Here is a 72,089-nt window from a genome sequence, read left to right as displayed (position 1 = left end):
GACAAAATAGAAATACACTAAGAGTAGTATAGTGATTTGATCATACTATATATATGTGTTTATAAATTGAAAATTGCATGATATAGTAGCTAATATAGATATGCATGTTTCATGCCTACTAAAAAATGGATATATCCTACAATTTTTTTTTTTATTTTTTTTTTATTTTTTTTTTTACATTCTTGATTATGTGTTACTAAAAAACTTTTCCCCTTTTTGTTGGACGTGATTTCAATTGTTACAAAAACAACTAAATTTGTGTAAAAATGCAATATTTCAAATAAATTGTTTCTCACATAAATAAAACCAATTGTTTCTCATATAAATATTAGAAAAATGATATTAAAATTTCATTATGCTTAAAATAATTAATATTACAAAACAAACATATTTATTATATTAGTAATTTTTCTAATTACATAGAATACATGCTACAGTATTATTTCCACACACACACATACACGCATGGGCTCACACACACACACACACACAGAGTTAGGAAATTTAAAGCATTAAGATTTAATTTAGTGAATTCACAAATTTTTTTTTTTTTTTTGGCTTTTGTGACAATTGTTGTCAAAGCAACTGAATATAAGTAAGATCATTGCGCACCCTTGGTGCAGTGGTCACTCCACAAGTATAAGTGCTTGTGGAGTGCGGGAGGCAAGGGCTAAGGTTCAAGTTTCTAGAAGGGAGTTTCATATACATATACATTTAGATTAGGCTAGACTAGATTTTCTATCTTGTATATATAAATATATATATATATATATATATAAATAAGTAAGAATGTCATATTCTAAATTTATTATTATTACTATTCCAACTAAAAATTATTTTCTATATAGAGTTTATAAAAATTATTAAATTCATTTAATAAATATAATTAATGCACAACAATAGATAATTAATATATGCATTTACTCTATTGGCTAATTCAATAAACTAATACTTTAATATAAATGCAAACTTTGTTGAAGTAGAAAACAAAATAAAGAGAACTTTAAAGAATGTGCCACATGGCACAACCTCAACTTCAAGGATTATGCCTCCATAATCCTCTTCTTTTTATAGTTAAGAAACCCTAATTGTTTGTCTGCCATTGACAGAGAGGGAAAGAGCTCTCAAGGTTTAGGGTTTTGAAGTTTTGAGAGAGAGGTAGAGAGGGAGAACAACTTATGGGTTAGGATTTGGGGATGCAACCATGGAATAGTTTAATGATTCGTAGTAGAGCCCTCAGATTTCTCTCTCCTTTTTTCTCTACCTACACGTTGTGGCTGCTTTTCTTCTCAATGGCATGGTACAGAGTGAGTGAAGTTGGAAACTAATCAAAGATAACAATTGATTGAGTTCGATGTTCTGTTTTGACCCTGGGGGCATACAACAAATGGTTTTATGTTTTAACTGTTATTTTTTCCTATAAAGAATCCTCAATTGGTGTAATGTGTGGGATTTTGTGATTTGCTAATAAATTACATCATCAATACAATTTTCCATTAACATAATATTTATCTTTAGCTTTGCAAATTGCAAATGACTTCAATATAAAGTTAAATAGGGGAAGCACTATTTGTCATTGAGCAAAAACAAAAGAAAGAATGTGTTGGACTTCAGAAGCACTAATTGCAAATGTTGCTTGTGATTCTCTTTCAATGTTTTAGAGCATTAAGTTCCACCACTATCTATTTATCTGTACAAAAACAAGAGATCTAAACCCTAGACATGTGTATCTAGGACTATGATCTAAATCAAGAGAGTTAACTTTTAACCATTTAAATAAGGTTAGTATAGTTCAGGTAATGCACTTTTGTTGTGATTCTTATAAACATTACATTCTAAATTTCTACTCATAGATGAAAATAAAATATAAATATCCCAAAATTTACATATGCAAACCTTGCAGAAAATGTCAATTGTTCAAGATGAAAATAAAACATAAAAAATCCTAAATATACAAATGGAAGCCCTTGCATAAATCTTGTATTCTAAAAGAAAGTTGTTGAACCCAAACCATTTTAGAGTATATAGCTATCCAGATATGGTCTCTATGAATCAAAACTCCTAACACTTGCATATCCAAAAACAAAAAGGCATATGTTAACATATAAAAGGAATATAAGCGGAGCATGTACCAGATAAGCTTTGTCTAAAAGTCTTCAATTATTATCTAACAAATTCTTAGTGTAGCACTACTTTATTATTTGAAACATTTTCCCTAGACCAAAGATTACAGAAAATCGGCTGGCACAATGACAAAACAATATCTTTAGTTGTAACATTTCCATTAAGAAGTTTGATCAATATTAACTGCATTGCAAGAAGTTAGGGGATTACTTTTGTAAATATCTAAGTTCCTTCAAGATTAATACTTCAACCGAAAAATCAGTTAAAATTTCCATGACCTAAAAATTCACATTTTATAGTACAACTTAAGAGAAGGAAACTTAAATAAGTAGATCTGTGTCCAAAAAAGGGATTAATTGATTTGAATAAAGGAACAGAAACCAATTTAATGAAGCAACCCTACTCAAGTTCCACCTTCCAACCCAACCAAATCTTAATCAACATTGAAATCAAATCAAATCTTAAGAAAAGTAACACACACAGAGCTGAAACTTAATGACTTACATCAAGCTAAGCACTCAACTCTGAAGAGAAGCAAATAGTTTGTTTGGGGCTTTGATTTGTGGAAAGAGATCAAACTCCAGATAATTATCACAGCTATAACAAATATGAGAAAACAGCCTAAAGTTAATGACTTTCATGAAGCGAAGCAAACATGTACATATGTGGCTGTATATGGAAAGCAACAACATTATGACAAAAGCAATTTGCAAATGAAACTAATAAAGTAATTTAAATATTGCTGCATAATATGTCCCTAGGAGTGCAAGATTTCTGCCACTTTCTACTAAAGAAGGCCACATTGTTCCTCTCCCTAAGAATATGGGCCAACATTAGAAGTAACCCCTAATACTCATAAATTGCAACACACGATAAAAATAAATTGTCTAGTATATATTTTATTCTTTAAACTACCATGGAAAAGTAAAAATGGTCCACTTAAATTCTATTATATTTTTTTGGTTGCAATTAAATTCTATCTCCTAGTTCAATTCAAGAGCAAGGTACTAATGGAAAAATCAAGTTCGCTTACTACAGATGATCTTCCTATCACAATAAAGTGGCTAAAAAGAAAAACAAACAACATAATGGTAATAATACAAATAATCAAAAGTAAAATATTTTTGTTATATACAAAAACCACGGGGACAATTGCAAAGCATACTTATTAGAAGGAACAAAGGCAATACAAACCCACCAAGGAAGCTCCAACTAGGAACCGGTTTCTACAAATAATCAAACATTCAGTGATGTTGGAGACTTTGGGCTTGGGTTGGAAGATGTTGTTTTTGTTTGAGACTGAAAAACAATAATAAACAAACAAGATTTTAGAATTTGTCAATCTAAAATTTTAGTAAATCATAGCAAAAAATATATATATTTTTGATTGTTAGTGCCAAAATGTAATATACTAAATAATAAATCATACAATAATTAAAGTTGTACAGAGAATTCCTAGTTTCAAAACCCTCGTGATTTATGCATGTGCTTAAGAGTAAGAGTTGCAACTACTTTACACATAATATATATACCTTAAATAGAAAAGAAGATTTAATTTTTATTGAAAAAAAAGAAGCAATTTGAAGAATATTAACAAAAGTACACACTAACCAACACTAACAAAAGAAAAGGAAAAGTAATTTTTGAGGGAAGAAACAGAAACTTACCTAGGACTTTGTTTGGTTTGGAGGCAGACCTTGGAAGAAAAGTAATTTGTTGAGAGAGAGAGAGAGAGAGAATTATTAAGAGTATTAGGGTTTCTTTCAAAACACTATTGACTGAGTCTGGAACTATAGCCCATATTATATACTGTCATTATTATATACCTTGTTCTAGTAGAATAAGAATTCTTGGATTCTAAAAAAAAAAAAAAAAAGAATAAGGATTCTTGTTTTTCTTGGTTAGGTCACATTTCGTTCTTTTTCACTTTTTAATTTTAATTTTTAATTTTTTTTTTATTTTATTCATTCAAAGATTGAGACTATTTTTTTTACCTCTTTTAATTTCAGCCAGAGCTATTGCATAAGATTATCTCAACTCAAAGAGTAGGGAACATGAACACCATGTCACAACTCAAGGACAAACTAATTTTCATAGGATATATCAAACTAATAAAGCACTAAGGCCAGAATTGACATTGGGTTTGGGTCTCTCAATAGAGCTGCAACGCTTGGGCCTACTACAACTTTACGAAGGGGGACGGCCCAGCCTCCATACTTAATGCAATTTTTTTCTTTCTTTCTAATTAGATACTATCTTCATCCAAATTTTTTTGTTAATCTTTTCTTTGAATTATTTATCCATTTCAATTCCAAAAATAGTATTTGGAGACGAACCAAAAATTTTCAGTTATTTTAAAATTATACCTTGTGCAATTAAAAATTATCATGGCTATTAAATTTCTTTTTTGAGAAATATCATGGCTATTAATTTAACAATAATAAATATATACTATTTTTAAGAGGAGTAATTCTTAGGTACTCTCGGAAGGAAAATTATTAGGTACTTCCGGAGTACCATAAATGCATATTTCCTCTTCTCACATGAATAGTAGATCCCACCATGAATTTAATTAGTGGGACCTACCATTCATGTGAGAGGAAGGAGTACGCATTTATGATACTCTGGGAGTATACAATAATTTTCTCGAAAGGAGTATGGTAAATATTGTTTACTCCTCTCAAATTTATGATAAGGTTCACTTATTAAATTTATGGTAAAGTTCACTTATTAAATTTCACTATGCTTCAAGAGTACTTAAAATTTTTTCCCATTAACAAGACACTCTATCTTTATGTACAATTTTGAGAAGTTTAAATACCCTTAGAACACGTCTGGTACACTGTAATAGAAATAAGTAATACAAGCAATACAAGAAGTTGGAATGGCAATATGGCATAAGTATTCCTATTCATTTATTTGGTGATAATACTGTAATTGAAGCCTGAATCAATGTTAGGATGGTGGAATGTCATTATATTTTTTGTTAAATTTCCTAAAATACCATTTTTAGAAAATATATAATTTAATTGATTAGTATTATTTTTATAAATTAATCTTAATAAATATATATAAAAATTTAGAATATCATCTCACAGTAATATATTTATTTTTATTAGAACATATACATACCAATTTATAAATACAAACAATATAAAAACTAAATACAATTTATAATTTTCAAAATTTTAATACCAAATCATAACAAAGAACATGATAGCATAGTGGGTTCTTTTGACTCTTTTCACATCATTGAGCTTTGAATGTAGAACCAACGGTGAGAATAATAGTAGGAAAAAGAATTAACTGAGAGAATAACGAAGAAAAAAAAGTATAAAAAAATTGTGATTGATTCATGAGAGAGAGAGAGAGAGAGAGAGAGAGAGAGAGAGAGAGAGAGAGAATTATTAGGGTTGGGGGTCATTTAGGAAATTTTGTTTTTGTATTATTATGCAAGTTAAGGAATGGTTATTATAACAATTTTGGTAAGGAATATGTATTCTTCATTTTAAAAAATAGCTATTTTTAAGGAATGATTATTACTTGTAATAAAAACACAATCAAACAATTGAATGATTACTTCTAAGGAATAGTTATTACATTATAGAGTCTATTACAATGTACCAAACGTACCCTTATACTTGCTTTATAAAGTCCTAAGAAGAGTTTAAATAGTAGGATTAAATTAGTAATATTTGTAGTTAATTGAAAATATAACAATATATAAAAGTCATATTTCGGAAAACTGACTGATCTACAAAACTGATTTAAATAATAAATTATTTAAAAAAGAATATTGATTATAAAGAATATTATTATTAGTGTATGCTAAATAATAAATCATATAGGAATTCAAGTTATAAAGAGAATTTTTAGTTTCAAAGGCTTCATGACCTATGCATGAGCACGGAGAAGTGGACAAGAAGACATGAATTTATTTATTTATTTTTTTTAAAGACATGAATATTTGTAAGATAAATAAAAGAGTTAACATTGATATGATCAGCAAAGAAAATAAAAACAGAAGTAATTTGAAGAATATTGCATAAGCAAAATACCCACTAACTAAAATCAACAAAAGAAAAAAGAGAAGTAATTTGCTGAAGGGAGAGAGAGAGAGAGAGAGAGAGTCTCCCTGCCACCTACTGCCTCTGGGTCTCCTGGTGTAAAGAAAGAGTCTAGGCCAATATACTAATGGACTTGGGTGAAAAGTTTTGGGCCTACTCCAACCTCATTCACCAAGGAGGACAACCCAGCCTCCATGGAATTTTTAAATACTAACTTCATCCAAATTCTTTTGTTAACCACTAAACTTTCTCTCTTTAAATAGGATTTTAGTTCAACCCAAAATTTTTTGGTTATTTTTTTTATTTTTACCATAAAGAGTTTTGCTCTTATGAAAGTTGTGCAGAATGAACTTCCTCATATCTAGTTGAATAATTACTAATATACGCATATTAAGAGTCTTATAGTTCAACACATTGTTTCTAACTCGGAAACATTCTCAAGGTTTAAATCTCCCATTTTCAACTATCAAATTATATGTGTGTGTGTATATATATATATATATAATTATTAATATACACATAATAAAATTGAAATAAAATAAATATATTTAAGTTTAAGTTTTTACGTCTAAAATTTTTTATATTTTTATATTCCTCCACCCAAACCCCCTAGGCACTAATGTATTTCCCTTTTAAGTTTAGATTTTTATGTCTAAAATAACAATATTTTCTAATATATTCCCAACCCTAACCCCCTAGGCACTAACATATTTCCCTTTAGGATTTGTTTGGTTGAGATGATGAAAAGGTATTAAAAAAAAAAAGTAAGAGGAAATAAAAAAAATTTGAGTTTTAGTTGTTGTTATCTTTTGTTTAAGTTATATATGATTCTTAATTAAATCATGCATTGCACGGGTATAATAGTAAGAGACACCAAGAGCGAGTGGGAGACCCCTAGCGAGATATACTGAGAGAAACATGGAAACAATGAGAGAGAATGGGCAAACCCAAACGAAGGTGTCGCGATCCATTCCCACATCGGAGAGACTTCAACCACTGCCACCGTTGCCTACTATTTTCCATAGCGTCACATCAATGGGTGGTCAAAATCAACACATCCACAAGTTGTACATCTTATTATGGATAGATGTTTATGCGGTAATAGAGGGAAAAAATAATAATAATAATGAACAAACAAAATCACTTATACATCTTAATAAGTATATGGTGTTTATACTGTAAGAGACTAAAAACAATAATGGAAAACAAAATTTTAGAATTGTCAAATTAAAATTTTATGATGCTGTCAGAAAAAAATAAAAAAGAAATATTGATTATAAAAAATATTATTATTAGCGACAACATGTAACATACTACTAATTAATAAATCATACAAGAACTCAAGTTGTAAAGAGAATTTCTACTTTTAAAACCTTCATGACCTATGCAAGGTCATTCACATCAAAGGAGATAAAATTTTTAATTTTTAGCACCTTAAAGACTTACTTTATCTATTTTACCACCTCACTTTACAAAACATTTAATTTCAATGGTTTTATTAAAATAATATAAATAACACAATAAAATAATATAAGAGTTGCTACAATGAGAGTGAAAGTGAAAGTCTAGGGAGAAAGAGGCTGAGAGAATTAAAAATCATTAAAAATACATATATAAGCTCTGACTTATTAGAGTTAACTGTAGCTGAAAGCGAAAAAATTTTAGATATAGGACTTTTGATATGGCATGGTTTTTATGGCTTTTTAAGTTGCTAAAATAGTTTTTGAATGGTTTTGACAACTGCTTAATAGCATTAGTTTTGCTTACATATATTCACCTCTTACCCTATCTCCCAATGTTCTGTTAAGGGTCATGTTTCATGTTTGTAAGATCAATAAAACACTTGACATTGAAATTATCCAAGACCAAAAAAAAAAAAAAGGGTAAAGCAATTTGAAGAATATTTGCCAAAGTAAAGTACCCTCTAACCAATATCAACAAAAAGAAACAGAAAAGTAGCTTGTTGATGAAAGAATATTTGCAAAAGTAAAAGTACCCACTTTGTTGGGTTTTGGAGGCAAAGCTTGGGACTGCGAGAGCGACACTGAGAAAGACAGTCTCTTTGCTAAGTGCCTATTGACTCTCTCTGCCCATGAAAGAGAGCGTAGACCAATATACATATTTAGAATCTGTTTGGATATCACTTGTTGTTAAAATCTAAAAACATTGTAGCAAAATAATTTTTAAATGTGTGAATAATATCATGAGACCTAGTTTTAAAGAAAAATTTGCATAAATTAATGACTTGCGGGTCTCGTGAATGGTGCATGAGACCCCAAAAAAACACTAGACGCACCATCAAAAGAATTTCAGCAACATCAAAACGCTTACTTAGTGTGCGTTCCAGCGTTTTGCTGAAAAATGGTGGATTTTGTGCATTGTTCATAGTACCCGCAAGTACTTTTTTTAGCAAAAACAACTTTAAAACTAGGTCTCACGGCACTATTTACACATTTAAAAATTATTTTGGTACAGTGTTTTTAGTTTTTGATTTTTAGTAATAAGCGGTATCTAAACAGACCCTTATTATGAAGTTGGACATGGGTCAAATGCTTTAGGCCTACTTCAACTTCATTCACCAAAGGGACGGCCCAGCCTCCATTCAATTTGTTTTCTAATTTTTATTCTGATTAAAAAAAAAAATCAAGGACTATAAATCTATAATTGAAATGTAAAACGTTCAAAAGGGTATATTAATACGTCAAACAGTAGTAATTCTAAACCATAAAAATAGAAAATAACAAAATTTAAAGAAGTATTTGAAAAAAAAAAAAAAAAAAACTAACAAACAAATTTCCCCTTCAACTTTGAGGATATCTAAAGGTCACCAACTGTAACATGTGTTTACATCTCTCAATATATTTGCCATCATTTCTATCTAGCTTTAAGATATCTAACTTGAATATCGGATTCCAATAGTTTTTTTTTTTTTTTCAAGCTGTTCTAAATTAATTTGGAGAAATACAAGTGAGTTTTAGTTGGCTTAACTGGTAAAGTCTCTGATGGTTGAATAAGATATTTGGTGTTCAATCCCTACCTACACCAAAAACCAATTAATATCTTGGTCTTTATCATCAGAAACAGACGCCATAGGTTGAAACTCTCTAAAAAAAAAATTTAAAAATACAAATATTAGATATTTGTAATTCTTCCCTTACCTATCTAGTGGTCAAAATAGCTAAATACCACTGTTAGCTAAAATATATAATGTTTTACCATTATTTAAAAAATATTCAACAATCTACTACTTTTTTTTAACTTGAATTCGTGAAACTCGGCAAAACTCGAGCACTTCAAATATTTGAACAGGGCTTTAATGTCAACAAAGCCTAGATATCAGGCATAGGGAAAAGTGAGGACCTAGTGTTGTAGGGGAGTGAGCATAAAAGTCTTAACTTTGCCGTGTGAGTGTAAAAGTCTACCTACTTGTTTCAGTAATGTAGGAGCACTTAGATTTCCATAAGCAAAAGTATTGTACCTTTGGTGAATTAATTTTTTGTCAATAAAAGTGTCTTTGTTCATGTGTTCTAATCAACAGTTAAAGCATAGTAAAAGACAACTTACTTATCTAGGAGCATGTTGTATTTTCGAATAAAAACGTTTTATGGAACTCGAGTTTTATGTCAAATTCAAATTTTACAAACTTGAATTTCAAAAAATTAGTAAATTACTGAATATTTCTTAAATAATGGTAAAACACTACATATTTTAGTCAATAGTTGTATTTGGCCATTTTGGCCCCTCTCTAGCTCGGCCTACTGTTTAGTTGGGATGAACCCAAAAAAAAGAAAAAGAAAGGCATTTGTTGAAAAATTAATCAAGTTAGTGGAGTTGTCTTAGTTTGAAAGCTAAGTTCCCTACATGGTAGAAACTGCGTCCTTAAAAATGCGCCTAAAAGTTAAAACTAAAGATACTTGATTAACACATGAAAGTACAAATCTGATAAATTTTACACATTTGAAAGCATGGTTATTTGATCATTAACCATTATAATCAAATAACAGAGAAAGCATAAAAGCATAGTGCTTTGAATCCAAATGAAATAAAAAGAAAAATATTGAACCAAAAGAGAGAGCACGTTGAGTAAAAAGCCCCCAAAGCCTTATTAATAAGATCTTATTGGGTTCAATGAATTGGACACAATATAGATTTGTTCAAAGTTTATATGAATTTCCTTATTCTATTTTCCATAAATCAAAGTAAAATTCATTGGTGTCGAACATATTATTTCAGTTATTATCTGATCATATTCAATGGTGGTAACATACAAACTCAAAAACATAAATAGTTCGAGTAGATAAATGAAACACACACAACAATAATGTAAATTTCATGTCATTTTCCATCTTCTTACTCAGACAAATCAAACAGGAGAAAATTCATTTCTCCTTTCCATCTTCTTATTTTACGTGTAATGTCATAATTGTGGGCTACTCAAGACTTTTCATAAATCTAAGTGTTATACTTTTCTTTTCATAAAGCTGCCGATGCTATATTGTAGTTTCTGGTTTCTGTTTCTTTCATAAAGTCTTTTTATGTCATAAAAAAAAATAAAAAGAAAAAAAAAAGAAAAAAGAAAGAGTCTATCCGCAAAAAGAAGACTTTTTGCAATAATAAAAGTATTTTTTGCTCGTTAAAGTGTGTGTTTGGCTTCAAATTAATAAGTCAGTTTATTTTACTATTCAGTTTATTTTTGTTACTATTTATGGGTCTTACTGTACTATTTCAGGTAATTTTTACCAACAAAAAATTTTCAATTTTAGCAAAATAAACGGATTTCAAACATACTCAAATCTTAAACTAGTCTACATAGGCTGAATGTTTGAAGCTTCTAACTCCTTCCTCTACCTTGTCTTTCAGCGGCTTCAATTATTGGACCAATGATATTACATATGGTTTGGAAAAACAATTTACGACTTAATTTTTTTTTTTTTTAGCTTTAAATTAAATATTTTGTAACCTTGCAACATTTAAAATAACCCTCCTATTTTTAAGACTACGTTGTTTCACCACATATGCATATCCAAATTGATAGGCAAAAGTTACAGAGGAAATGTTGTAAGTTCAACGGTAAATTATAACTATCTCAAAGAAAGAAAGAAAAAAACAAAACAAAACAAAAGCAAATTTATTTAGCACTTAATTTAGCTGCAATAATTAAATGATTGTGACTTCAAATTTTGAATTCATTTAAGCAATATTTTTCTATGTTTAAAATACTAAATATATAAATATATTATTCTTAACAATTTACGTGTCCTAATTTCTTTCTCTTCTTAGTGACACATATTATAACTAAAATTAATTCCAAAAATGTTAATGATACTGTATACAACAAAGTCAAAAACTTAAAATTATACATAGTTTATAGAGAAAACTTCATTCAAATTATTTTATTATGAAACTATAGCGTGATCACTCACCAAAAGGTAATTAAAATATTTATTTATTATTTTTCGAAATAATACTAATTACATTTCTTGTCATATCAATTTATAAGTTATTTGTAATAAAATTTTTTGTAACTTTAATATTTTCCATTATTTATTATGTTATTATAGTGACACCAATCACAATCATTTTACATTAATTCATATACTTCTTATTGTAATTTTTAATTATTTGTAGTTACTATAGATTTGAAAATATAATGTCCTCTAAACCTTCTATAATAATTTTTTTTTTATTAATTCAATAGAAAGAATTTATGATATCAATTTCAAAATATTTATTTTTTAATCTTCGTATCAAAATACTAATTAATTTTTGATATAAAAGATATTTGAACCTATATCTTTTATTCCACAACAAATTACCCATAAAAATGTTAATAACTTAACTTTAACATTTTTCTTTTATCATATTCACATGCTAGATAATAGTATATGAAGGTTATGTTTGGCATTAGCTTAAAAAGTCAATTTCTTTTACTATTTAATCTATTTTTGTTACTATTCATGATCTCATTGCACTTATTGATATTATATATTTATGAATTTCACTATATCATTTCAACTACTTTTTAACTTTATTTACAATATTTTTAATAAAAAAATTTTCAATTTTAATTAAATAAACTGGCCCTAAATGAACTCAATGTATCCTTTACATGTCACATCACCCGCCCAATTACAATGGATCTTTTACTTTACGAGACCATTCTTTTTGGTACAAAAGCTTTGAATGGAGATTTCCACCATTCTGCTCGTTGACGAGTCAAGCTATGCAGGTTCTTGGCATTGCTCTCGTTTACTTAGACTTTCCGTTATAGCATTGATTTGTTAATTAGTAATATATTCTTATTGAATTAAGTTCACACCTACTTGATTCTTAAAAATAAAAAATAAAAGGTTCCCACCTAACCAATGTGAAGTCTCTAATATCCATCTTAAGCCTATTTCCCATATGACAATTGGTTCATGCTAATTCATTGAATTTTTCCCATTTAGATACCATGCTATAGCAATTAACTGGAAAAGGCTGAACTCTTAAAACTAGTATTGACCCAACTTGGCATCCATTACTACCAACCATTCTCTATCTTTTTGAGTTTACGGTGCAAGTTCTAAACCACAACCAATTTGTAAACTGCACAACAAGCTATCAAAGAAGCAAGCCATTTTTTATCCTTTCCTTTCTTTTCCATCATAAGTCAGAACCCAGATTCCTTCCTTTTCTTATAACTGAGACCATGGCAGAGTTGTTTCTTGGAGCATTTCTTCAAGTGCTGTTTGATAGGTTGGCACCCCGTGAGTTGATGAGCTTGGTGTTCAGGGAAAGTGTCAAGAAGAAGCTGGAGAAATGGAGGCAAACCCTGTTGGTAATTCAGATGGTTCTTAAAGATGCTGAGGAGAAGCAACTGACAGATGCGGATGTGAAGCGATGGCTGGAAGCTATCAGAGATTTGGCTTATGATCTTGAAGACTTATTTGATGATTTTGCCATTGAAGCTATGCAGCGCAAGTTGAAGGCACAACCTGAGTCTAGTAGCCCAGCAAGTATGGTTAGAAGCTTAGTCCCTACTCGTTTTACTCCTAGTGCTGTTAAATTCAACCTAAAGATGAAGTTTGAGATTGAAAAAATCAGTAACCGGTTAAAAGAAATAACTGAACAAAAAGACAGACTTGGGTTGAAAGATGGTGGTATGTCTGTAAAGATATGGAAAAGGCCATCCAGCACAAGTGTGCCATATGGACCTGTGATAGGCAGAGATGAAGATAGAAAGAAGATTATAGAACTCATTTTAAAAGATGAGCAAACTGATGATGCTAATTTTCATGTCACTTCTATTGTTGGTATGGCTGGGGTTGGTAAGACAACACTTGCTAGGCTTGTGTACAATGATGAAGAAGTTAATCATTTCAATCCAAGAGCCTGGATATGTGTATCTGATGACTTTGATGTTATGATGGTAACAAAAGCTCTTCTTGAATCAGTCACTACCCAACCCTGCCATCTCAAAGAGTTGAATGAAGTTCAGGTGAAGCTGGCAAGTGAATTAGAGGGTAAAAAGTTCTTGCTTGTTTTAGATGATCTTTGGAATGAGAATTATGGCCTGTGGGAAGCACTGCTACCTCCTTTCAGGGCTGGAGCAGCAGGGAGTCGAATAATCGTGACAACACGAAATGCAAGTGTTGGAAGGGTGATGGGAGCAGTTCAGTCTTATAATCTGGAGTTCATATCCGACAATGATTGCTGGGCAATATTTGTCCAGCATTCCTTGATGAATGAAAATGTTGGTAGACCTGGGAATTCAGGCCTAATTCGTGAGAGAATTCTTGAAAGGTGCAGGGGATTGCCTTTGGCAGCAAGGACTCTTGGTGGCCTTTTCCGTGGTAAAGAGTTAGATGAGTGGGAGGATATAATGAATAGCAAATTGTGGAGTTCATCAAACATGGGAAGTGACATATTTCCCATATTAAGATTGAGCTACCACCATCTCCCTCATCATCTAAAGAGGTGCTTTGCTTATTGTTCATTATTCCCAAGGGACTATGAATTTGAAGAGAAGCAACTGATCCTGCTTTGGATGGCAGAAGGTTTGATTTATCAAGCAGAAGGTGATAAGCCAATGGAAGATTTAGGTGGCGAGTACTTTCGTGATCTACTGTCAAGGTCATTTTTTCAGCAGTCAAGCAGTAATAAATCACGATTCGTGATGCACGACCTCATCAGTGATTTAGCTCAATGGGTTGCAGGAATAAGCTACTTCAGGTTGGGGACTAAGCTGGAGGGCAACGAGCGAAGCAAAGTTTCCAGTAAAGCTCGCCATTTTTCTTTTCTTGGTAGCAGATATGATGGAGCTAAGAAGTTTGAGGTAATTTCTGAATTCAAGCATTTGCGGACCTTCCTACCACTAATGGCACCATATGTTGGGTACTCCTATTTGTCTTATCACATTATTAATCAATTGCTGCCTAAATTACAAAGCCTACGGGTGCTTTCTTTGAGTGGATATCGCATAGTTTATCTACCAGACACAATTGGTGAACTCGAGCATTTGCGGTACCTTGACCTTTCTCGCACACAACTCAGAAGCTTGCCTGCATCAATAAGCACTCTTTACAATTTACAAACATTGCTATTAGAAAATTGCACTTCTCTAAAGTTCTTGCCTCCAGATTTTGGTAAACTGTTCAACCTGCGTCATTTGAATATTTTTGGATCAAATTTATTGGAAGGAATGCCTCTAAGCATAGGTAATTTGACTAGTCTCCAAACATTGTCCAACTTTGTTGTGGGCAAAGCAGATAGTTTCTGTGTAATAAGAGAGCTAGGGCCCTTGGTGCATCTTCGAGGGACACTGTGCATCTCAAAATTGGAGAATGTAACTAAAGCTCAGGAGGCAAGAGACAGTTATTTATATGGTAAGCAAGACATTAATGAGGTTGTGATGGAATGGAGTAGCAACCTTAATGAATCACAAGATGAAGAAACCCAGTTGGAAGTACTTAACATGCTACAGCCTAATGTGAAGTTGAAGGAGCTTACTGTGAAGTGCTATGGTGGAACCAAATTCCCAACTTGGATAGGAGATCCTTCATTTTCTAATTTAGTGCTCCTAAGGTTTGAAAATTGTGATAACTGCAATTCCTTGCCACCAGTTGGGCAACTACCCTTTCTCAAAGATCTTCTAATTAAAGGAATGGCTGGAGTGAAGAGTGTTGGCCGGGAGTTTTATGGGGAAAGTTGCTCGAGACCTTTTCAATCCTTGGAGACTTTACATTTTGAGAATATGCCAAGATGGGAAAAATGGATTCCTCTTGAAGTTAATGAAGCATTTGCTTGCTTGCGTAAACTTTCAATCATAAGATGCCATAATCTGGTGAGAAAATTGCCCAACCATCTTCCTTCATTAAAAAAGCTTGTGATTCATGGATGTTGGAATTTGGTAGTTTCAGTTTCAAACTTACCAATGCTGTGCGTATTAGCAATTGAGGGATGCAAAAGAGTGGAGTGTGAAAGTTCAGTTGGCTTTGGCTCACCATACTCCATGGCTTTTTCAAAAATTTCAGAGTTTGGAAATGCAACAGCAGGGTTAATGCATGGAGTAAGTAAAGTAGAATATTTGAAGATTGTTGATTCTGAAAAGCTCACAACTTTGTGGGAGAAAATACCTGAAGGGTTGCACAGACTCAAATTCCTACGAGAGCTGTCTATTGAAGACTGCCCAACACTAGTTTCCTTTCCAGCATCTGGTTTTCCATCCATGCTGAAAGTAATTCAAATAAAAAGCTGCAGTGGTCTGAAATCATTACTACCAGAGGGAACGTTGCACAGCAGAGAAAATGCATGTCTTGAGAAGTTGTGTGTTGTACGTTGTGATTCTATGAAGTCCATTACCAGAGGACAGCTACCAACAACTCTAAAAAGGCTGGAGATTTCTCATTGTATGAATTTGCAGTGTGCGCTAGACGAGGGAGAGGGTTTTTCTTCTTCTTCAGTGATGCATGATGAGGATATCAACAACAGAAGCAAAACTCATCTTCAGTACTTAGACATCAAATCATGTCCATCTCTCACAACCTTAACTTCAAGTGGCAAGTTACCTGCCACGCTTACACACCTCCTTCTGAGGGAATGCCCAAAGCTCATGTGTTTGTCATCAACAGGTAAATTGCCAGCAGCACTTCAACACCTTGAGATTCAATCACTCTCAAAGCTGCAGAAAATAGCAGAGAGGTTGCACCAGAACACATCCCTTGAATGCATTAGGATTTGGAATTGCCATGGCCTTAAATCCTTTCCGGAGGACCTACACAACCTCAGCAAACTTCGCCAGTTTCAAATTTTTTGGTGTCAAAGTTTTTCTTCCTTCCCAGCAGCAGGGTTGCCTTCAAACCTGAGAGTTCTCGGGATCAAAAACTGTAAGAATCTCAAGGCCTTACCTAACGGTATGCGCAACCTCACTTCTCTTCAAAAATTGGATATATCTAACCGTCTAGACAGTCTGCCCTCTCCACAAGAGGGTTTACCTACCAACCTAATAGAACTTAATATGAATGACCTGAAGTTATACAAACCAATGTTTGAGTGGGGGTTGCAACAACTCACTTCTCTTATAAAACTCTCCATCCATGGTGAATGTCTAGATGTTGATTCCTTTCCAGGTGAGAGGGAGAATGGGGTCATGATGCTGCTGCCAAACTCTCTCTCAATTCTATGCATTTCATATTTTCAAAACCTGGAATGTCTGTCCCCCAAGGGGTTTCAAAACCTCACATCTTTAAACCAACTAAAGATCTATAATTGCCTAAAGCTCACATCCTTACCAAAGGAGGGCCTGCCTCCCTCACTTACACAACTTGAAATCCGTAATTGTCCTCTGCTAAGTCAACATTGCAATAACGAGAAAGGACAAGAGTGGTCCAAGATAGCTCACATCCCTTGTGTTTTGATTGACAACAAATTCATCCATGAAACAGTGACAACAGATTCATCCACAACACAGCTCAACAGGTGAATTCCTGATTTTGCAAACAAGAGGATGTTCAACTTTCGAATTGCATTGACATCTAGGTAAGTCATTTATTAAATCTCCAAATTTATATGTTTACACAGCATACATGTCAAAACTTTTTATATGACAGTGTTCAATATTTTGTATATTTAGCTAGGTAAACCCAGCACAGTGACATAATGAGAACCAAAGCTGAGTTCTGTGATAATCTCTTACATGCTTTTTGCAGTATATACCTTACTATATTTAAGAACCTGCCATAACCACCTCTGGTTTTATAGTTTGCATCACTAACTTATTTTCATTTTACACTTACACATAGGTTTTGCATATGCCTGGACATAAAGGAAATAAATTACCCACCATTACAGATTCATTGCATTTTTGAGAATATTGTCAATGAGAAAACTAACTCAATATTTATGTCATGTAGTTTCACTATGTCCTAAGCAATGAAATTGGGGTCTAGAATTTTACCATTTAGAGGCTGATCAAACTCCAGACTGTTGTTGAAGATGATTTTACTTCCTAAAATCTCATCCAGTTACTGGGTTTTCACATCAGCTTCTCATCTAGGGTTAATGGTCCATCAATTCTTATCTACCATGCAGAACCTAAGCAGATTTCTTTTCTGCCATAAGTACTACTACCCTACATCAAGTTACTGTTCAAAGTTCAATGGATAATTGGATATTATCGTTTTACTTTCTCCTTCTAATTTGATGGCAGTGTATATACTCTTTAGTCTAACTAATTCTTTATATATGGTGCCATAACCTATGTGAAGCGTCACATAATAACCACGGCAACTGTCTAATATAGGATTGCTGCATATCTGCATTACTAGAAAGTAGATACGGATACAAATATTTCTTGTTGAAATTTTTTTTTTCAAGTTTTCATTACAACAGAGGAATTCTGGTAGGACTTCTTGCCCTTTTGGTCCATCACTGATGAATCTTACTGTCTTTGATGCTTGCAGATAGTTCGAAAGGCTGATGCAATTCGTTTCAACTTTCCAAGTGGTGTGTGTGGAAGGAATGTTTGTTTTTGTCTTGTTGATGTTTGTTTACTGTCTTTACTATGTCTGTTAGAGATAGTGGCTCATATTCTGAATAGGAAAGTAACATCGGTCTCTAGTCTAGAGGTCTCATGAGTGGTGTAGCAGAGCGTAACTAAGTGGAGGCCACAAGGCCCGATGTGGCTTTGTTTACCCCTTCACTGGGGAATTCAGTGTCCTGGTTTTGGGCTTTTTTAGAGGCACTATAAATTTATTGTAAACCCTTTATTTTTCTTTAATAGTGAATTTTCCCCCGCATACTTTGGTGGATGTAGGCATATTTTCGAACCACATAAATCTCCATGTCAATTTTTTCTCTCTCTTTTTTCTAACACTGCTAACATCTGAAATCTTCAAAAGTGGTCATGGCCTTTTACAATTTGTTTCCTAAATATTTTAGGACTGTTAACTCTATTCGGCAATATTGATGCCAATTATTTTTTGGCGTTATTTTCATTCTCTTCCTCTTTGTATTGTTTTCACATCAAGTCAGGATGCATTACTGTAACTCTATTCTGCAATATTGGCGGCCAATTTCTTTTTCCTTTATTTTTATTCGTACATAGGACTTAACAAATGCCTCTCTTAATATTAAGAGAAAAAAAAAAAAAAAAAAAAGGGGTCTCTTATTTGATCACACATTCACCAGCTTCAATTATTTAAACCAACATATGCGTGTGTAGATGCGAGCTAAATGTACCAAAGTGGGGTAGAGAAGTAAGAGTAGGATTCGCCTTTATAATGTTGATTAATATTTCCATCTTCTATGCTAAATACACCAATGTCAAACCATCCACCATTTAAGGTCGAAGAAAAACCTTCCTTACAGTCATCTGTAAAATAGGCGCAATTAGCTTTGCATCCATTGAAGCTTGATGGAGATGAAGACACTGATGAACTGTCAGTCTGTCACCCACAAACAATACTTGATCGCCCAAGTTGTCAACCTTCACCCTCTTGTATTTATATTTGCTTCTCACTTTAGTAGAGCATTCTAATTTTAGAATTGTGAACCCAATTGTCAAATAGGTATTACCATTGATTTGTTCATCTTCATGAATGTTCTCATCCTGATTATCATCTTCATTAATGAATTCCTCATCCATGAAATCAAAACCTCCTCGAAGGCATGAAACAACCAAAAGATTTTCCAATGATTCAACAATATACTTTTGGATATAATCCTTAGTTTCTAATTGTCATGGCACAACACATTCAGTGAATGCAATACCATCATCAATGTGACAAACAAAAACTCCACCCTTTCCGTTTACAGCATAAAATTTTTCCTTGTAGAATGCAATGTCATAAAAATATGGCTCACTTGTTATATCAATCCAAGCATCATATCCAGGTGACCAGGTCTAGTGAATGCCAATGTGTTATTACTACTATAGATAACCATGATTATGCAAATCATTATCATATTCATTATTAGTTGCTAAGTTCTACGGATTCCTTGACAAAACACAGTTCTCAACTAAGATATCTTCGTAATCTATAGGGTCAAGTTCATAATTGAGACCAGCTTCATCCCAAAAATGAGGTTGAGGCGGAAGACTTGATAGGAGACAATGGATGAAAGAGATTGATTTGGAGATCGATGCCTATACTGAACAGCCATCTGAAAGATGTTCCAAAGCATTTTTTTTTCTAACAAGCTCAAGCAACTTGAAGTTGTAAACTTTATTATCAAAACAATATATATATATATATATATATATATATATATATGAAGATATAATAAAAGTTGGGTTTAGAAGCCGTGGTTGTGCCACATGGCTTCTCCAAATTGTAAAAATTTTGTTAAATTTTTAAAAATATGTCATTTTTTTTTTTGTTCTTATCTTATTCTCCTATAATTTCTAAGTTGATAAAAATTTCAATTTGAATACCATCCAAATTCTTCATCTAATCCTTTTATTATTCATTTATCTATATTTTCTAAGTGATTTATTTAATTAGCAATAAGAGATCTACTTCATTTATGATTTATTAGTTCTAGCATTCTAGGGGATTAGAATTTTGGTTTCACACTAATTGTTCATATCAACATTAATTAAATAAAAACAATCATAGTACACGTATACAACTACTAATATCAACCTTTAATTCTATTTTTTATTTTTTTTAAACACCTCATGGATAGACACAAAATTATAATTGTTCCTATTGATTTTTCCTATACATCTCCATCAATTTTTAGATCAATACAAAAATTTAGTTGTTGTTATCTTTTGTTTAAGTTATATATGATCCTTAATTAAATGCACGGGTATAATAGAAAGAGACACCAAGAGCGAGCGGGAGACACCTAGCAAGATATACTGAGAGAAATACCGAAACAATGAGAGAGAATGGGCAAACCCATACGAAGGTGTCGCGATCCATTTCCACATCGGAGAGAGCTCAACCACTGCCACCGTTGCCTACTATTTTCCATAGCGTCACATCAATGGGTGGTCAAAATCAACGCATCCACAAGTTGGACTCAGTGGACTACGATGTCTGCGGTTCAACCTTCCTACTTGAGCAGCACAAGGATAACGTTCACACAGTCAAAGACGGCACTGGGAGACAGTGCATTGATTGCGGCACATAAGCCCAGGGCACCTTCGAGGTAATGGAGGAATTTCCAATGAATAAACACATTGTCATGACTTGCAAGTGGCACCAAACGTGGAAGATCAGCCCACTTAGACATCTTATTATGGATAGATGTTTATGCGGTAATAGAGGGAAAAAATAATAATAATAATGAACAAACAAAATCACTTATACATCTTAATAAGTATATGGTGTTTATACTGTAAGAGACTAAAAACAATAATGGAAATCAAAATTTTAGAATTGTCAAATTAAAATTTTATGATGCTGTCAGAAAAAAACAAAAAGGAATATTGATTATAAAGAATATATATTATTATTATTATTATTAGCGACAACATGTAACATACTACTAATTAATAAATCATACAAGAACTCAAGTTGTAAAGAGAATTTCTACTTTTAAAACCTTCATGACCTATGCAAGGTCATTCACATCAAAGGAGCTAAAAATTTTAATTTTTAGTATCTTAAAAACCTACTTTATCTATTTTACCACCTCACTTTACAAAACATCTAATTTCAATAGTTTTATTTTAGCATTCAACACATTAAAATAATATAAATAACACAATAAAATAATATAAGAGTTGCTACAATGAGAGTGAAAGTGAGAGTCTAGGGAGAAAGAGGCTGAGAGAATTAAAAATCATTAAAAATACATATATAAGCTCTGATTTATTAGAGTTAACTGTAGCTGAAAGTGAAAAAATTTTAGATATAGGACTTTTGATATGGCATGGTTTTTATGGTTTTTTAAGTTGCTAAAATAGTTTTTGAATGGTTTTGACAACTGCTTAATAGCATTAGTTTTGCTTACATATATTCACCTCTTACCCTATCTCCCAATGTTCTGTTAAGGGTCTGATTGGGTGGAAGAATTCAAGCAGCTATGCATGTTTCATGTTTGTAAGATCAATAAAACACTTGACATTGAAATGATCCAAGACAAAATAATAATAATAAAAAGGTAAAGCAATTTGAAGAATATTTGCAAAAGTAAAGTGCCCGCTAACCAAAATCAACAAAAAGAAACAGAAAAGTAGCTTGTTGATGAAAGAATATTTGCAAAAGTAAAGTACCCACTTTGTTGGGTTTTGGCACTACAAAAAACGCGGGCTATAGCCGCGTTTTTTTTAGCCGCGTTTACAAAAAACGCGGCTATAGCTTACCTATAGCCGCATTTCCAAGAAACGCCGCTAAAGCCTCAAGCTATAGCCGCGTTTTCCAAAAACGCGGCCATAGCTAACCTATAGCTGCGTTTTAAAAACGCGGCTATAGATCCAGTCAAATAAATTTTTTACAGGGTGACCTATAGCGGCGTTTTTTCAAAAACGTGGCTATAGCTAACTTTAAAACGCAGCAAAAGGTTTTCTATAGCTGCGTTTTTTAGAAAAACGCGGCTATAGGTTCAAGCAAATAATTTTTTAGAGGAACCTATAGCTTCGTTTTAAAAAACGCGGCTATAGGTCTAGGCGTAATTTTTTAAATGGTGACCTATAGCCGCGTTTTCTAAAAACGCGGCTATATGTAACAGCCAAAAAAAAAAAAAAGGTTTTTCTGCAACTCCCCACGTGCCAACCCTTTCACACCTACATCCCCACCTACCCCACTTTCATCTTTTATTTCTTTACTCTTTCTTCATTTTTCACTCACTCCACCGTCTTCACTCTTCAGGTTCTTCTTCTCTCTTTTTTTTTTTTTCTTTTTTCCTTCCTTCTTCACATTTGGGTAGCACTTTTTTTTTTTCTTTCTTCCTTCTTCACATCTAGGTAACTCTTTTTTTTTGTTTTTTTGTTTTTCTTTCTTTCTTTCTTTCTTTACATCTGTGTAACTCTTTTTTTTTTCTTTGATTCTTTGGAGCTACTGCTTCTTTTTTTCCTCTTTCTTTTTTTTTTTCTCCGTTATTCACTCTAGCACAACTCTTTTTTTTTCTTTGATTCTTTCCAGCTACGTACTTTTTTTTTTCTTCATCTCAAGCACACTGATTTGTCTACAGATCTAGTTTTTTTTTTTTTCTTATTTTACGTTTAGTTATAAGAAAACGGAGGAGATGTTGAAAATTTTGATGAAGTGGATAGCCCGCATATTTTGAATTTTCTGGGTATGTTTGTATTGTGAGAATGTTGTGTTTAATTTTGAATTTTTTGAGTGTGTTTGTATTTTGAGTATGTTGTGTTTGATTTTGAATTTTCTGGGTGTGTGTTTGATTTTGAATTTTTTTTATTTGTTCAATTTTGAATTTTTTTATTGGAATTTTGAATTTTCTGGGGAAAAAAAACCCAGAATTTTTTTCTTTTTTTTTTGTTTTTTAAAAAACCTATAGCCGAGTTTCAGACGCGGCTTAAAGCTGGTCTATAGCCGCGTTTCCAAAAACGCGGCTATAGGCCTAATCCTATAGCCGCGGTTACAAAACGCGGCTATAGGTCAGACCTTTAGCCGCGTTTTTGAAAAACGCGGCTATAGTCTTTGAGCTGCGGTCTTTAAGCCGCGTTATAAACGCGGCCATAGGAAACGCGGCTCAAAGCCTATAGCCGCGTTTTTGGGGTCTTAAGCTGCGTTTTTCAAACGCAGCTTTAGACCCATTTTTTTGTAGTGTGGAGGCAAAACTTGGGACTGCGAGAGAGACACTGAGATAGACAGTCTCTTTGCTAAGTACCTATTGACTCTCTCTCCCCATGAAAGAGAGCGTAGACCAATATACATATTTAGAGTCTGTTTGGATATCATTTATTGTTGAAAACTGAAAAAATTGTAACAAAATAATTTTTAAATGTATGAATAGTACCATAAGACCCACTTTTAATAAAGAAAAATTTGCATAAATTAATGACTTGCGGGTTCCGTCCCGTGAATAGTATGTGGGACCCAAAAAAACACCAGATGCACCATCAAAAGAATTTCAACAACATCCAAACGCACACTTAGGGTGCGTTTGGATACAGCTGAAAACTGAAAACTGAAAAACACTGTAGCGAAATAATTTTTAAATGTGTGAATAGTATCGTGGGACCCATTTTTAATGAAAAAGTTGCTGAAAAGTGAAATTTGTGGGTCCGTGAACAGTACACGATGTGCTGTGATTGGTCCAAAAAAAATTTGAAAAGTCAAAGTTTGCGGCTACTGTTCATTGAACAGTGCATGAACAGTAGCCGCAACACCCAAAACGCGTGAAAAAAAAAAAAAAAAAAAAAAAAAAAAAAAAAAAAAGGCAAAACGAAAAAACGCAAACGCAGGATTAGGCAGAAAACGCCCAATCCAAACGTACTCCAGCATTTTGCCAAAAAATGGTGGGTTCTGTGCACTGTTCATGGGACCCACAAATGCTTTTTTTAGAAAAAACAACTTTAAAAATAGGTTTCATAATATTATTCACATATTTAAAAATTATTTTAATACAGTATTTTTAGTTTTTAGTTTTCAACCACAAAAGTGTGCAAACATATCCTTATTTGGGAGTTGGACATCAGTCAAATGCTTTAGGCCTACTCCAACTTCATTCGCCAAAGGGACGGCCCAGCCTCCATTCAATTAGTTTTTTAATTTTTATTCTAATTAAATACTAGCTTCATCCAAATTCTTTTGTTAACATACTCTTTAAATAGGATTTTTCTTTTTTCTTTTTTTTTGGGAGAATCCTCTTTAAATAGGATTAGTCTATAACTCAGACCTGGTGCATATGCACAATTACACACATACCTTATGTTAAGTCTTTGTGGCAAAATCGTATTTTACCCCTAGCTATTTTGGTGGTTGGCAAATATATAAATCTCATTAAACTAGCACATAAACCTTGAATTGAAATTATTAGAAAATTGTAGCATAAATAAAAATAAAAATAAAAATCTTTGAACTACACACATTGAATGAGGCTACAGTGTTAATATATCTATATAACACTACGAATTATAGCATGAATGCGTTACCCAAAAACATTAACATGGTGTTTGATTGGTTAAAAAAAAAAAAAAATCTAATGTTTAAGAGTTAATTATTTACTTTAAAAAAAATTCAAGGACTATAAATCTATAATTGAAATGTAAAACGTTCAAAAGGGTATATTAATACGTCAAACAATAGTAATTCTAAACCATAAAAATAGAAAATAACAAAATTTAAAGAAGCATTTGAAAAAAAAAAAAAAAAACTAACAAACAAATTTGCCCTTCAACCTTGGGGATATCTAAAGGTCACCAACTATAGCATGTGTTTACATCTCTCAATATAGTTGCCATCATTTCTATCTAGCTTTAAGATATTTAACTTGAATATGGGATTTCAATAGTTTTTTTTTTCAAGGTTTCCTAAATCAATTTGGAGAAGTATAAGTGGGTTCCAGTTAATTCAACTGGTAAAATCTCTGATGGTTGAATAAGAGATTCAGGATTCAATCCCTACCTACACCAAAAACCAATTGGTGTATTGGTCTGATGATAAAAAGCATCATCAAGAGCAAATGCCATAGGTTGAAACTCTCTAAAAAAAAAAAGGAGAGAAGTACAAATATTAGATATTGGTAATATATTTGTAATTCTTCCCTTACCTATCTAGTGGCCAAAATGGCCAAGTTTGGCTAAAATATATAGTGTTTTACCATTGTTTGAGAAATATTTAGCGATCTACTACCTTTTTGGAACTCAACAAAACTCGAGCTCTTCAAACTCGAGCACTTCAAATATTTGAACAGGGCTTTAATGTCAACAAAGCCTGGATATCAAGCATAGGGAAAAGTGAGGACCTAGTGTTGTAGGGGAGTGAGCATAAAAGTCTAACTTTGTTGTGTGAGTGTAAAAGTCTTTTTTTTTTTTTTTTTGAAGGAGAAACTTGTATTTCAATAAAACGAGAAAAGGAGTACAACAAAGGCCAAGAAACTTTTTTTTTTTTTTTTTTTTTGAAAAGAAGATTTCATTGCAATAGAAAAGAAGAATACAAAGAAGACCGAGAAGGCCAAAAAGAACCTGCAGAGCCGGTCTTAGAGCAGAAGGTCTGCTTGTACAATGAATTCTAAAAAAGAAGGGGTAACCCCATACCACACCTGGTGTGAGCCGGTCCTATGAGCAAACTGAGCTAGTTCATGGGCTGCATAGTTGAAGGCCCGGCTTAGGAATCTGAAAGTGCAAAAAGAAAAGGAGGCTTGAGCTTGGATAATATCCTGTATAATGTGTCCATACGGAGTCCCAGTAGCAGAGTCATTGATTGCATTAACCACATTAGAGGCATCACTTTCACACAACACACAAGGAAGATGCATCTCTTGAGCAAGAAAGATACCTTGCTCCAAGGCAATGATTTCCACTAATCCCGCTGGGTAAGGGGACTGGAGGGGTTTGCAGAGGGCAGCAACTATATCACCCTTGCAATCTCTAATGATGACTCCAATGCTAGAAGTTCCTTCAAGCTCTAATGAAGCCCCATCCACATTTATTTTGAATACACCAGGAGGAGGAGGTGACCAACAGCTAGAAAGAGTCGGTCTTGAGGAGGGAAGGTCTGTATAAGCTGCATTAGTGAAGTCTTCTATGGAATTCCTAGCCGTCTGCCAAACCTGTGAGGGGTGAGAGCATTTGCCTTCGTGGATGGTTCTATTTCTATTGTACCAAATTGCCTAAGCAATAGTGAAGAAAGATTCTAAAACATGAGAGGAATTATGTGCAAGAAAGTACATAGCTAAATCCGGAAAGGTCCAATTGTTTCTTTGGAGCCATTGCACACCATCAACCTAAAAGCTCCAAACCCAGATAGCAAAATCACAGTAAAGCAAAGCATGGTGAACGGATTTCGTCTCCTTGTTACAGATTGGGCAGTCTTTATCTATGTTAATACCTCTGGCACACAATTTTTCCCTTGATGGCAGCCCATTAATGCAGGCCCTCCAAGCAAAGATCTTAATCTTTGCAGGAAGGTTAAGGTGCCACAAACTCTTCCAAAGGGGTTTAAGCAAATCTCCCTTGGAGCTACCAACATCATATTTTCCTACGAACATACTGAAGGCAATATGGTAAGCACTCTTCATAGTAAACTCACCTCGAGTGTTTCCCAACCAAATTAGCTTGTCCTCGAGCAAACGTCGGCTAACAGGAATCCTTAGGATTGTGTTCGCTTCAAATGGGAGGAAGATAGCACGAATGACATCAGCTCTCCACCACTTAATGGCCAAATCAATGAGGGAAGAGACCATGGGGAAGGTTAGAAGGTTATTAGGGGGGGTGATGACTTTATGAGTGGTGGGGGTGGGGAGCCATTTGTCATCCCATATGTGAATTTGTTTGCCATTGCCCACTCTCCATCTGGTTCCCCTACGAATGACTTCCACACTATTAAATATGTTTCGCCAGGAGTAGGAAGGATTAGAGCTAAGTGTTGCACTAAGGATATCACCAGAAGGAAAATAACTCACTTTGAGGACCCGGGCAATGACTGAAGTAGGATTTGTAAGGATTCTCCAGGCTTGTTTTGCTAGCATAGCTAGATTAAAAGCTTTCAAGTTTCTAAAGCCCAGGCCACCTTTGGACTTAGGATAGCACATTTGTTTCCAACCAACCCAAGCCATCTTTGATTCGTGTTGCTTTTGGCCCCACCAAAAGTTCCTTGTCATGCTTTCCAGATCCTCACATAGGCCCTGAGGGAGCTGATAACAGCTCATGGTGTAGGTGGGGATAGCTTGGGCTACCGCCTTAATAAGAATTTCCTTACCCCCCATGGAGAGCAACTTTCGCTTCCACCCCGCAAGCTTTTGCCCAACTCGTTCCTTAAGAATGAAAAAAACTTGTTTCTTTCATCTTCCGATGAAAGACGGAAGGCCAAGATACTTGGAATGCTTTGAGTCTTGCATCGGCCCTAGAATGGCAAAGATTGATTCTTTCAAATCTTGATGAATGTTTGGGCTGAAAAACACAGAGGATTTATTGGTGTTGATTTTCTGGTCGGAAGCATCTTCATACCTTTAGAAGATTTGCTTAAGTTCTTGGCACTCCTCGTTTTTTGCTTTACAGAATAGGATGCTATCATCTGCAAAGAAGAGATGAGTAATGTTAAGGCAATTCCGTGAGATGGAGATGTCGGTAAGAAGGTGGTTTCTAGTTGCCTCATGGATAATGGCCGAGAGTCCCTCAACACAGAGGAGGAAAAGGCTAAGGGAGAGGGGGTCGCCTTGTCTTAGACCCCTAGAAGGAATAATGTTCCCATAGGCCGCCCCATTGATTAGGACTGAATAGGAGACCGATGTGATGCACTGCATAATAAGGCTCACCCATTTTGTGCAAAAGCTGAGTTTTTCCATAATCCGTTTAATAAAGCCCCACTCCACCCTATCGAAAGCTTTGCTTATATCAAGTTTGACTGCCATAAACCCCTCTTTCCCCACTGATTTGTGATTTAAATAATGCATTAATTCAAAAGCCACCAACACATTGTCCGTGATGAGTCGGTCCGAGGTAAAGGCGCTTTGATTCTCAGAGATGATAAGGGGGAGAAGGTTTTTTAATCTGTTGGCCAATATTTTGGAAATAAGCTTGTAAATTACATTGCATAAGCTTATAGGTCTAAAGTCAGTCATTTTCTTTGGGCATTTGGTTTTTGGAAGGAGGGAAATGTTGGTTTTATTGATTTTGGACATGGACAAGTTATTATTAAGGAAATTCAGGACTAGATTTGTGACACTATTCCCAACAATACCCCAATATTTCTGATAAAAAATGGCGGACATACTGTCTGGCCCGGGGGCTTTAGTGGGATGAATTTGCTTGAGAGCCGTATCCACTTCTTCTCTGGTAAAAACACGAGTAAGACTTTCATTCATATCCCCAGTCACTTTAGAAGGGATGGCCTCAACAATATCTTCCACCCGAGTGGGGAAAGAAGTGGAGTAGATGGTTTCAAAGTAGCCTACAGCAACCCGGGCAATAGAGTCCTTTTCCTCACATCACCGGCCATAATCGTCCAAAAGGCCCAAAATTGTATTTTGCTTATGCCTTTCCGATGCATGGGCGTGGAAGAATTTTGTGTTCCTATCTCCCTTCTTTAACCAATGTGCCTCTTTGGCCCCAATATAATTCTTCATCCTTCAACAACTCATTCAACTCCCTTCTTAGACTTCTAATTTTGCCATTCATCTCTCCATTTTTATCTTGCTGCGTTAGGGCGCTCAGAGCATTCCGTTTTGACCGAACTTTCTTAGGAATATGACCATAGACTGAGGAGCTCCAGCTAGATAATTCCGAAGCATAACGCTTTAAATTCGCCATAAAACCTTCCGGTGTACTCAAGTCCACCCCCATCCCCCAGGATGATTCGATGATGTTTCTGCACTCCTTATTTTTAGACCATAGGGCTTCAAAATGGAAGCGTTTGATGTTGGAAGCATATTGGGATGGAGAGTTAGTCAAAAACAAAGCACAATGGTCGAAGGTTGAGTCCACTAGGTGGTAAACTCTCACTCCTTCAAATTTCCCAATCCACTCAATGTTAGCAAGAGCTCTATCTATTCTCAACTGAATTCTATTCTCCACTTCTTGCACATTACACCAAGTAAAGTCAGTCCCCACATACCCCAAGTCCAAAAAGCTACAGAAGTTCACAACATTTCTAAAGCTCTCCATTTGATGCTAGGGAGGAGTGATGCCCCCATCTTTTTCATTAACAGATAATATTTCATTGAAATCCCCCAAGCATAGCCATGGGAGTTGGAGCTGACTGTGTAAAAAAGCAAGAAGGCGCCAAGATTCATACCTCCGGTGAGTTTCCAGGTGATCGTAAAACCCTGTAATCCTCCACCGAAAATTGCCTTTAGACTCCTTAACAATAGCATCAATATGGCTTCCCGAAAAACTATTAATATCCAAGTTAACTTCTCGAGTCCATAACAGGGCCACACCTCCACTACGACCTCTACTAGGAACAATAAGGCGATTTGCAAAACCTATCTTGTTTTTAATTTTCTCCATCCGTTTTACTTTTGATTTAGTCTCCATAAGGAAGACAACCTTGGGCTTCCAGCGTCACACCATATCATGCAACGCCCGAGCTGACCGGAGGTTCCCAATTCCCCGACAGTTCCAACTAATAGCCCTCATTAATTCCGTCAGCTTCTATCAATTTTCTCTACCATATTCCATACAAAGCATATCTAGATAAAGAGTAAAGAGAACCCAAAGGCATGAATGGAACAACAAACAGGGCTTAAAGCAAGGAAAAAAACCCAATTTCAGCCAATAAGAAATGCTCAAGCAAAAAAGGCTACTTACTGCTTCCTTAAGATAGCTGCACCTAGCCAAATCACACCCGAACTAAAAAAATCCTCCCAAGTCGGAGAAAACCTCCCCCAGAAAGAAGGGTTGCTTGAGCACACATGAATTGGATGGCTCGAGAAGACAAGCTCTGAGCTGGAGACCCACGGACCAGAAAGAGAGGAGCATTTGTTGATGATCTCAGCTAATAGAAAATAGCTTTCTTTCTCTCACAATCCGCCCAAAGATAGAGAGCCGACTGACCTCTGTACTAAGACAAAACCGCTTGGACTCACAGGTGAGCCAATTGGATGCCTCCCTGAGCAAACGCACAGGAATGGGTAGGCAAAGGGGTAGGTCTAAAGGGTTTTAGGGGAAGATTAAAAGGAAAAAGCAGTTTTAGATTAACGGAGAGACCCACGGCCACCCTGAGAAGGCATGCGTGGGAATGGGTTTGTAGAATGTGGGTAAGGCTCTATTAAGTTTAGAGGATTGATTGATAGGGAAACAGGTTTAGATGAGAAAGTTAAGAGGAGTGCCACACGGAGGTGGAGATGAAACCACACAGAGATGGTAAAAGAAGATCACATAGAGGTGATGGGTAAAGGCCACACAAAGGTGGAGAGAGAAGCTCCTACTAGGGAGAGAGTCTAATAGAGGCCAAGAAACTAACAAATTATCCTAGGCCAAATTGAAATAAATGAGATAAACAGGGCAAGATAACCCCCTTCCAAACATTGGAAACTCGGTTACATTTAGCAAATTGGGCTAGCTCATGAGTAGCCCTGTTGTAAATCCTTTTCACGTGATGGAAAGAGCAGCTAGAGAACACAGATTTCGCAGACACAATGCTATGTACTAAATGGCCCATAACACCACCATTGCAATCATGAGTAACAGAGGAAATGATAGAGGCAGCATTGGACTCAAAAATCACATTAGAAATATTCAACTCTTGAGCCAAGAGTACCCCGTGCTCCAAGGCAAAAAATTTTATAAGCTCGGCTGGGTAGTGCATAGGTAGAGCCTTACAAAGAGCTGCGACGACCCTACCCGTATCATCTCTTATAATAACCCTGACGCTAGAAATTCCACTGCCATCAATCGAAGAAGCTCCATCAACATTTACCTTGAGAAAGCTAAAGGGAGGAGCGACCCAGCAACTTTGAGTAGACGGCAGAGAGGGAGAGACCAACGAGAAAGCCTCCCTGTAATCTTCAACCCTACTCTTAGCCATTTCCAGAATTTGCAGAGGAGGCAAACCAATCTCACCATGGAGGAGCTTGTTTCTATTGTACCACACCAACCAGGAGATGGCAAAGAACAACTCGAGGTTCAAAGTAGATGTGGAAGAGCAAAAATAGAGCACCAAAGTCTACCTACTTGTTTAGTAATGTAGGAGCACTTAGATTTCCATAAGCAAAAGTATTGTACCTTTGGTGAATTAATTTTTTGTCAATAAAAGTGTCTTTGTTCATGTGTTCTAGTCAACAGTTAAAGCATAGTAAAAGACGACATATTTATCTAGGAGCGTGTTGTATTTTCCTAAAAAAACGTTTATGTCAAATTTTTAAAGAACTCGAGCTCGAGTTTCATATTTTTTATGGAACTCGAGTTTGATGTCAAACTCAAATTTCATAAACTCAAATTTCAAAAAGATAGTAGGTTGCTAAATATTTCTTAAATAATGGTAAAACACTACATATTTTAGCCAATAATGTTATTTGGCCATTTTGGCCCCTCTCTAGCTCAGCCTTCTGTTTAGTTGGGATGAACCCAAAAAAAGAAAAGAAAAAGAAATCATTTGTTGAAAAATTCATCAAATTAGTGGAGTTGTCTTAGTTTGAAAGCTAAGTTCCTACATGGTAGAAACCGCGTCCTTAAAAATGTGCCTAAAGCTAAAACTAAAGATACTTGATTAACATATGAAAGTACAAATCTGATCAATTTTACACATTTGAAAGCATGGTTTTTTGATCATTAACCATTATAATCAAATAACAGAGAAAGCATAAAAGCATAGTTCTTTGAATCCAAATGAAATAAAAAGAAAAATATTGAACCAAAAGAGAGAGCACGTTGAGTAAAAAGCCCCCAAAGCCTTATTAATAAGATCTTATTGGGTTCAATGAATTAGACACAATATAGATCAGTTCAAAGTTTATATGAATTTGCTTATTCTATTTTCAATAAATCAAAGAAAAATTCATTGGCGTCGAACAAATTATTTCAGTTATTATCTGATCATATATATTCAATGGTGGTAAAGTACAAACTCAAAAACATAAATAGTTCGAGTGGATAAATGAAACACACACAACAATAATGTAAATTTCATGTCATTTTCCATCTTCTTACTCAGACTAATCAAACAGGAGAAAATTCATTTCTCCTTTCCATCTTCTTACTTTACGTGTAATGTCATAATCGTGGGCTACTCAAGACTTTTCATAAGTCGTAGTGTTATACTTTTCTTTTCATAAAGCTGCCAAAGCTATATTGTGGTTTCTGGTTTTTGCTTCTTTCGTAAAGTCTTTTTATATATAAATTAAAAAAAAAAAAAAAAGTCTATCTGAAAAAAGAAGACTTTTTGCAAAAAAAATAGTATTCTCTGCTCGTTAGAGTGTGTGTTTGACTATATATTAAAAAGTCAGTCGATTTTACTATTCAGTTTAATGAGACTATAACATAATCACTCATAGTGACACCAATCACAATCATTTTACATTAATTCGTATACTTTTTATTGTAATTTTTTAATTATTTGTAGTTACTATAGATTTGAACATATAATGTCCTCTAAACCTTCTATAATATTTTTTTCTCTTTTTTATTAATCCAATAGAAAGAATTTATGATATCAATTTAAAAATAATTATTTTTTTTTATCATCGTATCAAAATACTAATTAATTTTTGATATAAAAGATATTTGAACCTAAATCTTTCATTCCATAACAAATATCCCATAAAAATATTAAATAACTTAACTTTAACATTTTTCTTTTATCATATTTCACATGCCTCAGTATTAATTAGATAATAGTATATGAAGGCTGTGTTTGGCATTAGTTTAAAACATCAATTTCTTTTACTATTTAACCTATTTTTATTAATATTCAATTTATTTTTACTACTACTACTTATGGTCTCATTGCATTCATTGGTATTAATTATGAATCTCATTATATAATTTCAACTATTTTTTAATTTTATCTATAATACTTTCAATAAAAAAAAATTAATTACAACTAAATAAATTATTCCTAAACTCAAGATGTACTTTACATGTCACATCACACTCCCAATTACAATGGATCTTTTACTTTACGAAACAATTCTTTTTGGTACAAAAGCTTTGAATGGAGATTTCCACCACCGTGCTGAAACCACATTTCACTCGTTGACAAGTCAAACTATGCAGGTTCTTGGCATTGCTCTCCTTTGCTTGGACTTTCCGTTATAGCATTGAATTGTTAATTAGTAATATATTCTTATTGAATTAAGTTCACACATACTTGGTTTCTCAAAAAAAAAAAAATGTTCGCACCTACTTGATTCTTAAAAATAAAAAATAAAAGGTTCCCACCTAAACACAAAACAATTTGAAGTCTCTAATATCCATCGTAAGTCTATTTCCCATATGACAATTGGTTCATGCTAATTCATTGAATTTTTCACATTCAGATACCATGCTATAGCAATTAACTGGAAAAGGCTAAACTCTTAAAACTAGTAATGAACCAACTTGGCATCCTTTACTACCAACCATTCTCTATCTTTTTGAGTTTACGGTGCAAGTTCTAAACCATAACCAAATTGCAAATTGCATATACCTCTGCCAATTTTTTTACTATTTTAATTACTTTTTACCAAATAAGTCAAACCGAAACGGAATTGATAAATCCTTTACCTGCCACATCACACTCCCAATTACAATGGATCTTTTACTTTACGAGACTATTCTTTTTGGAACAAAAGCTTTGAACGGAGATTTCCACCATCCTGCTGAAACCACGTTCACTCGTTGACAAGTCAAGCTATGCAGGTTCTTGGCATTGCTCTCATTTACTGGGACTTTCCACTATAGCATTGACTTGTTAATTTGTTAATTAATATATATTCTTATTGAATTAAGTTCACACCTACTTGATTCTTAAAAATAAAAAGTAAAAGTTCCCACCTACCCAATGTGAAGTCTTTTAAGTCCAATAGCCATCTTAAGTCTATTTTTCAAATGACAATTGGGTCATACTAATTCATTGAATTTTTCATATTCAGATACCATGCTACAGCAATTAACTGGGGAAGGCTGAACTCTTAAACCTAGTGATGACCCAACTTGGCATCCTTTACTACCAACCATTCTCTATCTACCCTTTTGGAGTACACATTGCAAGTTTCAAACCATAACCAAATTGCAAACTGCACAACAAGCTATCAAAGCAGCAAGCCATTTTTAATCCTTTCCTTTCCTTTCCTTTCTTTTCCATCATAATTCAGAACCCAGATTCCTTCTTTGTCTTATAACTTAGACCATGTTGTCAGAGGTGTTTCTTGGAGCAGTTCTTCAAGTGCTGTTTGATAGGTTGGCACCCCGTGAGTTGATGAGCTTGGTGTTCAGGGAAAGTGTCAAGAAGAAGCTGGAGAAATGGAGGCAAACCCTGTCGGCAATTCAGATGGTTCTTAAAGATGCTGAGGAGAAGCAATTGACAGATGAAGATGTGAAGCAATGGCTGGAAGCTATCAGAGATTTGGCTTATGATCTTGAAGACTTATTTGATGATTTTGCCATTGAAGCTATGCAGCGCAAGTTGAAGGCAGAACCTGAGTCTGGTAGCCCAGCAAGTATGGTTAGAAACTTAGTCCCTACTCGTTTTACTCCTAGTGCTGTTAAATTCAACCTTACGATGAAGTTTGAGATTGAAAAAATCAGTAAACGGTTAAAAGAAATAACCGAACAAAAAGACAGACTTGGGTTGAAAGATGGTGGTATGTCTGTAAAGATATGGAGAAGGCCATCCAGCACAAGTGTGCCATATGGACCTGTGATAGGCAGAGATGAAGATAGAAAGAAGATTATAGAACTCATTTTAAAAGATGAGCAAACTGATGATGCTAATTTTCATGTCATTTCTATTGTTGGTATGGCTGGGGTTGGTAAGACAACACTTGCTAGGCTTGTGTACAATGATGATGCAGTTAAGCATTTCAATCCAAGAGCCTGGATATGTGTGTCTGATGACTTTGATGTTATGATGGTAACAAAAGCTCTTCTTGAATCAGTCACTTCCCAACCCTGCCATCTCAAAGAGTTGAATGAAGTTCAGGTGAAGCTGGCGAGTGAATTAGAGGGTAAAAAGTTCTTGCTTGTTTTAGATGATCTTTGGAATGAGAATTATGGCCTGTGGGAAGCACTGCTACCTCCTTTCAGTGCTGGAGCAGCAGGGAGTCGAATAATTGTGACCACACGAAATGCAAGTGTTGGAAAGGTGATGGGAGCAGTTCAGTCTTATAATCTGGATTTCATATCCGACAATGATTGCTGGGCAATATTTGTCCAGCATTCCTTGATGAATGAACATGTTGGTAGACCTGGAAATTCAGGCCTAATTCGTGAGAGAATTCTTGAAAGGTGCAGGGGATTGCCTTTGGCAGCAAGGACTCTTGGTGGCCTTTTCCGTGGTAAAGAGTTAGATGAGTGGGAGGATATAATGAATGGCAAATTGTGGAGTTCATCAAACATGGGAAGTGACATATTTCCCATATTAAGATTGAGCTACCACCATCTCCCTCATCATCTAAAGAGGTGCTTTGCTTATTGTTCATTATTCCCAAGGGACTATGAATTTGAAGAGAAGCAACTGATCCTGCTTTGGATGGCAGAAGGTTTGATTTATCAAGCAGAAGGTGATAAGCCGATGGAAGATTTAGGTGGCGAGTACTTTCGTGATCTACTGTCAAGGTCATTTTTTCAGCAGTCAAGCAGTAATAAATCACGATTCGTGATGCACGACCTCATCAGTGATTTAGCTCAATGGGTTGCAGGAATAAGCTACTTCAGGTTGGAGACTAAACTGGAGGGCAACGAGCGAAGCAAAGTTTCCAGAAAAGCTCGCCATTTATCTTTTGTTGGTAGCAGATATGATGGAGCTAAGAAGTTTGAGGCAATTTCTGAATTCAAGCATTTGCGGACCTTCCTACCACTAATGGCACCATATGTTGGGTATTCCTATCTGTCTTATCACATTATTAATCAATTGCTGCCTAAATTACAAAACCTACGGGTGCTTTCTTTGAGTGGATATCGCATAGTTTATCTACCAGAAACAATTGGTGATCTCAAGCATTTGCGGTACCTTGACCTTTCTCGCACACAACTCAGAAGCTTGCCTGCATCAATAAGCACTCTTTACAATTTACAAACATTGCTATTAGAAAATTGCTCTTCTTTAAAGTTCTTGCCTCCTGATTTTGGTAAACTGTTCAACCTGCGTCATTTGAATATTTTTGGATCAAATTTATTGGAAGGAATGCCTCTAAGCATAGGTAATTTGACTAGTCTCCAAACATTGTCCAACTTTGTTGTGGGCAAAGCAGATAGTTTCTGTGTAATAAGAGAGCTAGGGCCCTTGGTGCATCTTCGAGGGACACTGTGCATCTCAAAATTGGAGAATGTAACTAAAGCTCAGGAGGCAAGAGACAGTTATTTATATGGTAAGCAAGACCTTAATGAGGTTGTGATGGAATGGAGTAGCAACCTTAATGAATCACAAGATGAAGAAACCCAGTTGGAAGTACTTAACATGCTACAGCCTAATGTGAAGTTGAAAGAGCTTACTGTGAAGTGCTATGGTGGAACCAAATTCCCAACTTGGATAGGAGATCCTTCATTTTCTAATTTAGTGTTCCTAAGGTTTGAAAATTGTGATAACTGCAGTTTCTTGCCACCAGTTGGGCAACTACCCTTTCTCAAAGATCTTCTCATTAAAGGAATGGCTGGAGTGAAGAGTGTTGGCCGAGAATTTTATGGGGAAAGTTGCTCGAGATCTTTTCAATCCTTGGAGACTTTACATTTTGAGAATATGCCAAGATGGGAAAACTGGACTCCTCTTGGAGTTAATGAAGCATTTGCTTGCTTGCGTAAGCTTTCAATCATAAGATGCCATAATCTGGTGAGAAAATTGCCAGGCCATCTTCCTTTATTAAAAAAGCTTGTGATTCATGGATGTTGGAATTTGGTAGTTTCAGTTTCAAACTTACCAATGCTGTGTGTATTAGTAATTGAGGGATGCAAAAGAGTGGAATGTGAAAGTTCTGTTGGCTTTGGCTCACCATACTCCATGGTTTTTTCAAAAATTTCAGAGTTTGGAAATGCAACAGTAGGGTTAATGCATGGAGTAAGAAAAGTAGAATATTTGAAGATTGTTGATTCTGAAAAGCTCACAACTTTGTGGGAGAAAATACCTGAAGGGTTGCACAGACTCAAATTCCTACGAGAGCTGTCTATTGAAGACTGCCCAACACTAGTTTCCTTTCCAGCATCTGGTTTTCCATCCATGCTGAAAGTAATTCAAATAAAAAGCTGCAGTGGTCTGAAATCATTACTACCAGAGGGAACGTTGCACAGCAGAGAAAATGCATGTCTTGAGCGGTTGTGTGTTGTTCGTTGTGATTCTATGAAGTCCATTGCCAGAGGACAGCTACCAACCACTCTAAAAAGGTTGGAGATATCTCATTGTATGAATTTGCAGTGTGTGCTAGACGAGGGAGAGGGTTCTTCTTCTTCTTCTTCAGTGATGCATGATGAGGATATCAACAACAGAAGCAAAACTCATCTTCAGTACTTAGACATCAAATCATGTCCATCTCTCACAACCTTAACTTCAAGTGGCAAGTTACCTGCCACGCTTACACACCTCCTTCTGAGGGAATGCCCAAAGCTCATGTGTCTGTCATCAACAGGCAAATTGCCAGCAGCACTTCAATACCTTGAGATTCAATCAATCTCAAAGCTGCAGAAAATAGCAGAGAGGTTGCACCAGAACACATCCCTTGAATGCATTAAGATTTGGAATTGCCATGGCCTTAAATCCTTGCCGGATGACCTACACAACCTCAGCAAACTTCGCCAGTTCCAAATTTTTTGGTGTCAAAGTTTTTCTTCCTTCCCACCAGCAGGGTTGCCTTCAAACCTGAGAGTTCTCGGGATCAAAAACTGTAAGAATCTCAAGGCCTTACCTAACGGTATGCGCAACCTCACTTCTCTTCAAAAATTGGATATATCTAACCGTCTAGACAGTCTGCCCTCTCCACAAGAGGGTTTACCTACCAACCTAATAGAACTTAATATGAATGACCTGAAGTTCTACAAACCAATGTTTGAGTGGGGGTTGCAACAACTCACTTCTCTTATAAAACTCTCCATTCATGGTGAATGTCTAGATGTTGATTCCTTTCCAGGTGAAAGGAAGAATGGGGTCATGATGCTGCTGCCAAACTCTCTCTCAATTCTATGCATTTCATATTTTCAAAACCTGGAATGTCTGTCCCCCAGGGGGTTTCAAAACCTCACATCTTTAAACCAACTAAAGATCTATAATTGCCTAAAGCTCACATCCTTACCAAAGGAGGGCCTGCCTCCCTCACTTTCACAACTTGAAATCCGTAATTGTCCTCTGCTAAGTCAACATTGCAATAACGAGAAAGGACAAGAGTGGTCCAAGATAGCTCACATCCCTTGTGTTTTGATTGACAACAAATTTATCCATGAAACAGTGACAACAGATTCATTCACAACACAGCTCAACAGGTGAATTCCTGATTTTGCAAACAAGAGGATGTTCAACTTTCGCATTGCATTGACATCTAGGTAAGTCATTTATTAAATCTCCAAATTTATATGTTTACACAGCATACATGTCCAAACTTTTTATAGGACAGTGTTCAATATTTTGTATGTTTAGCCAGGTAAACCCAGCCCAGTAACAAAATGAGAACCAAAGCTGAGTTCTGTGATAACCTCTTACATGCTTTTTGCAGTATATACCTTACTATATTTAAGAACCTGCCATAGCCACCTCTGGTTTTATAGTTTGCATCACTAACTTATTTTCATTTTATACTTACACATAGGCTTTGGCATATGCCTGGACATAAAGGAAATAAATTACCCACCATTACAGATTCATTGCATTTTTGAGAATATTGTCAATGAGAAAACTAACTCAATATTTATGTCATGCGGTTTCACTATGTTCTGAGCAATGAAATTGGGGTCTAGAATTTTACCATTTAGAGGCTAATCAAACTACAGACTGTTATTGACGATGATTTTACTTCCTAAAATCTCATCCAGTTATTGGGTTTGCACATCAGCTTCTCATCTAGGGTTAATGGTCCATCAATTCTTATCTATCATGCAGAACCTAAGCAGATTTCTTTTCTGCCATAACTACTACTACCCTACGTCAAGTTATTGTTCGAAGTTCAATGGATAATTGGATATTATCGTTTTACTATCTCATTCTAATTTGATGGCAGTGTGTATACTCTTTAGTCTAACTAATTCTTTATATATGGTGCCATAACCTATGTGAAGCGTCACATAATAACCATGGCAACTGCCTAATATAGGATTGCTGCATATCTGCATCACTAGAAAGTAGATACAGATAAAAATATTTCTTGATGAATTTTTTTTTTCCCTAGTTTTCATTACAACAGAGGAATTCTGGTTGGACTTCTTGCCCTTTAGGTAATCACTGATGAATCTTACTGTCTTTGTGCTTGCAGATAGTTCGAAAGGCAGATGCAATTCGTTTCAACTTTCCATGTGGTGTGTGTGGAAGGAATATTTGTTTTTGTCTTGTTGATGTTTGTTTACTGTCTTTACTATGTCTGTTAGAGATGGTGGCTCATATACTGAATTGGAAAGTAACATCGGTCTCTAGTCTAGAGACCATGAGGCCATGAGGCCCAGTGAGGCTTTGTTTACCCCTTCATTGGGAAATTCAATGTCCTGGTTTTGGGCTTTTTTAGAGGCACTATAATTTATTGTAAACCTTTATTTATTTATTTTTTCTAATAGTGAATTTTCCCACCGCATCCTCTGGTGGATGTAGGCATATTTTCAAACCACATAATCTCCATGTCAATTTTCTCTTTTCTCTCTCTTTTTTCTAACATTGCTAACATCTGAAATCTTCAAAAGTGATCATGGCCTTTTACAATTTGTTTCCTAAATATTCTAGGACTGTTAACTCTATTCTGCAATATTGATACCAATTATTTTTTGGCGTTATTTTTATTCTCTTCCTCTTTGTATTGTTTTCACATCAAGTCAGGATGCATTACTGTAACTATATTCTGCAATATTGGCGGCCAATTTCTTTTCCCTTTATTTTTATTCATTTCCTCTCTATCTACTGTTTTCTCAGCAAGTCTGTAACCAAAGGATGCATTAATGGAGAAAACAATACTCAATATTATCTAGCCAATTGTTCTTTGTGAGCGGTTTTGCAATGTTCTTTGCATAAAAGTACAAGTTCACACTACTAGGTGTACATAGGACTTAACAAATGCCTCTCTTAATGTAAGAGGTCTCTTATTTGATAATAAGAAACTTTGCTAATTGAGTTAAAAAGGACCTACATATTGATTTAAACTAAAAAGAAATCAATTGGCATTTTAGCTTGATTATTAAAAAAACAGTCATCATGGAACAAACATCATAGGTTTAATATCCTATCGTATATAAAAATTAAAATTAAAAAAAAAAATTAAAAAATGACCCCAACTTTTTGAAGTACAATATTCAAATTACAAGAGGGAGAAAATACTATTTTAGGGTCATTATCAATTAGGTCCTTACATTTTGGTAGCAATCAATTTTTATTAATGAGTTCATAATAGGTGATCAAATTGACAATGACCAAAATGCAATGACCAAAATAGACTTTTTGCCTCAAAAGAATTTGTTTGATTGCGGATACTTATAGTGTTATTTAAATACATGGAGCAAAATGTCTTCAAACAAAAATTACTGCGCAAAATAAAGCCATAAAGTATGAGTATAGGAGCTTTAAAAGAAAAATAACAACCGAATTCCGGGAAGGGACATTGTTCTTTTAACTGAGGAGCATGAAGGACAGGCAGGACTACTTGGCATAATATCAATTAAAACCAAAACATGGATGGATGCTATTTTGCATAATGAAAAATTTGCTTTAAATTGGAGGAATGGAGGAAGAGGGGAACCAATCAAACCATAACATGGATTATGCTTCATATTGAAACTCAAGTGCCATAAAGGGAGCCAAATGAAATTTACTTAACAATTAATATATTCACATTAACAAAGCTGTTACGCTGCTTTGCCCTCCAACTCTCCAAGGCAAACGCTAGAATGCATTCTTTAACCACTACAAATATAACAAATAGAATTCCGAATAGAATTTATTTTAGCCACCCTGTTGTCAATGCCTGCTCAGTTCGTACCACACCATTAGAATGGCACCAACACCAATTGTCTAACATGAATGCGACTCAATTTATAGTTGGATTTTTCTGCAGATGTTCACAAGTGACCACGACATGTGGGGATTCAAGGAAATTCTTGGTACCTATGACATTCATTATAATATATTTACATCCACACTTCTGATTTCATAAATAAATACACAATGTACAAAACCAAAGAACCCAAATTGATCTACCATCATCCTCTGCAATTGCACAAATAGAAAAAAAAAATCTATTCAAATATAAAAATTACTTACAATAATGATGAAAATGATATTTTCCAGCCTCTACTCCCGTATCTTTTGGATTCCAGTCCAGCGTGCATAATCCACCCACCTGTTTGCAGAATATATAAAAGACCTTGAGAAGTGAAAAGAAGAAATACAAAAAATTGACATATGACATCCTAGGAGATCTCAAATCTTACATCAATGACCCCAAGAATGTGTTGCCAGTTCGAACAACAAAGCAAATAGCACTCAGAATAATCTTGTGTTGATGCAGCATGGGCTCTAGGATTCGTTGTTCAATTATTCCAGCGAGAACTTGGTACCTGTTAAACAAAGAAAGCATATAATTTGTCCTGTAAACTGACTATTGTCTGTACATACAGATGATGATCAGCTATTACTAGCCTCACCTTTTCATGACTTAATGAGTATTATTATGTTATGATGTGGTTGCAAATAAACCCACATACCTTAGATTACTAGAAACTGCCATATAAACACCATATGCAACACTGGTTGATAATACAGGCACATCCTCTGCTTCACCAGCGAAAGATTTATCAATAGCCTTTCGTGCATTGATCAACAAATTTGTTATCCCTGTACCAACCTGAAAAATGCTGCTATTAGTCGTATGACATCAAATAGAAGTGATATCATGAGCCCTAAACCAAAAAAAAAAAATGATAGTTAATGATAAATTACTACTATCCCAAAAGATTAAGCATTTCCTGTTAATAAATGGAGCCCAACAAGTGGGATTTTAAATTTTTAAATGGGAAGTATAGTGGAGATAGGGTTTGAACTCTAGACTACTTAATTTGATACCGTGATAAATTATCACTGATCTCAAAATCTTAAGTTATTAAAGAAAGGAGAATAAAATTATTTAACCATTATTCTAACAAATAGAACTTTGACATGCAGCCTTATTTTCTACCACATAAAAGCAAACTTATAAATAACATAACACCATGCATTTTGGACACCTCATTATATGAAACATATCAAAGCCTGTTTATGAACTGTCATCAAATCCAAAACCCTGTAAAACAATCTGCACACAGTTACTGAACTACATTCCTTGAAATAGCCTTGGTGCACTATGTTTCCAGTTCTCAAACCAGGTGTATCTAATTGTGAATTAGTATGTGAAGTTATATACTTCTACTTTGTTTTCCACAAAGAATATACAAAATAAAGATAGGATAAATAAAATGTGCTTTAGGAATTAGGAAGAACCCATACTAGGACTCCTCTGATTCATAAAGTATGGTTATTGTAGATGGCAACAAAATATGGAAATTCCCTTTTGATGGACAACAGAGCACAAAAGTGGTTAGAACAAATTGAAACTATATTACAACTAAATAGAAAGAAAATTACATACAAGGCATTTCAAAACATGTATGGTTTTCACTTACCAAAGATGCACCAGTCCCAACTACAAATAGTTTGGCTCCATTACGCTGCAAAAGAGATTGATATACCATAAATTTCTGATTCATTGTAAACTACAGTTAAAATCCTTATAGTTATCCAAGACATACCACTATTGCACCTATTCTCTGTAAAAATGAATAAGATGTTCCAGCCAAAGCCACCTGCATGGAGGATTTTAGACGAAAATAATTGATTACATTACATAAGGTTCATATAATGTTGAAGTTGAGGATCAAAACAACAGCCCGAAACACACAACAGTTAAGAAATTATAACACAAACAATTACCTGAAACGCATTGTCAGGACAGCCATAGAAAAACTTAGCAATTGATCCAGCACCGACTGCAAGAGGCGGGCGGAGGGAAACAGTAGGAGCAGGAAGCCAGACAAGCATAAAATCTGCTATGATGGCCATCACCTAAGATGAAAACTATATCAGAAAGATGCAAATTCCATTCATTGTTGACTTGAATTAAAAAGCCAAGTAGCACTTCAAATTTGAGACATAAAATCTTGTGGAATGTCACAGTAGATTCAGATAACCAAGAAAACATACCACATCAGCAAAAACGAAATCTAGCTCCTTGGTAAACTTTTCTCTACGCCTCTCCAACTCTGCTGCGGTCTGCAAGGAAAACAGATGGATAAATATTCTATCCGAATAATAAAATAATTATTACTCTTAAACACACACACAGCAAAGAAAGCTAGAATCTTTTAGTAACAATGAGAAGAAGCAAAAAATTGTGGTGTGAAGCAGAAACAAACAAACACACATACACAGCCGAGGAAAAAAAAAGCTATAATATAGAAATGGATATGATTAGAGGCAAAGAATGATAGAGCATTGTGATGCAGAAACACACACAGCAAAGATAGATAGAACCTAGTAGTAATTAGTATGAAAAGAAGAAAAGAATGATAGAGTATTGTGAAGCAGAAACACATAGCAAGGAAAGCTAGAATTTTGTAGTAGTTGATATGAAAAGAAGCAAAGAAAGGTAGAGCAGTGTGAAGCAGAAACTATTAAAATAATAATAATAATAATTCACAATTCCCTAATAGAGTAAGCTTTTAAAACAAATGGTAATTTATCATGTTATTAGAGCAAGTAGTCCTAAATTCCCATTTTAAAAAGGTTAAAAGTCTCATATGTTGGATCCCTACTGTGCTAAAACAATGGTTAACAAATTTCATTCATTCTTTCCGGTTAAATGATTGAATTCATTTTTTTTCTATCCTTAACTTTTTAAATCGGAGGTAGAGTTGAGACAAGGTTTGAACTTAGGACCATTTGATACCATAATAAATTACTAATTGCCTTAGCCTTTTAATGTGGAAGATTAGAGAAAGGTTAGAACTGAAGACCACCCACACCTTTCTATGATAAATTACCTTAGTAACGATGAGTTTAATCATATAACCAGGATTCTAATAGCCTTTTGGGACAGGTCGTAATTTATTAGAACAAAGCAAAGAAAGCTAGAATCCATCATTGGTGGGTATAAAAACAAGCAAAAGAGAACGGTAGAGCAGTGTGAAGAAGCAGAAACAAGAGCAAAAACCTTGGTGAAGATGCCAACACCGCACTCTATGGCAACCTTTGTCAAGAAAAGATCATCAGCAAGCAAACGCTCCTTAAACCCACCAAACTGAAGCAACCATCGGAACAGTACCGACTTCTCGAGCTCAAAGTACCTCTTAACAATCGACCCAGGTACCCTTCCAGCCTCTATAGCCGCAGCGAAGTCCTTTGGCACAGTCTCCACTGACCTGCCAGCCTCTAACAAGGCCATCACAGCCTCTTCTTTGTTCCTTTCCTTGTCACCATTGTCATTATCATCATTACCACTATCTCCACCTCTTCCTCCTCCTCCTCCTCCTCCTCCTCCTTCTCCACCGCCTATGCCACCGCCTCCGCCGGTGTTGAAGGTGGAGTGAGTTATGGTGGTGGGACGCTTGTGAAAGGTGGTGAAAGTAATGAGAGAAGGAGTGAAGAGGCGTGAAGTAGTGGTAGTGGTGGTGGGGAAGTGATGGGTTGTGATGGTGAAGGTTTGAGGTGAAGAGTGGTGATAGTGGTGAGGTGGGGAGGAGGCAAGAGTGAAAGGGTTGGTGGAGAAGTTGGAGAAAGTGATTGCCATTATAGAGAGAGAGAGAGAGAGAGAGTTGAAGGGTGTTTGGTGTTTTTTTTTTTTTTTGGATTTGTTTGTTTGGTGGTGAAGAGGAGGTAGATGATGGGGGTGTGATGAATAAAATAATGGCAGGGAGAAAGAGATGGGTAGAAGTAGAAGAAGAGACTGACAGTCGCCACACACTTACAAGCAGGTACGTGGAGTCTTTGGAGTTTGGACACTTATCTAGTTTCTAGTCATACTGTTAACTGGTAATTTTGGTGGGAGATTTTTTCTAGATCAAGGGATTATATACTATCCGTTAAAATAAATAAATAAATAAAATATCTTCAATCTTTTCATATATTCTTTTTCTGAATTTGAATTTTAAAAATTTAACTATTGAATTTTATTTCTTTATATTTTTAATATGCATATCAAATTTGAACAATTTGATGTTATTTATTATTCAATCAATAAACTTATAAAACTTAAAATTTTAATATTTATTTGATGACATAATAATTAATTTTTGAACTTCTTGAAATTTTATAAGCATGAAAAATATAATAAGGACATACAATTTAACATTTAGATTTTCAAAATTTACACTCAATATAAAGGTATATAGGGAGTTTGAAGGATTTTTCTCTAAACTAGTTTGAAGAAAAACTCGGTTTATTGGTATATATAATGGTATTTAGAGTGAAGGATATGGATTTCAAAGTTTTAGTTTAAGTTATTTGTTTCAATAATATTAATTAACTTCTTCTTTGTATGTTACCATAAAATTTACAAGGAGTCCATTTAGCTTTGCATTAGCTAAAGGTTTTTTTTTTTTTTTTTGAGTGTCACAAGAGTTTTGTAATTTAACTTACATTTCTTTTTATTTTCAGTAGGAACTTTTTGAACCCGTATTCAAGTATCACAAATATGGGAACCACTCATATTTCCCTCAAATCTTAGGGGTCTGTTTTTTTTAACCAAGTAAAATACTAAATAATTTTGTTTTAAAGAAGTAGGGGTATTCTCCAACTTCATACTAGTTTAGATTATTACATGCTGATAAGCAGATTTTATCACTCTAAAGTTTCACAACACATGTGAATGACTGCACCTAAGTATTTGTGTGTTTGAATTTAATTAAGGAACATAATATACTACATCTAAAGAATTATACTTAATTATTATTTTTTCTACAAATATTGATGAAGAAGATTTTAATTAATATTTTATTATTAAGACTTTTCAATGGGGAACTAACTTATGCTTAAAAGATTGGTAAAATTAGATATGTGCTTTGAACATAACAATTCCCACTAATTAAAAAAAAAAAAATTCTTCATATTCAATTCAATTGAAATATTAATTGCATGGTTACAGAGAAAAGAATTTGAATAATATCAATTGCCTCAAAACAGACTAAAGATTAGAGAATATCAATGAAGATGGGACCCAATGACCCATGACATGTGAAATTTGAAATTTAGAACAAGAAAACAAATCTCTCAATAAAAGTTGCATCCAAATTTCCACAAACTTGTAAATGACTTTGTGCCCCCTTCTTCAATAGAAGCCACAGAAATTGCAGAATTTAATAAGGACCATTATCTCAGACAAGCCATACGCTGCAAAACAAAATATGGGTCCATTATTCACAACTGAAAAGTGTTAAATTTTAGTTTGGACTGTGGAGCTTTCCTACTACAAGGAATGAGCGTGCAGATACTGTTTTGCCAAATTAGTGACCAGTGATTAAGGGTGTGTGGCACGCACCATATAGAGGAATAGAATCTCTTGAGACAAAAAAAACTTGGAATCTAAACCTATAGATAGATACTGAGTCGACAAACTAAAGGAAAATAGGAAATCTTACGAACACATATTTGAAAGTAGGCTGTCTTGCTTTCAAAAAAAAAAAAAAAGTAGGCTGTCTTATTACAAAGATTACAATCTTTTTTTTCTTCTTTTTTTCTTTTTTATATATAAGGAAATATAAAAAACTGTATTTTCATATTCTATAATATTTTCTAAATGAATGCCCTTATGTCTGATAACAAAATCCATTTTTTCCATTCTTAAGTAAGTGCACTGAAATAGATTGAAATGGCCCGAATTGGACCAATATGAACTGAGTAGACCGAATTGGACTGAATTATACTGAAATGGACCAAAATAGACTGAAGTGGACTTAGACCAAAATGGACTAAATTAGACCAATGTGGAACAAATTGGACCAAAGTAAACCGAATTAGAGCAAAAAGAACCAAAAAGAACAAAGTATACCAATTTAGACCGAATTAGACCAAAATAGACCAAATTGAACCGAGTTAAATTCTATTGTATTTAGATATTAATAAAAAATAAAAATAAAAACCTCAATGCAAGCAAGCACGTTGAGGTTTTGGAGTGGGCCTATTTGGCTGGGACACGGAACGGAGGAGTCATAAAGTCTAAAGCCCATAAACGGATAAACATATGGGAAAACAGAATGATGCAATACATTCTTAGAGGTTTATTTTTTTTCCTTCCAATTTAGCATCATTTTAGCAAAAATTTCATAAGTTAGCATGTTTTTGAAAATTTTTAGCAAACTAACATCTCGAGTTTGTTAAACTTGATTTCAACGAACAAAATCAAGTCTCACGCACTCGATTTTGATGCTCTAAAAGGTTGATGTGTAAATTTTTATACGCATAGAACTCAAGTCTCACGCACTCGATTTAGTTTTACTGATCTGAGAAACAAAGGAGAAGAACAAAGAAAGAAGAACGAAGCAAAAAGAAGGAGAAGAAGAAGAAAGAAGGAAAAGAAAAAGAGGAAGAAGAAGAAGAGACCCATGGCAAAATTAAACCCACTCCGTGAAGTGACCTGCAAAACCAAATCCGCCCCTCTGTTGTCATCTCTACCTACAAAACCAAACCCATCTACAAAAAAAAAAAATCTTTCTTCTTCTTCTTCTTCTCTGTGTTTTCCAGATCAAATGTGTAATATTTGATATTTCTTCTCTAAAGCATAAATTGAGTGTATTAAACTCGAGATCCACATATACAAAAGATCCACATCAACCTTTGCTAAAGCATAAGTCGAGTGTATTAGACTTGATTTCCTTAGTTGAAATTGAGTCTAACAAACTCGAGATGTTAGTTTTCTAAAATGTTTCAAAAACATGATAACTAATGAAATTGTTGCTAAAATGATGCTAAATGGAAGAAAAAAAAATCCCATTCTTAGTTGTTAAACTCTAATCATATTCATTTAATTTCTCTAGAGGAAGATCGAGTGAGGCAATTCATTTAGCAAGTATTGCCAACTGGCTCCAAGATATTAGTTAATGCCTACAGTTTCCAAGGCAATGGATGATTAGGGTAATTTGAATTTTGAATATCTTTGTTTAAACTTTGAAATACTAGAAAGTATTAATTGAATGACAAAAACTTTTCGCAATGCATCATAATATTAAAGAATATATAATAATAATATTTACAAAAAAAAATAGCTAATAATCTATATATATATATATATTAATAGACAAAATTAAGAAAAAAATTCAATTAGATTTTAATTGAATTCTCAATTTTGCGCCACATGTTGTATTCAATTTTTAATTTTGTGCAAAGTGAGTTATTGAAGGTAAAAATCGAAGAATCCAGATCCAATTAGATTATAAGTTGGATTTCAATTGAAATCCAATTTTTCCCATGTGTCTATCTAAGTTTTTTATTTTTGTGGCAAGTGAATTATTGGGTGCAAAATCTAAAGAGTTTAAAATTAATTAAATTCTAAATCATATATATATTTATATTAATATATATATATATATATCTCTCTCTCTCTCTAAAATGAGAAACCATTACATATTTTAGAAATTTACTAGTATATATTACTAGAATCCAATTTTGTGTCATATGTCTAAATTTATGTGGGACCACACCATAATTATCCGCTTAAATTTATGCCATGTGTCCACTTAAGTTTTTTAATATTTGTGTCAAGTGAGTTAATGAGTGCAAAATACTAAGAATCTAATATTAACAAACTATAAAATAAATAAATAAATAAGCAATCACATATACTTAATAAAAATCACCATACAACAAAAATCACCATATGTTCTATCTTATTAAAAATTAGAAGAAAAAAATGATCATAAGTAGCATTAAATTTAGGTAAAAATTTTAATATGTGACTAATTATGTTTACTTTTTAAAAAAATAATAATTTGACTAATTATTTATATTTTATAATAAAATTTTTTGTTTAATTTTAAATGTATCTATACGTATACATGTGTCACTTGCTATTTTTTTTTAATAATTTGACTAATTATTTATATTTTATAATAAAAGTTGTGTTTAATTTTAAACGCATTCATGTGTTTGCATGGGTTACATGCTTGTGTGTGTGTGTGTAAGCAAAGTTTAGAAAAAGTTCAATTAGAATTTGAAATTAGAATCCAATTTTGCATCATGTGTCCACTTAAGTTTTTAAATCTTTGTGCCAAGTGAGTTAATGAGTGCAAAATACTAAAAATCTAATACTAATGAACTATGATATTAAAAAATAATAATAATCACATATACTTAATAAAAATTATCACACAACAAAGATCACCACACATTCTACCTTATTAAAAATAAAAAATAAAAAATAAAAAATGATCACAAGTAGTATTAAATTGAGGTAAGAATTTTAATAAGTGGCTAATTACATTTACTTATTTTAAAAATTGATTAATTATTTATATTTTTATAATAAAAATTGTGTTTGATTTTAAATGTTTTCATGCGTTTGCATGAGTTATATATTAATAATAATAAGAGTGTTATAACCACCGCAAACTCTTGGTGTGAAGTGTAGGGAGGTAAGGACGGTTCAAGTCTCTAAGAGAGAGGTTCTATCTTATATAAAAAAAAAAAAAAAATTTAATAATAATAATAATAAGAGTGTTGTACTTGGCGAGACAAATATTAAAATGATTTTTAAAAGACAATCAATTTTATGGTTTGTAGGACCATGCCAACCGTTTGAAATCTTATTAAAAATAACACATTTTAAAAACACATAAATGTAAACTAGAGATTAGATATTTCAAATACAATCTTATCATTTTGTATAATTTTAGGCGAAATTTTATAGGGGCATACTTTATTACAACTTATTTCTTTAATTTAACATAAACTCTAAATTTATTTAGAAATTTCTTTTTAATATAATACTTCAGGTTTCCATATATTAAAACAAAACAAAGCAAAATAAAATTTAATCTATATATATATATATATATAAAACCGAAACTTTTGAAGCTCCCACAATTTTCCACGTCAGCACAACATTAAAAAAAAAATAATAAAACATAAAACAATAAAACCAAAACCAAAAAAAAAAAAAACCGAAACCTAAGAAAACCATTATAAACCTCTCTTTTCGCAAGCGCCTCTCCTTTTCTCTCTCTCAGTCGCTCGCTCTCTTCATCCATCAGCAAAAGGGCCTGCTTTTCTCTCTCTCAGTCACTCTCTCTCTCCATCCATCAGCAAAAGGGTCTGCCTCCAAACCTCGCTCGGTCTCTTCATCCATCGGCAAAAGGGTCTGCCTCCAAACCAAACAAAGTAAGTTTTTGTTTTTTCCATCAGCAAATTGCTTTTCTTTTTGTGTGTTGTTGATTTTGGTTGGTGGGTATTTATACAATATCAATAATCAATGTTTACGTGTTTTATTGATCTTGCAAACATAATTCAGTATGTAATCGGGCAATTCAGGCTGATGAGGCTGATACAGAATAGATTAACATGTACTGTGGCCAAAATAATTTTTTGGTTTTCACTTGAATCAATAATAGACATGGATAATAAGTATTAAGTAATTTTATATGGTTTTCAGTTTTGTGACAAACCTTATTGTTGTACTTGGATGGTGAATTACATTGGGTTTCTAAAGCTATTTGTTTCGTCTATATATATATATATATATATATAGTGTATTTTGGTAAAGAATTGCACTTTTCACAGCATAAGATTTTAGTCAAGTGCTTGGCATCAGAATTCTTTTATTAACAATCTCAGGATTCTTATGAATTTGATGTAATTATCCAAGTATCATTGGTCTGCAAGGAATGCCAACCGTGACCATTTTTCTGCAATCATATTTGAATACACTATTGAATGTTCGTCAGCTCCCTTATGGAGAACCTATAATAAATTTTCCTTAATGTAGTTTGTGCTTTTATGGTCCTACTTTTTGGCTGGTTGGTTTGCTTGTGGCATTTAGATTGGATGTGCCATGTATGTATGAGAAATAAAATGAAATAGAGATTGCTGCTTCAGATTTTGTTAGCCTTAAATGGCTCACAACTATTGATTTGTATCTTCTTTTTCATTCACTTCATCCTTCTTTTTTACTCATGTTGGTTGGTTCAAGTTACCTGTTGTTGTTAAACTGTTTGAGACTACTTTCTTAGAAGATGCCCCTTACTAGAAACTAGGAACTTGAGAATAACATCAGTTAGAAAAGAACTCTCAACCTATCTATTAAGAACTTACATCCAACTTTGGCACAATAGAAAACATACTTCGGCAAAGATTATTTCTTTCTTTCCCTGTTGGCATTGTTCAGTATGTATGTTCTTTGAATCCTTGCTGTGTCCCTGTGTAATTTGGTTGTCTATGAGAATGGAACCCTTAAACTATATGTTGAAAATTTACATCCACCTTTGGCACAATAGGAAACATACTTTGGCAAAGAGTAGTTTTGTCTTTCCCTGCTGGCATTGTTCAGTATGTATGTTACTTTGAGTCCTTGCTGTGTTAGAAAGTTCCATTTTTTTAATCATATTTTGTTCATATTTTACTTGAAGTTTTGCTTTTATGTTTCATTTCTCACTGATGAACATTATTTTCAATCTTTTATTTGAAAATTATTTGCTTATAATTGCTCCTGTTGCTGTCATATCACAAATTCCTGTAGGCCCACTCTTGTAACAAAATAATAAGAATTGTTGCCTGTAGGTAGGTGATCCTCTAGAGAAGGCTGCACTTAAGGGAATTGATTGGAGTTATAAGTCAGATGAAAAGGTCATGCCAAAAAGGTATGCTGTGACATTTCAATATCATTAGTCTTATTGCTCTTTGGGCTTTATTTCTATATATAGTTTTATTTTCATTCTTTAATCCAAGATTGGAATGTGATTTTATGGACATGTATTCGTTTTCTTTATCTTTTTCCTTGCTTTAGCTGCGCTTTTTGCTTCTGTTATTGGTTCCTTTCTTTACATGTTCTTTTTGTTAAAGAACATGTAGCAAGAGATTCTTAATAAAAGAGCATAAGAGGGTAAAAAAATCACTTAAGAACCAGAGTAAAGACAAATGAAGGTAGCAATCAAAAAGAGTTCAGTTGGTCATTGACTATATCTTTGTCTATTAATTTTGGTGGAAACAGCCACTAAAGTCTTGAAGCCAATTTCTGCATAAATAGATTTTTTTTTTTTCATGATTTTATGACATGCTATAAATTGCAGGGGAAGTGGCAATGCTGTTCAGATTGTTCAGAGACACCACTTTGCATCCCACTTGAAGAGAATGGCAGTTGTTGTTCGCATTCAGGAGGAATTTTTTGCTTTTGTGAAGGTCTATTTTATTCGTGAACCCTGCAATTTGTATGCATGCATATATGGATTAGGAATGCTATTTTACTTGATGCTTGCATAATCAGGTAGCTTATAAGAAAGAAGTTATTGTGTATTTTATGGTAAAATTTTATAGGTAGATACGAAAATGTATTTGGGAATATGCCATGATATATAACATCAAGATTTTTCTTTAGAAAAAGAAGTTCCCAACCTATTTTGTATTCTAGAGTTGATTGAATTGAGTTTTTGTGCACACACTAAGATAATCAAATTGAATATATGTTTTTGTGTGGAAACTGAGCTATTGGTCAATTTGAATTGTTTTTGTGTGGAAACTGAGCTATGGGTTTGAATTTGTTTAATGGAAACTGATTGAGGTGGAGTTATCAGCTTGCTTCCTTTGTTTTTGTGTGGAAACTGAGTTATGATTTATTTTTTACCCCAGCCTATTTTGTATTCTAGAGTTGATTGAATTGTAGTTTTTTGCAAACACTTAGGTAATCAATTTGAATATATGTTTTTAAATATAATGAATGCATTGAATATTTAGTGGAAGACATGAAATAAATGAAATAGAAAAATAACAACATGCTACTAGAGAATTGATATTGAATTCCAATAGCTAATGTCACATCATTTGGAAAAAATTGGTAGCTTTCCCGTGCATCGCACGGGTTAGCGACTAGTTATTCTAATATTTGAACCCCTATTGAGCATAGACAAAATTATTGGAATAACCTTTTATATTTTCAGATTTAGTGCTTAATAAACAATCTTATAATTACACGTAAATATTATTAAAAATGATTAAGTTTGAATAATTCATTACAATTTACAAAATATTCTTTAATTGTATTCTATATTCATAAAAATTAAACTCAAAATACCAAAAATAAATCAAACTAAAATAAAAATAATAAAATAAACTTATATATACGGTGAGTTGGGTTGGGTGAAATGGGTTAAACAAATCATCTAATAGAACTTTACCCAATTCGAGATTCAAAATAAAATTTCAAGTCAACCAAAATTTACCAATCCATAAAAATTAACCCGACATACTAGGATGGATTTATTTTGTGGTATTAGTGGGTTGGACGAAGACCAATCTTTATTTTTTCATTCAAAATATTTTTTAAGTAATTATTTTTCACAAAATCAAACACTATATAAGAGAATTAATTATTATGTTTGGTCTAGTCATATATCCTTTTTTTTATTAGTTATTTAATTATTATTTGTTATATACTTTAAATAATTAATAAAAAAATATTTACGATTGTCCTTTCATAGAATTTCCCAATAAATTATTTCCCATAAAACAAACCCACAAAAAATATTAATTTTTAATTTAACTTAACCAATTTTATCCTTTAAAAAATTATGAGTAAATTTCACAAACATAGTTGAGGTTTGAGTTAATACTAAAAAAGTCCAAAAAAAATATTTCAAAATTCATCAATTTAGTCCTTTAACCCTAACCCTATTAGCCCTCCGTTACTCATCTTTCTTACTCATCAATGGAAGCCCACATCATAAAATACCCAAAGAAACTCTGGATTGCACCCACCCCAAGTTGGGATTGTTCTTCTGTGGCCATCCATTTGCTGTGGGTTTGGCTGGGGTTTTTGAATTTGTTGTGGCCGTTGTGGTCTGTGGTTGCTTGTTCTAGATTTGTAGATGGGTTTTGCTGATGCCATTGTTATTATTTTGCTGGGTTTGTGGGTTTAGCTACCGGGTTTGTTTTACTGAGAATGTAACGGGCGTTACAAGCCGTTTGAGGATAAGGACTGATTGGTACTATTTCTCCAAACTGGGGTATGTTTGTGAAGTTAACCCAAAAATTATTTATCTTAATGAAAAATTTGCAAATAGCACATAATAACAACGGTCTAGAATCCACAAAGGAAAAGCTCTGCTACACACGCTGACACTACACAAGTGAACACCTCTTATCTTTCTCTCTCTCTCCATTTTTTTTTATATGGATAGATAGATAAGCACAGGCTTCTTTCATTCCCAGAACTCAACAAACAGAACAGAGAGAGAGAGAGAGAGAGACAGACAGAGACAGAGAGCTCTCCAAAACCAAAAAACACCATGGCTACTACATGTTCTACCGCACCTTCATCCTTGATGCTAACACATGTTGCCTCATCCGTACACCCACAAGACCTCACTCCTTCCCTTCTCTCCTTCAAGCCCAAATCACTCTGCACCGCTTTTTGTGTCCACCCTCTGGTGTTGAGGCCTAGAGAGAGACGAACAAGTAGGTGGGTCAATGTGAATTTGAACAAGGAAGGTAAAACTGGTGGATTTTACCATCATGTTGTGGTTGCTGCTGCTGCTGTGGCTGCAGAGGTGGCAGAGGTGGCTGAGGATGTAGAGGGGAAAGAAGGAGTGGAAGGGGTTGATGGGTCTTCTGCTGTTGCTACTGTTACTGTCACAAAGCCAAAGAAAGGGAAGGCTGCATTGCTTTTGAAGAGAGACAGGGTATGTGTAACAAAATAAAGTTGTGAGCTTTTTGTGGTTTTGTTGGGTTTTGTGTGTGTGTGTGTGTGTGTGTGTGTGTGTGTTTTGATTGGTGGGTTTTGCTTGGTTTAGGTTTTTGTTACTGTAATGGGATTTTAATTTCAGAAATTATTGCCTCTTTATACAGACAGAGTATGCCTTATGTTTTATCTTTTTATTTTTGGAGAAGTGTTAGGTCTAATGATTTTGTTGTTGTTGTCATGAATTATGTGTTATTTAGTATTTTGATTGATTGGCTTTGCTTGATTAGCCTCTGGCTTAACTTTTCTGAATAGAGGCATAGTATTTTTTATTTTTTGTTACCATGTTGTTTGCTAGCTGATTTAGTTTTTAAAGTTATGAATTGATTGAGTGATTAGGGTGTATATGAATATCCTGATGAAATTGGTGCTTATGTACAATAATCACTTGAAATTATGATATGTTGAAACATGGTAGCCATTAGTAGGATTTGTCATCAAAACGTGGCCATGATTGATGTGTGTTCCTATCAACCATCGTTGTTGCCTATGAACTATGAAGAGAGACAAGGTTCCATAGCTCATCCACTTCCCTTCTTATTCTTCATTTCATCTGTTTCCCATAATTTGTGTGTATTGAGTGATTTCATAATTTTCATTGTTGAGTTTTTTTTTTTTTTTGGTTATATTAACTATTATTTATTTTTTCAATTTAAATAGGTTTCCAGAGTTAAGTGTTCAATTCATTTATATTATACTTTCAGACACACACGCACACACACACGTGTGCGCGCGCGCATGCGCATGCGCACACACACACACACACACACACACACACATATATATATATATATATATTTGCCCCTTCTGATGGTAAGTTTTGGTCCAATGGGGAAGGGGAAGGGGAGATTGGAACTATTTTCCTCCACTTCATGGAGTGTGGCCCTCGATTGATTGTGTTTTCGCTTTGGAGTTTTTTCCCTGCTTCCTTTCAATCTACCTCATATGAGTTGTTACATTTTAAATTACGGTTCATTAGATCCAGCTTTGGTCTTAAATTCTAGTTGTTTTCTCTCTTTTTGGATTAGAAAATTCCACTTGCAAGAAAATCTCCTGATTGTTTCTATTATTACATAGTTTGATTGTCGTGATCATATTTGTTGTTAGATGTAGTCTCCCAATGTCATATGCCTCTCCTACTTACCAGATTTTCCAAGAACTTAAACTTGTTTTGTTGTTAATGTCAGAGGAGGTCTAAGAGATTCTTGGAAATTCAAAAATTAAGGGAAAACAAAAAAGAATATGACCTGAAGACAGCAATATCTTTGCTAAAACAAATGGCCAGTACAAAGTTTGTGGAATCAGTTGAAGCTCATTTTCGTCTAAACATTGATCCAAAATATAATGACCAACAGCTGAGGGCAACTGTGAGTTTTCTGGTCTTATGTTGATTATGGGAAAGTATGTTACTGGTCACATTAACTTGTGTTTTGGCACTTCATTTTCTCCTTTTCTTTCTTCTTTTTAAACTTTATTTTAGGTAAGCCTGCCCAAGGGAACTGGACAGACTGTTAAAGTTGCTGTACTTACTCAAGGTTGTTACTTTTCTCAATTTCCATTCTTATTCCTATTTCTGCTGTATTGATGATAAGTATTTTATCGTTGTGATTTTCTCATTAGTGCAATCTTTTTCTGATAAGTGAAAAATAGGTTTTCCTGTTGTGGGGATATGTGTGAAAGGAAATGAATTAATTTGGGCACCACTAAGATAAACTTAGAGTTTATGGATTGCCAAATTTTGAAGTATTGAACATAGTAGTAGGACAATTACTTTGCAAAAAATTTCTGTCTTCGTGGCTGTCAACAGGTCATATCATGCCTGATATTGTGATTTACATTTTTCAAAGTTTACCAACTTAGGTTCTTCTCTCTCTCTTTTATTTTTGTGTGGAAAATTCTTGTTGCCTATACTTTTTACCATTCAGTTTTTCTTTCTTATCTATACATATCTTTTTCTTCTAGGAGACAAAATAGTGTGTTACTAGTCTTTGGGAAATTATTTTATATCTGAATATATACCCATAGAGAGAGATATTGGTTTAAGTCTGTTGAATATAATGAGAGAATTCGTTACTGGACAAGTAGTATGTTGAGAGAAATTCCTAATAGAGTTTTTTCCCTTCTAATAAACTGATAAAACTTTAGATTGTGCCAATTCTTGTTGCGGTATGCTTTTGATACCTATTGTTGTTGCTATTTCCTTTTTGTGTTATCTGGCTCTTCTTAAAGTACACTTAATATCTACAGGTGAGAAGTTCGATGAAGCAAAAAATGCAGGAGCTGATTTGGTTGGGGGAGAGGACCTGATAGAACAAATAAAAGGAGGATTTATGGAATTTGACAAATTAATTGCTTCTCCAGATATGATGCCTAAGGTGTAGCTTTGATTACATTGTTCTAGTTAGTTATGTTAACTGCTGTTTTACATTTGAAATATTCAGAAAACAAAATTTTCTTAATAATTTCGTTTTCAAAGTAATTAAGAGGAAATCTGTTCATCTTATTTAAATGAAAATCAGTAAATAGCCTGGTAATAATTTCACTTGTAAGTATTTATGGGGATTAGATGAGCATCATGATCCTTTTGATATGTGTATGCTTCTGTAACTTTTTGTAATTTAAGTTTTGTAACTCCCCCTAACTCTCTAACCTCTCTATGAGCCCCACCTTCCACCCCCCCCCCCCCCCCCCGGGGCGGTTCTTCTGGTGGGTTCCTGTTACATTATACCATCTCTTTTGCCAAAACTTTGCTATCACAATTGTAAAAAAAGTCATATTCAATGCACAAAGCTCCCACACGTGCACATGTGCAGGGTTTGGGAAAGTTGAGTTGTAGACAGTCTTACCCCCATTTTTTTGGAAGATGCTTATACCCAAACTTAAACTTGCAACCTAGCACTTTTGTTGGAAGGCACTTGCTATTGCATGAAGACTTGACCTCTTTTGCTATCACAGTTGTAACACCAATTTTTTTAATTACCTATTCTACAATAAAATGGGAATTCTATAGTTTTCTTCTCCAATACTAAATTGCCCCTGGCACATTACCATGTAGCGACTTTATAATTTCTTGTCCGGTGGTTATGGCATCCTTTGTGATGCCTCATGTCTGTGGTTCGAACCCCACTTCCTCTTCCCCCACTATCTACCTCTCTCAAAAATTTCTTGTCCTGTTCTTTTTTTGGTAAGTGTCTTGTTGTTAAGGCTAGGTAATGAATGCTTGTTAGGGTGGTAGATTATATGGTCATAGTAAGTACTAATGTGTGCATTACTAATTATTAGTAATATAAAAAATTAAAAAAAAAAAATGTTAAACACCACCATCACCTTTCCCTTTTCTCTTTCTTTAGTTCAGTCAACTAGGTTCTTGCTTAATTCTTTATGATGATTGAATCTGAATTCTTTGTGAACTTGTTTTGGTATTATGTATGCATTTAATTTGAAATTCCTATTCTGGCTAGAGAACATAATGACATAGCAGATTTCACTTACATTGCCTTGCTGTTTATATCAGGTTGCAAGCCTAGGAAAGATTCTGGGACCCCGAGGGCTGATGCCAAATCCGAAAGCTGGTACTGTTACACCTAATATACCTCAGGTATGGTCTAAATATTTTTGCTTTCATTTTCTTTTGGGAAATTATAACCAGAGTCCTTGTTTGGTTGCTATTTACAAGAGGGTGCTCCTAATTATCATGACCTTTTTATTGGTTTTAGATAGATAGACAACATCACTCTTTCCATCTAGTGACCTTATATGGCTAGCCATGATGATTAAAATTTGAAACCTCATTTAAGTAAATTGATCAGGTGGACTTTTGTGAGTGCTAGACCTTATATATATATATATATATATATATATATATATATAAATTTAAAGAAATCCTTTTGATCATGCTTAATGAGCATAACTAGGAACCAAATCTGTTCTCATATTCCAAAAGAAAATAATTGAAGGGTGCAAATGTGCTGTTATGGATGATTATATTGATGGTCCGTGATGAAAGTTGTTGGTTGATCATGTCAATTTTGGTAGTTGTGGATGTGAGGCTGATGATAAAGGATTTGAATGGAGGCCATGGTTGATTGAAGATGGTTAAGTTTTCCAACTAAATGCTTGGTGCTAATAAAAATGGCTAACGTTCTGTGTTTTTGTTTATGAATTCCCAATGGCAAAAGGTGCCCCTTTTGAGTTTAAATGGTTCCCCAAATATGGGATGGTATTATCCCTGTATTCCAAAGTGCTATTGCTATCATAAACCAAGCGACTATTTCTACTTACTGAACTTGCAACCAATATATGTTGAAAGTATAGAAACTTAGATAGGGAATTGAAATGTAATTTTCACATTTCTGTTTGCATTTGCATTTATTTTTTGATTTCAGACCTTTAACTGGTATTTAACAATTTTCTATAATGTCCTCATTACTGTATGTTTACATGCATATGGATGCAAGTCTCTGACAAAGTGAGAATAATGGAATGGAAAGGAAATTGGAATCATCTGCAATTTGCAAGACATAATAAAGTATGTGCGTGAATGGCATGATAAGAACAATGTATTTGTGCCAAAATGGAGAGTAAAAAGAAAAAAACAACCAAGTTGATCAAAATCTTTGACATTACAAATATTTTCTTACTTGTGAAAAAGCGGCATCGCAAATGATATTGGTTGTTTATTAGCTTACAATTATAAATTTAACTAAATGAAGGTAGTTCATTCTATTATCTATTTCAGGCTATATCAGAATTCAAGCAGGGGAAAGTTGAATTCAGAGCAGACAAAACTGGGATTGTTCACTTACCTTTTGGAAAAGCTGACTTTCCTGAAGAAGACCTTATTGTTAACTTGCTTGCTGCAGTAGTATGTTCTTCCTCTTCTTCCCTGTACTCCATTGGTGTATGAAACGCATTTACTTATCATACACATCTCATTTATTTGTTTCCCTTATCTGACAGAAATCAGTAGAATCAAACAAGCCATCAGGTGCGAAAGGTGTATACTGGAAAAGTGCACATATTTGCTCATCAATGGGGCCTTCTATTCGGTTAAATATAAGGGAGATGCTTGATTATAAGCCTCCATCAATGGTTTAAAGAACACTATACTTTGTAAATGTTGTCTTCATTGTTTAATCAGCCCCCTAGGTGACTCTGTCAGATCTTACCAATGTTTAGTAAAGTTGGTAGGAGAGTAACTAATATGAAAAGAGGGAGAAAATGATGGCTCGGAACTGTCACATTAATGTTCTCACACAATAGTCTTCTTCTACACTGACCTGGAAAGCCCTTGTATGGTCGTTGTGATCAATATTATCAAATTTACTGTCTTATTTTGTTTTGCAATCTGGAATTTTTATCAGCGTCGAACATCTACGAAAATTTTGTTTCTTATTTGGGGACTTTGGCATAGATTAGGAAGAACTTCAACCCAGAACAGCACAATTCACATGTTCTTCGTGCTCTTAACTATCGCTCGGTTATGTTCCCTTCTCTTGCCAATCGGTACCCACTGTGTTTGATTCAAAGAATCAAAGGACTTACTAGCTCAAGCTTCACATATTCTGAGTTTGAATTAAAGGATTGGTTAGCTATAGCTAAAGTATCCCAACATTACCTTGTCCAACATCAGAGTCAAACTTGGATTGGGTTGAATGTAGCTTGCCCAAGTCGCATCTTAAGGGAAGTGATATAATTTCTAGTATCATTGATTTGTTTTCTATAGCATTTGATCTTCTATTAGTTGAAGTTGTGATTTTACTATGAAATGGGTAGTCGTACTCCTTTCCAGACTCCCACTAATTGGTGGTATATATAAGACTTGCCCACAAAAAGGAAGGTGTACCCCACATGGTTGTGGAGCGCGCACACTATGTGTGGGGGAAGAATATATATCTCCAATGCATGAGATAGATAATTATTGAGTTTGTGTACTAGCTGAGGAAAGTGAATGAATGGTAACTTGCTTTTGCGTTTAAAGTAAAGAAGCATAATATAGGACACTTGTTGCACTCTGGAGAAAGAAAGTTATCATAATAAAATGTGTTAAATTGTTGATTTACATGTACATAAAATTGCATTTAACAAAATAATTCACATTATTCCAAACAATTTTTTTGAGCATGACATTCCCATTAGTCATTTTTCCCTCTTTCTTCTCAATATTCCCAAATGCATTTCACAAATCCAAAAAAAGCCAGTTTTTTCTTTTTCTTTTTTGGCGGGTTCCATATCCAAAACTCCACAGCTTTTCTCCATTCTTTTCTACAATCCTTTCAACAAACAATTTAAGTTCATTCAGTCTTTGTTTCTCACTAGTTTTAATTAGTGTTAGTCCTAATCTCCTTCTTAAAATAATAAGACTTTAAAATAATAAGATAATTTTCTAACAAAGTATAGTCAATACAATATTTAAATTTTCTAACTTGAACTATTTACATTTGTTATTTGAAAGTGTTTTAAATTTTGTAGGTTTTTTTTTCAAGGAAACATAATGTATTTTACAATAAATTAATTTATAAAGCGATTATTTTATAAATAATGTTAATGTGGGGATGAAATTTGTTTCTAGTATTTTTTATAAATGGTTCATATTCTATATGTCTTGTATGACTTAAAGAGAAAACAGATATAAGTAAATTTATCACTTATATAAGAAAACAAATACAAGACTTTAATAATACAGAAAAATGTAATTTTATCAAGAACCTACCAACATTAGGTTGAGATTGTAACATAATTATTAATGAAGCAGCTCCTCTTTTTACAAAATCCTCTCCTCCCAAAGTATCACCAAAGTAGACTAAATGGACTGAACGGACTGAAGTGGACCAAAATAGACTACAGTAGACCAAAATGGACTAAGTTGACCAAATGCTATACTGATGTGACTCAACATGCGCGTAATAATAATAAATAATACATTTTAGTTATTATATAAATAGAATAAATTCGTGGCAGGGTTTCATTAGTCATTAACTCATGGATTCCCCCCCCCCCCTCTTTAAACCCTCTTTTTCCATCTCCATTAGTGGAATTTTACTCTAAAAATGTATAGAAAATAATCCGAAAATAATCCAAAAGAAAAATAATTAAATTCTAAAAAGATTGGAGCTAAGAGCCTTAAAACTTAACTACTTGGCATTTTTTGGTGTTTTCAATGGAGACATCCAGGATTCAAATCCCTCAACTTTCCAACTATCGATTTATAAATAAAAAGATGAAAACGATAAGTTAAAAAAAAAACAAAAAAAAAACAAAAAACAAAAAGGGGGGAAAAAACATAATCATTGTGTAAATAAAGACTATAACAAAAGGAATTGTTAATAAAAAATTGTAGAACATTTTGTTAAAAATTTCTTTTGGAGGGATTAAGCTATTTATTTTTGTTTTCTCTTGAGAGGAAACTGCCAATTTTTCTCTAATCTTATTGGAGAGTAACTCAAATTGTTTTTTTTTGGGGGGGGGGGGGGGGGGTTGGGGGGGGGGGGGGGGTTGGGTGGGGGAGGGTTTTGGAGGCATGGATCTCCATTGTTAATTCAAGACGGAATCTCATACACCAAATGCATACAAAACTTTCACATTAATTTTACTGTTAATAGTTTTCACAAAAAATGTGTATTTCTCATTTGTTTTTGGTGGTTTTATGACTAAGCTGTGAAATACCAAAAAATGTTGTCACAAAAGAATCACGTTGTTGAGTTTTTTTTTTAATTAATTTTAAGATTTATTGAAACTTTGATTGGTGGAGTACATTGTGAGACTTTTATTGTGTTTTTCTCACGAAAAAAAAAAAAAAAAGAGACTTCCAAGATATCTTTTTGCTAATGGATTTTTTGAAAGCACATCTTTTGTTCTCTCTCCCTCCCTCTCTCTCTCTCTCTCTCTCTCTCCACGACCTGTATATTTCATATAAATCACTGTTATCTTGAAGAAGAAGAAAAAGAAGAGAACTCATCTAAATCATTCTTAACCTTTGACATAAAACATCCATAACCATAACCATAGAGTTAAATTTATTTTAACACCAATATTTTCAGTACATGTCCCATAATCAACATGGGTATGCACAAAAGCACTTCTTAGGAACGTAAGGTGAAGTGCTTGTATCACACAATCCGTCACCATTGTATTTCTTTTTACAGTCCTTCCGGCATCGGTCGTCACCCTGACAAGGCCAAGTTATGTCGCAAGGGTTGACACCCTCAACCTTGAATTGTTTTGCTTCTGTCATGAGAACCATTTCCTCACCTACAAAGTCACAAATAAACATTGAATTAATCATAAAGCAGCTCGATTAAGTTATGGCTTTGGTTTTTCACTCCAAAAAAAAAAAAAACTTATATAGCATATTAGTAATAATTTAAAAAAAAATTAATATGACAGATATGCACTTGATTGATTTTATCAATATTAAGATTTTTTTTTTTTTTTTTTTTCCTTTTGGGTGTGTGAGAATGGGGAGAAATGTAGGGCTTGGAATCACTTAAAAAGGGGAAATAAATCATAAAAGTTTAAATTTTAAAGTATTTACCACAGCTAATCACTAGGAGAAGAAGAACATAGCAAAAGGTAGAGAGTTTTGCCATCTCTGAGTTGAGGTACGAGGATATGCAATTCCATACTCTTTTATAGGGCATTTGGGAACTGTACAATCCTTATTTCCACCAAGAAAACCATAATTCATGTTATGATGCAATTATGAAGCAATAGTCCTTTCATTTATTGTTATTAATTATGAATTTATAGTCTATCCTTATATTATACTGAAAAATTAATCACAAAGTAACTGTCCTTCCTTATATTAGTTAGGTAATAATCTATTAATTAATGTAGGGCTTTACTTCCAAAAAAAATAAATGAGCAATACTAGGGACACACCCCAACTCACACCCAAATTCACACCCGGTTTAGGTTTTAGCTCCTAACTAGATTTTAGCACTTTCACATGAATCACGTAAGTAAGGTGTAGATTTGGGTGTGGATTGGAGTGTATCCCCTAGCATTACTCTAAATAAAAAATTTTAAAAAGCCAAAAATACATGAGTGGTATTGATCCCTTAAAGGTCAAAATGAGTGGTATTGATCCTTATTAACTGTTTAATCTGCCCCTTAAGTGACTCTATCGGATGTTGCCAATGTATAGTAAAATGGTAGGAGAGTAACTAATATGAAAAGAGAGAGACTATGATGGTTTTGCCTTGGTTGAAATTTTCACATAAAAAAAAAGGTGTATCCCACATGGTTGCGGAGCACACACACTATGAGAGGGGAAGAATGTATATCTCCAATGTATGAGATAGTTTTTGGGTCTTTTTTTGGAGGGGGGTAGTTTAGAGGGGGACTTCACAAGATATATGCGTCACCCTTTTATGTGCATACTCAATGGAGAATTATTATTAATTTTTAAATTAACGGAATGTCTAGCACTCTTCGAATACCTGACTATTCTGTAGGTGTGCATAATTTGTAGGACTTTATTTATGTGCAGGCTCACTCATAAATTCAGGTTGTTTGTGTCTTAGCTGTGGAAGGTTAATGAATAGTAACTTGTTTTTGCATTTAAATTAAAGAAGCATATGATAGGACACCCGTTGCACCGCGGAGAAAGAAATTTATCATACTGACTAGAGCGTATAAAATGTGTTAAATTGTTGATTTACATGTACATAACATAGCATTTAACAAAATAATGCACATTATTCTAAAGAATTTTTGAGCATAACATTTTCGGTAGTCATTTTTTCCTTCCTTAATATTCCCAAATGCATTTCACAAATAGAACAAAAAAGGCCAGATTTTTCAGTTTTTCTGACGGGACTCATCTTCTATGTCTTGTATAACCTAGAGAGAAAGTAGATATAAGTAAATCTATCACCTATATTAGAAAACAAATACATTAATAAAATATAAGAAAAATGTAATTTTATCAAAAACCTACTAACATTAGGTTAAGATTGTAACATAATTATCAATGAAACCACTCCTCTTTTTACCAAAACCTCTCCTCCCAAAGTATCACCAAAGTGGACTAGATGGACTGAAGTGGACCAAGATAGACCAAAGGAGACCAAAATGGACCAAGTTGACCAAATGCTACACTAACGTGACTGAACATGAGCGTAGCAACCAAAAAATTCTACGCTTTAGATTTATATAAGTAGAATAAATTCGTGGTCACTAGTCATTAACTCATGGATTTTTTCCTCCTTAAACCCTCTTTTTTCATCTCCATAGTTAATTTCGAGACAGTATCTCATACGTCGGATGTATACAAAACATTCACGTTAATTACAGTGTTAACAATTATCACAAAAAATGTGCATTTCACTTTTTTTTTGGGGGGGTGGTTTTATGACTAAGCTGTGGAATACCAAAAAACGTGTTATCACAACAGAATCACATTGTTGGTTTTTTGTTTTTGTTTTTTATTTTTTTGGGTTTTTTAAAGATGTGTGGCAAACTTTGATTGATGGAGTACATTGTGAGGCTTTTATTGTGGTTTTCTCATGGAAAAAAAACAAAAGGACTTCCAAGATATCTTTTTGCTAATGGATTTTTTGAAAGCACATCTTTTGTTCTTTCTTACTTTTTTGGGGCAAACTAGATTCAGTGGAACAGAGCAGAAAACAAGATTTTTATTTCAATTCTCCCATCCCAAAAAAACCAAATAATCACGACAAGATGCTTGGTAGATAGGAAGAGTCAAAATCCACGAGCTGCGGATATATCATATAAATCATTCTTATCTTGAGGAGGAAGAAGAAGATAACTCATATAAATCATTCTTAAACTTTGACATAAATAATCCATAACCATAACCATAGAGTTCAATTTATTTTAATACCAATTTTTTCAGTACATTTTCCATCATCAACATGGGTACACACAAAAGCACTGCTTAGGAACAGAAGGTGCAGTGACTAAGTCACACATTCCCGTACCCTTGAATTGGTTTTGACAATCAGCCAGGCATCGGCCTTCACCCTTACAATTCCAAGTTTTGTGGCATCGTTTTGCTTCTATCATGGGAACCAATTCCTCACCTACAAAGTCACAATAGACATTGAATGAATCACAAAGCAGCTTGATTAAGTTATGACTTTGGTGTTTCAATAAATATACTAATATAGCATATTAGTAATGATTTAAAAAAAAAAATTAATATGACAAATCTGCACTTGATTGATTTTATCAATATTAAGATTTTTTTCCCCTTTTGGGTGTGTGAGAATTGGGAGAAATATAAGGCTTGAAATAACTGGAAAAGGAGAAATATATAATAAAAGTTTAAATTTTGAAGTATTTACCACAGCTGATCACGAGGAGAAGAAGAACATAGCAAAAGGTAGAGAGTTTTGCCATCTCCGAGTTGAAGTAGGAGGATTATGCAATTCTACACTCTTCTATAGGGCATTTGGGAACTGTACCATCCTTATTTCCACCAAAACCATATTTCATGGTATGATGCAATTATGAAGCAATAGTCCTTCCATTTATTGTTATTAATTAATTATGAATTGATAGTCTACCCTTATATTATAACGGAACGTTAATTATGAAGTAATAGTCCTTCCTTGTATTAATTGTGAAGTAATAGTCTATTAATTAAGAGAGATGTTTCGTTTACAACATTTTCACAACAAATCACAGGTGATTAGTTGTTATTGGTTCAAATTTGAACCTAACACTAAGATTACTTTTTTACCCCAACAATAACAACCAGTAACAACCTGTCATTTAGGATTTGTTGTAAAAATATTGTGAAAATATTGTGGACATATCATTCCTCATTAATTAATGCAAGGCTTTACTTTCAAAAAATAAATGAGTAATGCTAGGGACACAATCCAACCCACACTTAAATTCACACCCTTATATTATAATGGAACATTAATTATGAAGTAATAGTCCTTCCTCATATTAATTGTGAAGCAATAGTCTATTAATTAATGCAAGGCTTTACTTCCAAAAAATAAATGAGTAATGCTAGGGACACAATCCAACCCACACTTAAATTCACACCTTGCTTATATGTCAACTCCTTATTGGATTTTAATATCTTCACATGGATCCACCACTTGTACTTGAAAATGCTGAAATTCAATCAAGAGTTGACACATAAGTAAAGTGTAGATTTGGGTATGGGTTGGAGTGTATCCCTAGCATTACTCTAAATTTGGGGGGGGGGGGGGGGGGGAGAATAAGTGAGTGATATTTATCTCTTTAGTTTCAAAATGAGTGTTTTGATCCTTATTAATTGTGAATATAGTTGGCAAAATATGACACGACTCGTGAATCTAACACGACACGACATGAAATTAGCAGTTTATGGGTTGAGGCTTATTGAGTTTGTGTCATATTTGGGTTGACACGACTGACCTGTTTAAGAAACGTGTCGGATTCATGTCCAACACATGAAACCCGTTTGACCCAATTGACTCTATTAATTAAATGATATTTTGCCAATATACCCTTCAAACTCTAGGTATATAAACTTATTAGTTGTTGTGGTCTATATTCTTTGACATATTGTGATTGAATATTTGAGATATTGAGATATACTTTAGTTTTAAATGATTATCTGTGATACAATTACTTGTTAGTTTTGAGTTTTATATTTAAAAAATTTTATTTGTTTGGTTTTTCATAGTTTAGAGCAATTTGGTTAATACTAATATATATATATATATATATATTCTTTTACTTTGATAAAATATGATAAATGGGTCGACACGACTGACTCATTTAATAAACAAGTCGTGATAAAATTGATGAACTTTTACCCATTTAATAAAAGTGTTAGATTAATATTGACCCATATAGTCAAATACTCGTAAGTAAACATGATACAAACCCGACACGCACACACAAATTACCACCCCTAATTATGAAGTGATGGTCCTTCCTTATATTATTACTAATTATGAACTAATAGTCTTTCTTTATATTGTTATTAATTAATGTAGGGCTTTACTTCCCCACCCCCCCCCCCCACCCCAAAAAAAAAAAAAAAACCAAGAAGTAAGTGTAACTTATTAATCTCTTAAGTTTCAAACATTAGTGCTATTGATCCTTCTGTTTTCATTTTTCCTTTTTTGGGGTGGTTTTATGACAACAAAAATCTTCAAATGTATTTCTCTTCTTTTTTTTTTTTTTTTTTTTTGGGTATATTATAACCAGTGATATAGAGGACTCTACCATTTATTTTATATCTAATATAATTTTTAACATAAGTAAAGCAAAGCCTCTTCTAAAACTCATTTGTTATTCTTGGATCACTCACTACTACAACGTAATGTGACAAACAATTATTGGTGCATGTCCATATATTTGACATGTCTCAATAATTTATTCAAGATCCTCTGAAAATTAATACCTTTGTGGGGAAACTTATGCATGACAGATTGCCCACCCTTCTTAGCCTAAATAATAGAGGAATCACTACACAGAGCTTGTGTCCTTTCTACAATGCAGAGGATGAGTCTACCACACACCTATTTCTGTTATGCCCCTTCTCAAGAGCTTGCTGGCATGGTTCAGCTTTAGCCATTCACTCATCTGATTTCAACAACACAACAGTCCAGCAATGGCTGGCTTCTCTTCTCAACAGACATAAAAAATGAGAAGCAAACTCTATGGAATAACTGCAGGCTAGTTTTACAACTCTGTGGACAATTTGGAACCATAGGATTCGGGTGGCCCATGAAGGAATATTTGCTAATCCTATGGATGTGATTCTAACAGCACAATCTCTGTCTTGCAGGTACAAAGAATCATTCAATGAGCAGCCAAACTAAAACAGCAGCCCAGGAAGACCAAAGGCAACACAGCAACCAGCAGCAAGTCAATGACAGTTAATCATAAAGATTGCAGGAGCAAGATGAAAAAAGCCAAAAAGATGTTCTTTTGCCTATGAATCAGTTAATATGCAGGGAGTTAGTATTTTCTTTGGAGTAGCTAGTAGTGCAGCCAGGTCAACATATGGGGCAATGTTTGAAGCTATGGTGGAAGCTGGCATCAGAGCATGAAACCATGGGTTCCAACAAATTTTGTTTTTAGGTGATAGCAGAAGAGTAGTCCAAGCCTTTAGGAAGAAAAAGACACCAGATTGACTAGATAATACTAGATTGGCTGATCTAAATTTTCTAACTCAAACAGGTCTTATCTGCAATATGTTTTTAGTTTCCCATTTCATTGTTAAACCTGTATGGTCTGTAGCTAAAAGGGCAACCCGAGTGCCTATGAACCTTTGCTGGTACAACCCAGCCTTTTTGTAACTTTTGTTTCTAACTCCCTTTGAATGGTATCAAAAAAAAAAAAAAAAATTATTCAAGAAGTCAAAAAACAATAATATTGTACATGAGTTCAAATTTGATATGGATTGGGTTTTAGTAAAACTATATTTTACACCCACCAATAATAGAATGCCACATAAAATGTTTCAAACTTAAGTAATAGATTGGTTTACACCAAATTCTATACCTCTAGTTTTGGGGATATATACACACACAATGTTAATAATAGAGTTCCCTGTTTGGGTTTCAACTTTTTACATACTAAAATGCTCTTACACAAATTCTTAAATTCTCTAAAATACCACTATCTTTTAGTTAAATAATTTTAAATTAAAAAACACAAATTGGTTAAGAGAGTAATTTATTGTTTCTAAATTTTAGGCTGTTTCCTTTATCTTCTCCATTCGGCCTAAAATTTAAGACACTATCTCTATCTCGTTTTTAAACATTATTCCTCGTTACTTTATCTCTTTCTTAAAAAAAAAAAAAAAAAAAAAAAAATTACATACGTTTATTTATTATCACTATTAAACAATAAAACACTATACCAAAAAAACATATAAATAAAAAATAGCATTATTGAACTCGCAAAGGATGAGTCTAGTGTATATATAATTAGATTGATTAATAACTGTTAAAGGAAAGGAAAAAGATCACATTTACAATGGCAAAAAGGAGATATAATTACATGCCAAAAAAAAAAAGGATCATTTTATACACAACCATCTGGTATGGTACAAAAAAGTGTTCCTTCGGATGGATACAATAGCTGCCCTACATTTTCTTTAAACAAAAAATCCTTACGTGAGGGCATTTGAACTTGAGATTGTTATTTCAGCATTGAGTTCTTCCAACCGAACTTGTGACAAATCCCCAGCAATCGTACTGCTCCACACTGAATTAACAATACACAAAATTGTGCCAGTCAGTTGCTTATAAGCAAAATAAATAAATAGAGATTATCTGGTGATAACATTACCTTTTGAGGGCTGATCAATCCAAGGCCCATTCATTATATTCAGAAAGCTACACATCTCAGTGTACTCCAAATCAGGTAGCAACTTTGGGGTCAGTAGAAACTAATACTTCAGCCATCTTTGCATTTTTGAAAGAAAGTTTTGACCCTAATGGGGGTAGAAAGCAAAAATTTGAACTGGACTAGCTAGTACCTCCATGAGGCATGTTCCTCACCCAATTGTGCTACACCTGAGGTGAGATAAAGAAAAATAATATTAAAAGCTCTGGGTGTTTATGTGCTGTTTCAAACAAAAGTAATAGCCAACTACTACTACCAACACCAAACACCTAAACTACCATTTGAACATGATGAGACAGACATGCAATTGATGTCCACAAGCTTGCCAAATTAAATGAAGATAGAAATAATCAGGTTAAACAAGTGTTCTTACTGTGGTGTGTTCAGTTGGCTGGCAGCTCTCACTAGTTTCTGGAACATGTTTTATTCATTTATAGGGTTCATCCTTGCTGAATTTGGAGGCCAAAATAAATTCTATGAGCTGTATTAATGTAGTAAGAATTTGTAGAACACTTGATACAGTGACTAATCCTGATTTATCTCATCAACAACCCTAAATGGGCAGTTTGTAAGATCTTGGAGAGAAACAAGATAAACAATGGTTGATACCGACCGTTCTTAGAAGAAGGAAATTTTACTCATCACCAGTGGTCTATTTTTCATGCCACGGATTGTCCTTGATACTGTTAAGTATTATTACTTGCTATTTTAATTTAAATGATAAAAGGATTGATATGCAATTTACATTAAATATTGATGGAGAATTTGAAGATTTGGATATTCAAAGAGTTCATGTTGTTGCTACTCTTAATTGGAAATATTTCTATCAATTAATTTCTTCTTTTTCATTAATTTCTTTAAGTTTTTTGAATAGTTTCATGTGTTAAAATTGGTATTCAATGATAGTTAAATAGGAAATTTTATTAATAGTTGCACCATAACTTTTGAGATTTGCATTAGCATAGTATGATAATTTAATTATCATGTGATCATTAACTAGGCACACAGTTCTATCATTTCTTATTCTAAAACTTAAAGCATTATCCATGCATATCACGCACGCAATTTGCTAGTGTAATGAGTATTTGGAGTTTGTTTCTACTACTCTTTACAAACAATTTATCCTTCATACGTCTTGAATAACCTAAAAATGGAGCAAATATATGGAAATATATCACTTATATTAGAAAACAAATACAAGACTTTAATAACATAAAAAAAAAATGTAAT

General features: G+C 33.8%; 4 protein-coding genes and 1 long non-coding RNA gene across 5 annotated transcripts; 4 read left to right on the top strand and 1 right to left on the bottom strand.

Moving 5' to 3' along the window:
- Positions 1 to 12,551: 12,551 nt before the first annotated feature.
- Positions 12,552 to 18,489, top strand: LOC115986622 (putative disease resistance RPP13-like protein 1). Its single transcript, XM_031109829.1, has 2 exons — positions 12,552 to 17,210; positions 18,134 to 18,489. The coding sequence occupies exon 1, from the start codon at positions 12,883 to 12,885 to the stop codon at positions 17,152 to 17,154; it is 4,272 nt and encodes a 1,423-aa protein (XP_030965689.1). The 5' UTR covers positions 12,552 to 12,882; the 3' UTR covers positions 17,155 to 17,210; positions 18,134 to 18,489.
- Positions 18,490 to 34,255: 15,766 nt separating this feature from the next.
- LOC115984101 (putative disease resistance RPP13-like protein 1) lies at positions 34,256 to 40,207 on the top strand. The gene is made up of 2 exons (XM_031107004.1): positions 34,256 to 38,913; positions 39,837 to 40,207. The coding sequence occupies exon 1, from the start codon at positions 34,580 to 34,582 to the stop codon at positions 38,855 to 38,857; it is 4,278 nt and encodes a 1,425-aa protein (XP_030962864.1). The 5' UTR covers positions 34,256 to 34,579; the 3' UTR covers positions 38,858 to 38,913; positions 39,837 to 40,207.
- Positions 40,208 to 41,332: 1,125 nt separating this feature from the next.
- On the bottom strand, positions 41,333 to 45,581 carry LOC115986898 (protein RETICULATA-RELATED 4, chloroplastic-like). Its single transcript, XM_031110265.1, has 9 exons — positions 44,805 to 45,581; positions 43,796 to 43,864; positions 43,526 to 43,657; positions 43,345 to 43,398; positions 43,219 to 43,263; positions 42,265 to 42,404; positions 41,992 to 42,117; positions 41,822 to 41,900; positions 41,333 to 41,665 (listed from the first exon to the last, which is right to left on the bottom strand). The coding sequence occupies exons 1-8, from the start codon at positions 45,378 to 45,380 to the stop codon at positions 41,852 to 41,854; spliced, it is 1,191 nt and encodes a 396-aa protein (XP_030966125.1). The 5' UTR covers positions 45,381 to 45,581; the 3' UTR covers positions 41,333 to 41,665; positions 41,822 to 41,851.
- Positions 45,582 to 50,861: 5,280 nt separating this feature from the next.
- On the top strand, positions 50,862 to 53,307 carry LOC115983524. The gene is made up of 3 exons (XR_004090087.1): positions 50,862 to 50,959; positions 52,355 to 52,434; positions 52,864 to 53,307. It is a non-coding gene; the product is annotated as an uncharacterized LOC115983524 (long non-coding RNA).
- A 1,599-nt stretch (positions 53,308 to 54,906) lies between these two features.
- On the top strand, positions 54,907 to 60,872 carry LOC115986610 (50S ribosomal protein L1, chloroplastic). Its single transcript, XM_031109807.1, has 7 exons — positions 54,907 to 55,467; positions 56,714 to 56,893; positions 57,007 to 57,061; positions 57,774 to 57,901; positions 59,041 to 59,124; positions 60,265 to 60,390; positions 60,486 to 60,872. Exons 1-7 carry the CDS (start codon positions 55,075 to 55,077, stop codon positions 60,621 to 60,623), a joined length of 1,104 nt encoding a protein of 367 aa, XP_030965667.1. The 5' UTR covers positions 54,907 to 55,074; the 3' UTR covers positions 60,624 to 60,872.
- The last annotated feature ends 11,217 nt before the right edge of the window (positions 60,873 to 72,089 follow it).

The sequence above is a fragment of the Quercus lobata genome, chromosome 4 (assembly GCF_001633185.2).
Source record: "Quercus lobata isolate SW786 chromosome 4, ValleyOak3.0 Primary Assembly, whole genome shotgun sequence".
Taxonomy (NCBI): Eukaryota; Viridiplantae; Streptophyta; class Magnoliopsida; order Fagales; family Fagaceae; genus Quercus; species Quercus lobata.
The sequence above is the reverse complement of the archived record's forward strand: the minus strand, read 5'-3'. Positions and strand labels throughout refer to the sequence as shown.

Excerpts from the sequence above, each read along its gene's own strand:
- LOC115984101 (XM_031107004.1), top strand. The coding sequence starts at position 34,580 with ATGTTGTCAGAGGTGTTTCTTGGAGCAGTTCTTCAAGTGCTGTTTGAT.
- LOC115986622 (XM_031109829.1), top strand. The coding sequence starts at position 12,883 with ATGGCAGAGTTGTTTCTTGGAGCATTTCTTCAAGTGCTGTTTGATAGG.
- LOC115986898 (XM_031110265.1), bottom strand. The coding sequence starts at position 45,380 with ATGGCAATCACTTTCTCCAACTTCTCCACCAACCCTTTCACTCTTGCC. Across the intron at positions 43,865-44,804 it reads GTGTTGGCATCTTCACCAAG|ACCGCAGCAGAGTTGGAGAG; the intron begins GTTTTTGCTCTT and ends TTTTCCTTGCAG. Across the intron at positions 42,405-43,218 it reads TTGGGACTGGTGCATCTTTG|GTTGGTACAGGGATAACAAA; the intron begins GTAAGTGAAAAC and ends AGCATTTTTCAG.
- LOC115986610 (XM_031109807.1), top strand. The coding sequence starts at position 55,075 with ATGGCTACTACATGTTCTACCGCACCTTCATCCTTGATGCTAACACAT. Across the intron at positions 57,062-57,773 it reads AGTTGCTGTACTTACTCAAG|GTGAGAAGTTCGATGAAGCA; the intron begins GTTGTTACTTTT and ends TAATATCTACAG. Across the intron at positions 59,125-60,264 it reads TTACACCTAATATACCTCAG|GCTATATCAGAATTCAAGCA; the intron begins GTATGGTCTAAA and ends TATCTATTTCAG.